At 45.2% G+C, this 72,089-nt stretch overlaps 1 long non-coding RNA gene across 1 annotated transcript; it reads left to right on the forward strand.

Moving 5' to 3' along the window:
• Window positions 1-39,583: 39,583 nt before the first annotated feature.
• LOC143998204 (uncharacterized) lies at window positions 39,584-47,137 on the forward strand. The gene is made up of 2 exons (XR_013277779.1): window positions 39,584-39,720; window positions 46,462-47,137. It is a non-coding gene; the product is annotated as an uncharacterized LOC143998204 (long non-coding RNA).
• The last annotated feature ends 24,952 nt before the right edge of the window (window positions 47,138-72,089 follow it).

Below are 72,089 nucleotides of genomic sequence, written 5' to 3' on the forward strand. Positions count from 1 at the left end.
CCCGAGGACAGGGTTGATGACCACTGCTCTGTTTTCCATGGCCATATAATTACACTCTATATACAAGAACAAGTATCCTACGACATTAACACACATTATATTCAATATTTTTTTTACATAGTGAAACCCCATTTTAAAAGTTACAAATAAAAAACATTGACAATGCCTCCCTATTGGACACCCCAAGACTGAGAACAAGCAAATGCTGTGAAAAACGACCTTCAGGTTATTATTTTTGTTTCACTTGAGGGGCAAGTGAAATTCTACTGAAAAGAATTTAAAAACATGAAAATCCCTCAGGACATGGCACTATGCAAGTACAAATCTTGTTTTTGTCTCTGGCTGAAAATGAATCATCTGACATGAGGAGCTGGACAATGCCGCGGGGGACATGTACAAATTCAGAAAAAAATACAGCTCATTGGGTAAAAGGTCTTTTCACTCTAGGGTTACCACCTCATCCCTTTAAACCCGAACACATATGAATTACACAGGTTCTGAGGCTAATTTAATGCAGATAAGACACCAAGTGAGTTTAATTACCACCTTAATCAGCCACAGAACCTGTGTAATAGGTGTTCAGGTTTAAAGGGATGAGGTGGCAACCCTACTTTTCATGCGGCTTAAAGGGCAACATTAAAAATACACAAATCCAATAATTAACATGCTGGAGGGATGCCTTAAAGCTGAGCGCAGCGTTATAGAATTTTATGATGTAGTCTTGCAAAAGTGAAACACAAAACAAGAAACAAAAAAAAAAAAAACATTGTTGGGTTCTTCGTTTTTTTCCAGACCCTTATTCAGGCATGCAGCCTGGGTTGCAAGGAAAGAGTAGCAAATGTTCTCTTGCCCCTCACAGTAATAAATCAGGCCACATGCCTGTCAACATTTGGGGGGGTGTACCTTGCAATAAGGGGAGTAAAACTTCCCACTGCAGGCAACTTGTCCTAATGTTGAGGGACAAGGATGCAGGTGTTTGTGAAGACTACATATGGGATTCTGAAAACTGCCACTAGAAGAGGGGGCCCTCAGATATCCACAAACCTGAGTTTGTCAGCAGGCTGTGAACCTACTGATGCATGTGGCCCACCACAGCACAGAGATCAGTGTGTTAGTAAACACACAACTCAGATTTGGCTGGTTCTGATTCCTGATCTCACTTACCATTCAGAGCTGAGATCAGAAAGAAAAGCCAGTCTGAGTAAAATCTGCACACTATACACTAATGCCCCGTACACACGAGCGGACTTTTCAACATCCAAAGTCCGACGGACTGAGTCCGTCAGACTATTCGATCGTGTGTGGGCTGCAACGGACTTTAGCTTCGCAAAAGTCTGACGGACTTTAGAAATGAAGCATGCTTCAAATTTTCCCGACGGAACTCCGCCGGACCCGGTCCCCTTCGAAAAATCCGCTCGTGTGTATGCTACTCCGACGGACTAAAACCGACGCTAGGGCAGCTATTGGCTACTGGCTATGAACTTCCTTATTCAAATCCAGTCGTACGTCATCACGTTCGACTCCGTCGGAGTTTGGTGTGATGGTGTGTGTCCAAGTCCGTTCGGTCGAAAAGTCCGCCAGAACTCCGTCGGAACTCCGGCGGAACTCCTTTGGAAGTCTGCCGGACATAAGTCCTCTCGTGTGTACGCGGCATTAGGGTTAGACACACCATTAACCACTTCATTGCCCTCCTGATCACCCCTGTCACCCAGCCAGTGTTATTAGCATAGCTCCCAACTGTCCCTGACTTTGAGGGACTGTTCTCAATTTGAAAAAAATCCCTATATCCCTCTTTCCCCCTCAATTGTTCCTCATTTTGAACAACACAAAATATAGCATAGCCATAAACAAATAAAACAAGTCCAAATATAACAAAATTTCACCGCTGTGCAACTTTCAGTGACAGTTCATAAATGTGACTTCAGGGGCATGATATCCCACATATGCAAAAACAGTTTTTGGGACATGTTTTGGACTTTTGCATGTCTCATAACTATTTTTAGTAGAATGGCTTTTTCTTCTCACAGAAGGTTGGCGTGGCTATGGGGGCAAAATTTGCCCCCCGGCCTAGCCAACCTGTTTATGGCAGAGTGGGAGGATAGGCATGTCTTTGGTAGACGGTTGCCCCAATTGAGGTTCTACCGCAGATTCATAGACGATCTCTTATTTACGTGGGAGGGAATCGGAAGAATCCGTGGTGGAATTTTTGGGGTATCTGAATTATAACCCAAATAATATCAGATTGGATCATCAGATCAGTGACAGAATTGTAAACTTTCTTGATGCGACTATTGAGAACAAGCTGAATGGGTTAAGCAGTAGCACTAGGGTTCATTTTAAACCCACGAAATGGCTACTTATCAGAATTGGACATCACCCTGCCTGGATTAAAAATATCCCTAAAGGAAAGCTGCTTAGAGTACGGTGAAATTGCACCGAACAGGAGGATTATTACGTACAAGCTAATATATTGAAAGAGAAATTTGTACAGAAGGGATATTGTGAAGATAGTCTAAAGGAAATAAACCAGGAAGCAGCTAATACTTTAAGGCCGCGTACACACGGGCGGACTGTTCGCCCAACTTTGTCCGCTAAACAGTGTTTCAGCGGACAGTCCGCTCGTGTGTGGGCTTCAGCGGACAGTTTCAGCGGACAGTCTGACGAACAAAGTTTTTCGGAATTCCCGTTAGACAGTCCGCTGAAACTTGGTTTGAGCGGACAGTCCGCTCGTGTGTAGGCTTGTTCGTCAAACTAAGTTCCGCGCATACTCAGAAAGGATTTACACGCCGAAGGTTGCATTGCAGTGTATAGGACGTCGTTTTTCTAGTCCCGTCGTACGTGCCGTTCACGTCATCGCGCAAGTTTTCAGCGGACTGTTCGTTCATGCTAATTTTGAGCGGACTGTTTGTCAAACTGTTTGACAAACAAAGTTGGGCGAACAGTCCGCTCGTGTGTACGCGGCCTAAGAGACCAATGCTTTAAGAAGAAAGGAGGTTGCAGGAATAACTAATCAACACCAATAGGGATTTGTAACAGGCTCTCATTTTCATGATAGGGAGGTAGAGATTATCTTTAGAAAACAGTGGCACATTTTAAGTAGAGACAGACACTTAGAGGAAGTTTTACCTAAACAACCAAAATGTATATATAGGTGAGCCCCAAATTTTGGTGATCAGGTGGTAAGAAAAATTCTGGTCAAAAACATTGAAATTGATTTAAAATGGTTCTATTTAATACAGAAAATGCATTTGTTGCAGAACGGTGAAGGTGAATAGGGGGATGGTGAGAGTCACCAATGCGGGTCAAGAAATCTTTGAAATAAAAGAGTTTATTACCTGTAACTCCTCGTATGTTGTGTACCTACTTTGGTGTCTCTGCGGATTACTCTGTGTGGGGAGAACAAAATGACTGCTAAACATTCGTATTGCAGAACATCTGGCAAACAAAGAAGGGATGCGGATGGTATAAGAGCAGGGGTTGCTGTGCCGTACAGCCAATCCCATGATTAAGTCAGTGATGAAACATGTCGGGCGTGACTGTATCGCAAACTATCTGAGATAGCGTGTGACATGCTGAGCCGAGTTAGGAAGCGGAGATCCAAGACGGAGTAGTGAGTGGTGGTGAGACTACAACCGCATACCTCGGGTCCGCCGTGACCATATTGCACTAGTTTGGGCACATGTTTAAAACAAGCAATATGTATCACAGCAAGCTTCAAAGAGTTTCATAAGCGTGTAATGGTTGGAGGTTACACAGTGGTTATTAAATTTGCTTTTATGATATCACACTATTAGCGCATTCTTTATTTACATGTGGAGTGATCCTGTATTCACACAGATGGATTTTGAAGTATCTGATTTACCCTTCTGTGAGGTTCTTACACGTCTGTTTGCCGAGCATGAGAGTGCGAGGCACATGTAGTTGGTGAGTTTTTCATCCAATGAGAGAGGAATCACTGACTCGGGTGTGGTGAAAGATTTGAGAAACCCTACACAATCAACTATTGCATCAAATTTATGGACTTTGTGTATTTAGCACATTTTCACTATTGTCACAGGGATGATTTATGTTTGCTGGTAGTGATGGCCGAACGGTTCGCCCGGCGGTCGTTTCGTGGCGAATTTCGGTCGTTCGCGGTCCGTCGTTCGCCCCGGCGGACTTACGTGTTTAATGTGTAAAAGAACTTTGACCTATGATGACACGTCTGTCATGGGGTACAGGCCAGCCAATTGAGACATGACAGCACATGGACACTTGGACATTCCCCCTAACCTATAAATACACCCGATCCGGTGGCCATTTTACATTCTTTCTTCTGTCACTTTAGGGAAAGGTTGCTGTGTGGAGTAGGGACAGATAAAACGCTAGCTATTTGGTACACAAAAGTTCTTTTCAGGACTGGTATAGGTGTTAGGTGTATATAGGTTTGCTGTGCTACTGATTGTTGCAGCAGCCTGAGTGTCTTTTGTCAGTTTAGAGAAAGGGAAAGGACGGTGTGTGCTACAGAGACAGCCAGATTAGTCTTTCATCATCATCATCATCATTAGCTGTTACTATCAGGTCCACAAAAGAGCTGTTCCAGTAACCACTAATCGTTCCAGTCTACTCTTTTTTGCCACTTTGTATAGGGACAGGAAGGAAGCAGTGTTGTCAGGCAGTGAGGGTCAGATTAAAGACTTGCTGTTACTATTAGTTCCACAAAGGTTCTTTTCAGGACTGGTATCAGTGGTACGGTAATAGGCTTGTACACGTATAATATTCTTTCTTCCAAATATAGAAAGGATATTATACTTGACTGCTGCCCTTCTGCTGCAGTCTGCTAAACATTCACAACTCACTTGTTCCACAAAGCTCTTTATCAGGACTGGTAACTTGGTCTGTGTAGGGTGCTACAGTACATAGGGTTGAGTGCGCCAGTGGGGTACAGTCTGCTGTTCTGTAAGGACCGCTATCGGTCCACAATAGATATGGTTGAGGTGCACCACTGCTGACTGCTGCCCTATACTGCAGCAGTCATTCATTGGTATAGGGACTGACGTACAGTCTGCTAATCACTAACACACAACCTGCTTGGTCCACAAAAGTTCTTATAAGGACTGGTAACTTGGTCTAGGGTGCTACAGTACATAGGGTTGAGTGCGGTACAGTCTGCTATTCTATAAGGACTGTTATCGGTCCACAATACATAGGGTTGAGGTGCACCACTGCTGACCGCTGCCCTATACTGCAGCAGTCCTTCAGCGGTATAGGGACTGACGTACAGTCTGCTAATCAGTCACACACAACCTACTTGGTCCACAAAGGTCCTTATAAGGACTGGTAACTTGGTGAAGGGTGCTACAGTACATAGGGTTGAGTGAGGCACAGTCTGCTGTTCTGTAAGGACTGGTATCGGTCCACAATAGATAGGGTTGAGGTGCACCACTGCTGACCGCTGCCCTATACTGCAGCAGTCCTTCATCGGTATAGGGACTAAGAGTTTTGTCACAAGGTCATTTAAAAAATGACAGGCAGAGGAAGAGGCAGGCCCTTCCGCAGGGGTGGTAGGGGTAGGGCAGGAGCAACAGGCTTGAGCCAAAGTGGGAAGTTGCAGAAGGTGCGTTCAATTACTTTAAAAGACGCACCAGACTTGGTTGTGTGGCTCACTCAGCCTTACTCTTCTGCACCCTCCTCATCCTCTCGATCTGCACCCTCTTCTTCACTCTCTGCTATGTGCACCCCCAAAGACACTACCACCAACAACACCACCACCACCACCACATACCTTCCGCTTGAGTCACTGGAATTATTTTCCGATCCATATCAAGAGGACATTTCTGATGCGCAGCCACTCTTGTTATTGGATCAGGAAGAGGAGGTAGCAACAACCGCTACTCAGCAGTCTGACGACAGTACCCAGATCAGCCCAAGGAGGAGGTTGGTCCCCGGTGTTGCTGCCTACTCCGAGATCTCTACTTATAGCGGTGGGGAAGGTGACGTTGATGATGACGTGTCTAGTGATGTCACGTGGGTGCCCACAAGAGAGGAAGAGGAGGGGAGTTCAGAGGGAGATATGGACCAGCAGATAGGGAGGAGAAGCAGGACTAACTTACATTGCACAGGAGGGACAAAGCAGACTGCAAATGTATCAGGAGCGAGTCATCGACCATGTACGGTCATATCTGGCGCTCCCAGGACACCGGCACATGGCTCCGCAGTGTGGGCTTTTTTTAACGTGTCCGCTGCTGACAATAGCGTTGCCATCTGCAATCTTTGCAGTCAACGCATTAGTCGCGGTAAGCCCAACACTCACCTAGGGACGACCGCCTTAAGAAGGCACATGAGCAGCCATCACCGAGCCCAGTGGGAGCAACGGAACTCTCAAAGCCACACTGCAGGCTCTCACCGTCCAGCCTCGTCTTCTCCTTCTCCTCTCTCCTCACAATTGTCCTCCACTCCACCTTCCATCACGCCAAGCTCACGTTTTTCTGCAAAAAGGCAGGCTTCCGTGGGCCTAATGTTCGAGCGTAAAAGAATGATGACGCCGGATAACCCTCTTGCCCAACGGTTGATGGCTGGCTTGTCAGAACTGATAGCCCGCCAACTACTGCCATATAAACTGGTGGACTCGGAGGCCTTTCGCAAATTTGTGGCCATTGGAACACCACAATGGAAGCTCCCAGGAAGGAAGTATTTCTCAGAGAAGGGCATCCCAGAGCTATATGGCCATGTTCAGCGGCAAATGAATGTATCTCTGGCACACAGTGTCGGTGCCAAGATACATCTGACCACAGACATGTGGTCTAGCAAACACGGGCAGGGAAGGTATATCACTTTTACTGCCCACTGGGTGAACCTTCTGACGGCCGTCAAGCATGTAACTCGTGGCACCCGTGTAGATTTGGTTTTACCGCCACGGATTGCATGCAGGCCTGACTCTTCTTCTCCTCCTCCTACTCCATCCTCCTCCCTCTCCTCCTCAGCTGGCTCCTCCTTTTCCGCTGCTAGCGTCTCTTCCGATGCACCGCCCAAGCTCCCCAGAACCTATTCCACATGCCAGGTGAGACGTTGCCATGCCGTGCTGCGTCTGTTGTGCCTGGAAGCCAAGAGCCACACTGGCCCGGCACTCCTTTCAGCTTTGTGTTCACAGGCAAATCAGTGGCTAACACCGCTCAATTTGACAGTTGGTAAAGTGGTGTGTGACAACGGTGCCAATCTGCTTAGCGCATTGAAACAGGGCAAAATCACGCACGTGCCATGCATGGCACACGTCTTAAACTTGGTCGTGCAGCGATTCCTTGTCAAATACCCTGGGGTCCAGGACATCTTGCGGCAGGCAAGGAAAATCTCGGCCCATTTCAGAAGATCTTACACGGCCATGGCTCGCCTTGCTGACATTCAGCGGCGACACCATCTGCCGGTCAGACGTCTTATTTGCGATTGCCCGACGCGATGGAACTCAACCTTCTATATGCTTGATAGGCTGCTCCAGCAGAAACGTTCAGTTAACGTCTACCTGTATGAACTCTGCGAAAGAAACGGTTCTGGGGAGCTGTTTTTTTTTTTCACCGCGCCAGTGGCTGCTCATGCGCGATGCATGCAGACTTCTGCGGCCATTTGAGGAGATCACCAAACTGGTCAGTCACAGCCATGGCGCCATCAGTGACATGGTACCTTATGCCTTCTTTCTGGATTGCGTCGTGTCATTGATCAGGCTGTGGAGGAGCAGGAGCGGGAAGATGAGGAAGTCGCAATGCTGGATGAATTCCCAGGGGGGGCTACTCTATCTGAGACAAGTGAACAACAGGAGTCTGAAGAGGAGTCAGAGGAGGATGGTGCCGGGGCGGATGAGGAGGAGCAAGAAGAGCGTGCTTTAAACCTTTCTGGGATCCCTGTTGTGCGTGGATGGGGAGAGGAGAATGAAGAGGACAACATTATCCTGGATGATGAGCAGGAGCCAGGCCACCACACCGCTTCCACTTTAGTGCAAATGGGGGCCTTCATGCTCCAGTGTTTTAATAGGGACCCCCGTATAAAAAAGCATAAGGGTCAAGGACCAGTACTGGGTGGCAACGTACTTAGACCCCCGGTACAAACACAAAATGGCGGAAATGTTACCGCCGTCGCAGAGGGCTGTCAGAATGCAGCACTTCCAGGCCTTGCTTCGAGAAATGCTGCATTCTGCTTTTGCGTGCGCTGGCAGAGGAGCAATTCCCACTCCCAGAGAAGGAGTTGCGGGTACCAATCCAACAGTGCCTGCAAGAAGAGGCCGGTTTAAAGATGTGTTGGTGACTTCGGATATGAGGTCATTCTTTCAGCCGACCCATCGACAGGTGTCATCCGGATCCAGCATCAGGGAACGCCTAGACCCTCAGGTGTCCGACTACATTGGGTTAACGGCCGATATGGAAGCTCTGAGGAGTGATGAACCCCTGGACTACTGGGTGGGCAGGCTTGATCTCTGGCCAGAGCTTGCCCAATTTGCAATGGAACTGTTGGCTTGCCCCTCATCCAGTGTCCTGTCCGAAAGGACGTTCAGCGCAGCAGGGGGGATCGTGACCGATAAGCGTACTCGCCTAGCTCACGACAGTGTTAACTACCTCACATTTCTAAAAATGAATGAGGCATGGATCTCGGAGGAATTCAACACATGTGACCAGTAGACCATGTATATGTCTATAAACTATTTTTTTTTAATCAAGCACAGAGACCTTCTTTCTTCATTTGGCTCACTTCCTTGTCCCAAAAAAGCACACCGTACTATATGCCCCTACCCTCCTCTTTGAAGAGGTTGAGCAGTGTCATATTTCTACTGGGGCTGCTTATGAGGGGATCAAACCATCCCTGTGCTGTGCTGACTTCCTCCTGGGGGTTCTTATTATGAGGGGATCACACCATCCCTGTGCTGTGCTGACTTCCTCCTGGGGGTTCTTATTATGAGGGGCTCCCACCATCCCTGTGCTGTGCTGACTTCCTCCTGGGGCTGCTTACGGTGCTGCTGTCAGTGCTGCATATCACGGTGCTGGTGTGAGTGCTTAATGTCACGCTTCTGATGTCAGTGCTCTCTGTCACGGTGCTGCTGTCAGTGCTGTATATCACGGTGCTGATGTCAGTGCTGTATGTCACGCTTCTGATGTCAGTGCTGTATGTCACGGTGCTGCTGTCAGTGCTGTATATCACGGTGCTGATGTCAGTGCTGTATGTCACGCTTCTGATGTCAGTGCTCTCTATCACGGTGTTGCTGTCCATGCTGTATGTCACGGTACTGGTGTCAATGCTTTATGTCACGCTGCTGATGTCAGTGCCCTCTATCACGGTGCTGTTGTCAGATGCCTCTATCACGGTGCATGTGTCATTGCTGTATGTCACGCTGCTGGTGATCATCTCCTGCACCCTCTTCTCTGCCTACCCTGGTCCCTGACCTTCCCTCTCCTCCATTGCCTTCATGCGCTCCACAGTCCTGAATTGTCAGAACAATTTCCCATATAAAAAAAGAATGCTTGTAGTTATCGATCCCAAATTCACTCCATACATGTGTTATGTCATTGGCAATGTGGTGGCACTGTGTTTGCCCACCTAATAATTATCCTGTGGCAGCAAATTCGCCCTAAAGGTTTAAAACGTTCGCCTCCCATTGAAGTCAATGGAGCCCGCCGCGAACGTTGGGTTTCGCGAACGTTCAGCCCCGTTCGCGGTCCGCGTTCGCGAAACGTCCCGTCGGAAGTTCGTCCATCACTATTTGCTGGAGGTCTGTGCCAACAGGCTTTCAGAATCACTTTATACGCGTTATGTAAGTGCCGCTTATATTGATTTGCTACACTGTTCTATTTAAGTCTTCAATATATTATTTTCACAATAATACTTAAAGTGACAGCTTCACCCAAATTTTATTTTATTTTTTCTGTAAGCGCAGTGGTTTGAACTCAAGAGGTTTGAAGAGTGAAAAGAGAAATGGACTTTCCAGGCATATTTAAAAAAAAATATCAAAAATCCATAATAGTTAACAATGCATAATGTACAAATACACTCAAGAGGGGTGGATTTTGTTTGGTTACCATTGGTCTTTCATGTACTGTGACATACTGAAGCAGAGCATGATTCCCTCCCTTCAGAAACTGGGCTGCAGGGCAGTATTCCAACACAATAACGACCCCAAACGCACATCCAAGATGACCACTGCCTTGCTAAAGAAGCTGATGGTAAAGCTGATGGGCTGGTCAAGCATGTCTCCAGACCCAAACCCTATTGAGCATCCTCAAATGGAAGGCAAAGGAGTGCAAGGTCTCCAACATCCACCAGCTCTGTAATGTCAACATGGAGGAGAGGAAGAGGACTCCAGTGGCAACCTGTGAAGCTCTGGTGAACTCCATGCCCAAGAGGGTTAAGGCAGTGCTGGAAAATAATGGTGGCCACAAAAAATATTGACACTTTGGGCCCAATTTGGACATTTTTACTTAGGGGGTGTACTCACTTTTGTTGCCATCAGTTTAGACATTAATGGCTGTGTGTTAAGTTATTTTGAGGGGACAGCAAATTTACACATTTATACAAGCTGGACACTCACTACTTTACATTGTAGCAAAGTGTCATTTCTTCAGTGTTGTCACATGAAAAGATATACAATTTACAATAATGTGAGGGGTGCACTCAATTTGGGAGATACTGTGTGTGTATATGTATACATACACACATACACACACACACACACACACACACACACACCTGTGTATCAGAAACCATGAATCAGACTGAGACAGAAGAAAAAGTACAGTTAAATCTCACTTGTTTAACCACTTGCTTACTGGGCACTTAAACCCCCCTCCTGCCCAGACCAATTTTCAGCTTTCAGCGCTGATGCACTTTGAATGACAATTGCGCGGGCATACAACACTGTACCCAAATTAAATTTTTATCATTTTTTTCCCACAAATAGAGCTTTCTTTTGGTGGTATTTAATTACAGCTGGGAGTTTTATTTTTTGCTAAACAAACAAAAAAAGATGCAAAATAAAAAATCATGTTTAATAGTTTGTTATAAAATTTTGCAAACAGGTAATTTTTCTCCTTCATTGAAGTGCGCTGATGAGGCGGCATTGATAGGCTGCATTGGTGGGCACTGATAGGCTGCACTGGTGGGCACTGATAGGCATAGTTAAGGCGGCACTAATAGGCACAGATAAGGCGGCACCGATGGGCACAGATAAGGCGGCACTGATGGGCAAAGATGGGCACAGATAAGATGGCACGGATGGGTGGCACGGATGGGTGGCACGGATGGGTGACACTAAGGGGCACTGATAGGTACCACTGATAGATGGGACTGATAGGTGGCTCTGATAGGTGGCACTGCTGGGCACTGATGGGCGGCACTGATGGGCACTGGTAGATGACACTGATGGGCATGGATATGTGGCACCTTTGTTGAGGCAGATTGTGGGCACTGCTGGGTGGCACTGTGGGCACTGCTGGGTGGCACTGTGGGCACTGCTGGGTGGCACTTATATTTTATTGAGGTGGCACTGGCAGGGGGCCGGTGGGCACTGGCAGGGCTGGCCATGATCGGGACTGATGTCCCAATCACGGCCGCCGGTGATCGGCTCTTTTTTTTTTCTCCTCGCACTGTCAGCGCGAGGAGGAATAATAGCCGATTACCGGCTCCGTTGTATCACATGATCAGCTGTCATTGGCTGAAAGCTGATCAAGTGATAAGGGGTCGGGATCGACCCCTTGCTCGGATCGGTGATCAGGCGAGTCTCATAGACTCACCAAACACAGAGCGCGCCGCTCGTGCATGGGACGACGTCAATAGACGTAGTCCCGGCAAAGGAGGTCCGCGCTGTAGCCGTCATTCGGCTATAACGCGGGTCTCAAGTGGTTAATAATAAAAAAAATGTAAACAGAGTAAATGTAGTCAAAACATAGCCAGAGTTCAGGAACCGGAACGATTAGTCAGACAAGCCAAAACGTCAGGGAGCCAGAGAGGAGCGTAGTAGAACAGCAAGCAGGATCTGGAGTCAGAAGGAACGTAAGCCAAGAAAGTCTTTAACCGGAACACAGGAGAGCGTCTCTAGAGATGTGACCTAGGTGAAGCCAGAAATTATCTGTGCTGGACGGCTTAAGTGGGCAGGACCGACAAGCAGGATATCATTAACAGGTGAGTCACTGTGGTGAGATAGGAGCTGGCAATTAGCCGACAGCTGAGCCGGCAGTATGGGACACTCAGATAGCCAGTCCTAGGCGTTTCCCCTGTAGATGACCGTTTGAGTCTAAATGCCTAGGGCTGGCTATCAGAGTCCCATACTGCCGGCTCAGCTGTCGGCTAATTGCCAGCTCCTATCCCACCATACTGACTCACCCGTTAATGATATCCTGCTTGTCGGTCCTGCCTACTTAAGCCGTCCAGCCCAGATGATTTCTGCCTTCACCTAGGTCACATCTCTAGAGACGCTAGAGATGTGACCTGCTATTTTTATCATATTTTTATGTAATTTTTCATGTCTCCTTCATTGTGAGAAATTTTCCAATAAATCATTATTGGCTGATCCGCACTATATGGAGCACTTTTTTCCCTCCCTTTTTTATGATATTTGCGGTACCGGTGAGCACTGACGAGGTCGAGTCTGAAGCTTTGGACGTGTGTCGAGACCACCTGTGGCCATGAACATATCCCTGGGATCGGGACCGTGTCACTGCATTTAAAGACAACCATTCAGCACTTTGGCACCACACCCAAAAGACCACCTTTTATGCGCATTTGACCCACTGCCAGATGGTATGTGTGTCCACCCCCGTTAGTAAGAGCACCCCACTAAGTATTCACACTATTGATGTTCTCCGTGTCATGTGCACCACTCCCTTGTGCAGTCATCACTTCTGAGACACCACGGTTGATTCGCATCTGGATCCAGTTCCTCACACTGACTGTTATTTTCTAGTACTTACTAGTCATTGGACTTTGCATTCACATTGCACTGTATTGTTCGTTATAAGCCTTAGCGCTACCCATTTTTTGTTTACACGTGTATACATGTCGTTTTTTAATATACATGCAATATTTATATACTATTCACTGGTAATTTTGTCCCGCTAGGTTCGCTTCCTGTTTAGACAGGAAGTGATAACATATCTTGTTCGTTTCCAGTATAATCATTCCAATTTGGGGTCACCAGATATATAAGCAATATAGAAGTAGGGGGTCCATACCCCAGATGATGACTCGTTAGTTGAAACATGTTGGGTGGACTTACCTACAAGTATCACTCATGTACCTGTACCCATTTATGATAAGCCTATCCATAGTCACGTAAATGTGAGTGTTCATTTTTCTATTTATTAAATACTACTTTTAAACCTGCATCACGCTATGCATGTTTTTCTCATTATATGCATGTTACATGGTACCGAGCCTCTGCCTTTCATATGAAGTTACAGTTCACCGCCTCTGCCTTCTAGTGATGTTTTTATTGTTAATTTCAATTAACCATCTTGGATCCAGGACCAGCTGTATCCAACGGGTGTATTGAACAACAAGCTTTTTATGAATTGGGTGCTATAAGTGTCAAGACCTGGGCTTGAACCTGGGACCTCAGCTGTGTCTGGCAAAGAATCTTCTCACTGAGCAATCTGAGATTATAGACAGTGCCTTGTCAGATCCTTTAGATAACCCTGCCTTGTACCTTGATTTCAGCTGAACCTTGAACTCTTTGCTCCTCCCATGAACTTCCTGATATAAGCCATGTTGCTGCATTTCCTCTTTGCTAGAATATTGTGCTATCTCCAGCCCGTACCTCGCTCCTGTCTTCCCTGCTGCCGTTTATACTTGCTACTCCTCCTTATCGACCCTTGGTTTGTTCCATGACTAAGCTTCTGCCTGATCCGAACCTGCAACAACTCGTTACCGACATTTTGGCTTGCTTACTGACCACGCTTCTGTTTGATCCTTACCTGCTCATCCACTACTGAACCCCGGCTTGCTCACCTACTGGTTTGGCGATCCTGAGGACCGCGACCTGGTACTAACATGCAGCTAAATCCATCTCCACCATCAGGGGCTCTGGTGAAAACCGGTTAGTACTTAGACTCCGCACCTCAGGTGAGCCTGTCTCATCTGCCAGGGTGACTGCCTGTGTACCTATCCTGCTGGTTAGTGGTAGTCCTGCAACTGCTATAGCAATTGGTCTTCGAACCTGACCCCCGATTGTGACAATAAGCCTCTTCAAGTCAACATTATCTGGTAAGCCTCCTATCTACGGTGGTGGTGTTTGCGGCTATTTGCCCATCTTAAGGGTCACACCTGTGGTTACCAAATAAGCTTCTTATGACTTGCCAGGTATAAGCATGTTCAAGTCAACACTATTTGGTAAGCCTCCTCTCATCTACGGTGGTGGTGCTCCTGGATATTTCTCCATCTTAAGGGTCACACCTGTGGTTGGATTCTTTTGCCTGTTTTCGGATCACATTCTTGTGTTTTGGACTTTTTATAGCTTATGTTTGTTTTACACACTTTGGGACTGTTCACTTATTATCAGACGTGTAGGCACGTTATTTAATATAGTGGATCTCACTATGTTTATACGTTGGGATTAATACAAGTATATAATTTTTTACTATTCAGATGTGTTTATGTAATACACAATTATATTTTTACCCGTTTATACTAATAGCACTGCACTTTTCCATATCCACATTATCTCCAATGGAAGAAGACAATGGGCAAGTGGCGGTAGTTTCGACAGCACTGCACCCCTCTGTTCTCATGGCTAACTCAAACCCAACAGGGACGAATTTCAGGATAGCTACACATAACGCTCAGGGACTAAACTTCCCCCGGAAACAGAGGAAAGCATTTGAAAACTATCATTCTCTCAAGCTAGACGTAGTTATGTTCCAAGAGACACACTTCCCAGCCTGATACAACCCCAAATTCCTACACGCGTATTACCCAACATTTTACCAAGCAAATGCAGCAAACAAGACTAAGGCCGCGTACACACGGGCGGATTGTCTGCCCAACTAAGTTCGTCAGACAATCCGACAGACAGTCCGTCCAACTTTTGAATGAACGGACTTGACCACACACGATGAACAGACAGTCCGCTGAAAGCTTGCACGATGACGTGTACAGCACGTACGACGGGACTAGAAAAACGACGTCCAATACACTGCAATGCAACCTTCGGCCGTGTAAATCCTTTCTGAGCATGCGCCATACTTAGTCCGTCCAACTTGCCTACACACGAGCGGACTGTCCGCTGAAACCAAGTTTGGACGGACAAAATTACGGAAATTCCAAAAGACTTAGTCCGTCAGACTGTCCGCTGAAAAAGTCCGCTGAAGCCCACACACGAGCGGATTGTCCGCTGAAACACGGTTGAGCGGACTAAGTTGGGCAGACAATCCGCCCGTGTGTACGCGGCCTAAGGGGGTAGCAATCTTATTCTCTAAGCATAGTAAATTCTCCCGGATCACGGACTACAGAGACCCAGAGGGAAGATTTCTTCTAGTAAAGGGAAGTGTGGAGGGACAGTTATACTCCATAATATCCTACTATGCCCCCAATAAAGGGACAGACTAAATTCTTCCAGTCTTTTAGAAAACCCTGAACCCCCTTGAAACGAGACTATACTCACTATTCTTGTCCCCACCAATCCTATGATCAGGATCGACCATATCCTAGTCTCCCCAAGCCTCATCCCATCCGCTCTAAAATCGACCATCACGGATACAGTCTGGTCAGGTCACTCATTGGTAACGCTCTCCGTACATAATTCCCCTTACAAGACTATCGGGAACGCACTGGCGACTAAATGAATCGCTGGTTAGTGACCTAAAAACTAAAGTAATAGATGACTCTTGAAAGGAATTACTTCAACCTGAATTATGTTGGCGATATTTCCCCGGAGATTTTATGGGCAGCCCACAAAGTGACCATTAAGCCGCGTACACACGGGCGGACTGTCTGGCCAACTTAGTCCGCCGAAACACATTTCAGCGGACAGTCCGCTCGTGTGTGGGCTTCAGCGGACTTTTTCAGCGTGCAGTCTGGCGGACTAAGTATTTTCGGAATTTCCGTAATATTGTCCGTCCAACTTTGGTTTCAGCGGACAGTCCGCTCGTGAGTAGGCTAGTTCGACAGACTAAGTATGGCGCATGCTCAGAAAGGATTTACACGGCGAAAGGTTGCATTGCTGTGTATTGGACGTCCTATTTCTAGTCCCGTCGTACGTGCTGTACACGTCATCGCGCAAGCTTTCGACGGACTGTTGTTCATCCGTGTGTGGTCAAGTCCGTTCATTCGAAAGTAGGACGGACTGTCTGTCGGATTGTCTGACGGACTAAGTTGGCCATACAGTCCTCCCGTGTGTACGCGGCTTTAGAGGCAAAATAATCCAACTGGTGTCTCAAATCAAGAGAGAGCGACAGATGAACATCATCAAGTTAGAAAAAAAAATCTTTGCAACCCTTAAGACGAAACAAAGAAATGCCCAACTAAGGCCTCAATAGAACAGTTAGACGTAGCTAGGAATACAGCTCGATCTAGCTCTCACAGCAAAAACTGAAAAACACATTCACTGGAGTGGGGCCAAAAATTCTACTCTCAGAAAGACACAATTGGATCTATGTTAGCATCTAAACTTTCACCTCGATAACGCACCCACACCCTCCCCAAAATTAGGGTAGCTTGACAACCCCCTACAGCCAATCAAAACAAAATACTCAAAGCCTTCCATGACTTCTACAGCACAGCTCCTACAGACAAGGGCCCAATAATCTCCAACTTCCTGAAGGACCTTCCCTTACCGACTATCTACTGAACATAAAAATTTGTTAGAGGCAGCCTTTTCAGTTGAGGAGATATTGGAGGTCATAAAAGATCTCAAGAAAGGTTCAGCCTCTGGACCTGATGGTCTTTCAATACCCTATTACAAGGCCTTCATTGGCACTCAAGCACCCTACTTGGCGAAATAACACAAAAACCCTAGGCTCTCCCTTAGACCCTCAACTCAACACTGCCTACATAACAGTAATACCCAAACCAGACAAAAACCAGGAAGAGGTGGGGAATTATAGATCCATCTCCCTCATAAACAATGACCTAAATATTCTAACAAAAATTCTTGCCAATCAACTAGCTTCCTTCATTGGTCAGTATGTCCACAAGGACCAAGTGGGATGTATCCCTGGCAGACAGGGGCTGGACCAAATCAGAAAGGCAATATATATTTTTTCCCTACTACAATCTAGTTGGGATAAGGGCCCCAAACAAGAATGAATGCTTCTATCACTTGATTTACATAAGTCTTTTGACTCAGTCGACTGGCCTATTTTCACCCTCATGGAGTGCTGGGGATTTGGCTAGTGCTTCATGGGGGTTTCTCCACTCCCTCTACTCTTCCCCAAAAGCTCTGATATGCCTCCAGGGACATTACTCTCCAACCCCAACATCCAAGAAGCAACTTGTGGCTCTCAAACCCATACATGCTGCCTATTTGCATGCTGCTATTAATTACTTCACAGATTGCAGAGATTGGGAAGGGTTGTAAACTTTTGAAAGAATTCGGAAAAAAGATAAGTGTTGACTGCTCTAACCCCTATATTACATATCTTTAGGGTGTACCAAAACAAATATATTACAATACACGAAAAAAAATAAAAAAAGTGTTTATATATATATATATATTTTCATACACGCTAATATTATTGAAATCAATTTTTTTCTCCAATCCTCCTAATTCTTGTGTCCATGCTCCTGTGTATTTTCTTATCCACCACTTTAGTGACAACACCACCACCACCATAAAGATTGGCCACTCACCAGATATTAATATACTGAATGGTTATGTCACTCACATTTCCAAGTGCCTATCAGTTGGCACTAAACTTATCCAGCCGGTTGAATGGGTACAGATGGGCGAGGGCATCGCCATGTCTCTCCTATCTCAGCGTGCAACACTAGGTAACTACCACTAGCATTATGACATTATTTCATATGTGGTTTTAATCCCAGGATCTTATTAAATTCTCTGGGGACTTATGCTGTTTTGATATCAGTTCACACTCATTTTAGTTGGGCTCCTTTCTTTGATTAGCTTACATTTTTACATCTTTAGCACCATTTGGTGTATGTATGTTTTTATTGTTCCACAGAATGGAGCCCCTTTGTCACATTGTTCCAGATACTCTGAGTTACATCCACACTCATGTTCCCTGTGTTTCTATTGGACCCTACTACCACAGCTTCCGGACCAGACATTCCCTTCGTCCCTAGCACCCCGGGGGTGTTTGTTTCACACTAAGCGGATATGTGAGTTTTACAGGAATGACTATCTTATCCTCCCTGTAGGTATATTCATTTCTTGTCCATGAATGGTTGATGTTGATATATTTACCTCTTCTTTTTATAGATGCATCATGCATCTGCCCCTGATGATTGGATACATCCCATGAAACACATTGGGCCTAACCTAGTTGCAATGCATACATATTTACATGGTCTTTGGATTCAGGCAATGTCATGGATTATAACTGTTATACTACAATGATTTTTATTGAGGACAATATTATGGTATATTCTATTAATGTTTTTAACATGTAAATGTTTTGGATACATGATTTGTTATATTATGTGCCATTATTGCATGTGCTGTCTGCCATGTACCTACTCAATCATGGCAAACAAATACTTGTTTATGTTTTATTTTGACTCCTTTGATTAGCTACAATATAGATACCTCATTTAAAGTCCCAACCCTCTTTCTCTATGTACTTGAATAGGGATGGAGATGCATGTTACCGTGCATCTCATTTAAAGTCCCAAAAGCCCCCTCTATTGCCACAGATGCTCAATAGGGTTTAGGTCTGGAGACATGCTTGGTCAGTCCATCACCTTTACCCTCAGCTTCTTTAGCAAGGTAGTGGTCATCTTAGAAGTGTGTTTTGGTTCATTATCATGTTGGAATACTGCCCAGTGGCCCATTCTCTGAAGGGAGGGGATCATGCGCTGCTTCAGTATGTCACAGTACATGTTGGCAATCATGGTTCCCTCAATGAACTGCCTAGTGGGAGCAACACTCATGCAGCCCCAGACCGTGACATTCCCACCACCTTGACTGTAGGCAAGACACACTTGTCTTTGTACTCCTCACCTGGTTACCGCCACACATGCTTGACACCATCTGAACCAAATAAGTTTATCTTGGTCTCATCAGACCACAGGCCATGGTTCCAGTAATCCAAGTCCTTAGTCTGCTTGTCTTCAAACTATTTGTAGGCTTTCTTGTGCATCATCTTTAGAAGAAGCTTCCTTCGGGGATGACAGCCATGCTGACACCTGCTTCCCATTCATACCTGAGACCTTGTAACACTAACAAGTCACAAGACATCGGGGAGAGAGAATGGCTAAATGGACCCAATTTGGACATTTTCACTTAGGGGTGTACTCACTTTTGTTGCCAGCAGTTTAGACCTTAATGGCTGTGTGTTGAGTTATTTTGAGGAGACAACAAATTTGCACTGTTATACAAGCTGTACACTCACTACTTTACATTGTAGCAAAGTGTAATTTCTTCAGTGATGTCACATGAAAAGATAATACAATATTTACAAAAATATGAGGGGTGTACTCACTTTTATGAAATACTGTATGTTTGTATTAAATAAAATTAAATATCTTCGAAAGTAAGAGGGACCCTGGGTTATTGGCTGGTCGCTCTGCTGTAAGTTAAGGTTGGGGGGCACAAATGACTTGCCTTGCCCCTGGAAGTTGACAACCCATGCTATGCCACTGGTCAGCAGCACCAGCAGACTCAGAGCTGTCACCCAAGTGACCCTCAATAATATTAATCTTTGCTCTTCCACTGCGGGCTACATTAAATGGTATATAAGGAGGTGATGGGAGGGTGGAGGAGCTGGGCCAGCACAGAGTGCTTAGAAACCCACGTGCCGGGGCGTGGCTTGGAGCCTGAAGACGATGGGCGCTTGATCCTTCTCTCCCGTCCTGAGAGGTCCAGCTATAATCGGCTAAGACTTACCCACAGCTGTCTACCATGGGGAGCACACAACAAAATGTTCCCCCGGCAAGTACCCGTACACCCAGGAGCCAAGACCCTCCGTCAAGCCCGCATATACCGGAGATATTCCGGTCGCGGGCCAGAGGCGCCTCACAGGAGGCCCAAATCCAGACCGCGGCGCACAAGGCTCCCTCAGCCGGCAGACGCCTCAGATCTAGGAGCCGCAGCCCACCAGCACAGGCATACGACCCTCCGATGTCTCCCGCCCTCAGCATCGCAGACCTACGAGCGGTAGCTGCGGACATTAAAAACACGTTATCCGCAGCTATCTCAGAACTCCGCGCGGACTTCCAGGCTATGACAACGCGGTTGGATGAGGTAGAAGACACACAGGCCCGACACGACGCCTCACTGTGCCAGATTCAGCAGATTTCAGAATCGTATGCAATCCATCTCAGGGAGATAAACCGCCACCTGGAGGACCTCGACAATCGTGGCAGACAGCGGAATTTGAGAGTGAGAGGCCTCCCCGAATCTGTTGATCCACCGCAAATTGCCCAAACGGTAGCGACCATTTTCAATGATCTACTGGAAAGACCCCTGGATACCGCAATACCCTTTGAGCGGATACACAGAGCGCTTCGCCCCAGAGGAAGAGAAGCGGACCCGCCGAGAGACATAATATGCTGCCTCACAGATTTCATTCTAAAAGAGGAAATAATGAGAAAGGCGAGAGCCAGAGGAAGGATCGTACATCATGGATCTGAGATAAAAATCTTTCAAGACCTATCATCCATTACCCTGCAGAGGAGAAGAGAACTAAGGCCCCTCCTGGATGTCCTTTGTGAAAGAGCAGTAACTTACAGATGGAAATACCCGTTTTGCCTATTAGCCACTGCTAATGGCCACACAGCGAATCAATACCAACAATCGAGGTACCCGATTGGTACAGCGAATTTCGCTTACCCACCATGCACAGAACGGAGCTTATGGACGGAATAGCGGAAGCAGGGAACTTCAGCATCAGCCGCCGTCGGAGAGCATACCCTCCACCTGCACCTGCCTCTCCACGCGCAGCAGACAACGTGAGGAATAATAGTCCCACAGCATCCCCGGACTACCGGAGACAAAGAAGAGCCTAAATGGAATCACAACTTTCCCAAGGAATGACCTATAACCATCATCTTGTCGAACCCCGGATCTCATGTCGCTACCCCTTTTCTGCTGAAACTTTTTGTTCCGTTTTCCCTGCATACCCCCCCAAGGCACAATGGTAACTACAAGTTGCACATGTCGGCACACTCCTCTACCATCTCGCTCGACATGATCCCTCATTCCCAGCCATGACGCGCTCCTGCGAGATCAACAGGTCTGGTGAGTAACTCTCTCTACCCTTTGTAGCAAACCGAACTCAATGCTAAAAAGGGCCGCACAGCCCCCACAGAGCTCCGGCGGAGCTGTTGACTCTACCCGGATACCCAGTTGACCACTTCACCAGACCTCACAGAGCAAATGTGACTGTGCCTTAAGGCTCTTACGATGCCGTCTACACTGTCTGCAGCCTGGACACCCATAGACCCATCTTCACTGCTTCTGCAGTGTCAGTGAGAATACCTACTGTTTGACCATGCTGAATACTCGTCTCTCTTATACCCATCGTTTTTTGATCTTTTTTCTTTTTTCTTTTTCTTTTTCTTTTCTCTCTGATTTTTTCTTATTATATGTGTGACTCCCATGGCGATCGATACCTCAGTTACGCAATATTTGACTTCTAGAGATACCTCACATTCCCTGACTAATAAGCAGAACCCTGCTATGGTACTTTAGCTTATTGTCTCCCGCCAAACTCCAGGGCCCTTTAGTGACACGTCTATTGATATCTACCTAATACCATACCCTCTCGTGGTAGAGGGTTAAGCTTCTTAGATCCCCCCCTTTCAAAAAATTGATCGATCGCCATGTGGGCATGCTACACAAGTCTGTTATATATGCCGTAAACTCCCTAACTTATATGCCCTATTCTGAATTTCACCTTTGGGAACCGGTAATACGACCATGCTAAGTAGAGGGGGGTAGGAGACTGACTCCCAGCATGTCATTTTAACCTTGAGACGGGGTTCTAAAACAGGTTGAAATAGGGAATCCTCTATTAGTTATACCTACTTGATTGTTCTTTATTTTGTTACAGCTCTGTTAAACTGTTTGATTTTGGACTGTTAAATTACATAACTCACCTGGTAGACTCCTGCTATACAGGATGAACAACACAAATGGGCGGACAAATTGCTGGCATCCACATAGTCAGTAACATGAATCTACCTAGGTTTATTGAAACCGTCCCACTCGTTCTCTCTTGTTGTTTACTTGCTAAGTCCTTATCCGCTTACACTTATCTGCAGGATTGATTTTTACCTTCTCACTCCGTTCTGATTGAGATATGCTTGTATTTGATGACCACACAATTCTTCTGCTAATCTCATCATACCTTGATAGGCCCTTTCACCCTTTGTTATCTATAAACTGCGGAAATCTTACACGCTAACCAGTTTCCCCCATCTGCAACTGATTATATTGATGTAAGTCTTAATCATGGGCTCCGAGACCTTCTGGGACTGTGAGACCATATTACAGCTCACTTCGACACCTTCCACCCTCACCCACAGAGATCTCCTCCGAGAGTGATCTGACTTTTACTGGAATTACTTCAGTCGGGGGTGTAACTGGGTATTACACCCGACCCCAGTACCCACGTATTCAGCTTAGCTGTGTGTCCCCCCATACACACAGCTACACAAGCCCTAATTTCTATAGTATCACCAACCTAACCCCCCTCTACCACCTCCCCTTTTTCCTAACCTTACCCTTACCCACTCCCCACCCTTCCACAGACCTACAGACGACTGGGTTCTTCTCCGCTGCCCTCTTCACCCCAGAGATACAACGCCTCACTCTGATACCCTACTCATATCAAAGAAGCTACCCATAATGAATACTGTAAGCTCCAAAACCACCCTCCCCTCGCTCAAAATAGCTTCTCTGAACGTAAAGGGTTTAAATATCCCAGAAAAACGCAAATCAATACTACTGAGCATGCAACAATTGAAAGCTGACGTAGTCTTCCAACAGGAGACACATTTTAATTCCCTGAAAATCCCCAAACTATCATCGGATTATTACCCTACCCACTACCATGCTACGTCCCTGACCACTAAAACCAAGGGTGTATCTATCCTGTTCTCTAAACATACCCCTATACAGGTTTCTGAAACAATACAGGATGAGCAGGGTAGATACATCTTTCTCAAAGGCACTTGGTACAACAAACCTATAACATTGGCTAATCTATATAGCCCCAGCAAAACACAAGTATCCTTCTTCCGTGCCGTCTCCACCCAATTACAAGAATTCCAATCAGGTATTTTGATCTTGGGTGGTGACTTCGATGTCCCTCTGGACCCACTGGTAGATACGTCCACGGGCTCTTGCTCTCTACCTTATAGAGCACTGCGTCAGATTAAGCTATCCCTCCAAAAACTCTCTCTCCATGACACCTGGCGCACAACACAGCCTACAATGAAAGACTTTACCTTCTACTCATCCCCCCACAACAGATACTCAAGAATTGACTATTTATTCCTGACTCAACCTGATCTTGCCTATCTGACAAATGCGACGATAGAACCAATGACTCAATCAGACCACCATCCTATCACGGCCACGCTGACACTCCCCGATAGACTGACGCGTACCCAAATTTGGAGACTGGACCCCACTATACTCTCAGACGTAGGGAACATTGCAGAACTCAGAAATTGCTTGAATGACTATTTTAAAGAGAATGACACCCCAGACACTCCCTTAATGACCCAATGGGCCGCCCATAAATGCGTAATAAGAGGAAAAATGATCTCTATTTCTGCCAAAGCTAAAAAAGACAAACAGAGATACCTTCGACAATTATTTGACAAACTCAAAACACTAGAGTCGGCACACAAATGCACCCTAGCCTTCCAAACATTCCAGGACCTCCAAGATATCAGGACAAAAAAATACAGGAGGAATTAGGCAAAAACATTAGGAAAAGGTACATGCTATCCCAAAGATACTTTTACGAATTCGGGAACAAAAGCAGTAGAATGTTAGCGAGGGCACTCCATTCTAAAAAGACTAGATATACCGTTCACTGCCTAAACTCCCCAATGGGAGTTAAATACACCAAAAACAATGAGATTGCACGGGAATTCGAACAATTCTACGCCAAACTATACAATTTAAAAGGATCTGATAACCCCCCGCTCCCTGCTCATTCTAGACTACAACAAATGACAGAATTTTTAAACAAATACTGCCCAAAACTCTCAACACCGGACCTCCTAGCTGACATGGAAGGTCCCATTACCCAAGTTGAATGGGAAAAAGCCCTCAAACAAACAAAATCCGGTAAAAGCCCAGGCCCGGACGGACTGCCCGCAGTCTACTACAAAACTTTCTCGGATATTTTACAAAAGCCATTCTTATCAGCCTTCAACTCTCTTTCTGACACGACCCATATGCATAAAGAGATGCTTGAAGCTCACATAGTGGTCATCCCCAAAGAAGACAAGGACCCCACACAAACAGCTAACTACAGACCAATATCCCTACTTAATGCGGACATCAAAATTTTCGCCAAAATCTTGGCCAATAGGTTACTCCCCATCTTGCCCTCCCTCATTGCTAATGACCAAGTAGGATTTGTCCCCAATCGTGAAGCTAGAGATAATACTGTCAAAGCTATAAACCTACATCACATCATTACAACTTCCAAAAGTAAAGGATTCTTCTTGTCTCTTGATGCGGATAAGGCATTCGACAGGGTAGCATGGGATTACATGCAAGCTGTATTACAGTCCATAGGCTTTGGACCACAATTTACCACCCTTATTAATTCTCTATACCACAACCCAACGGCCAAAGTACGTGTTAACAATGCCCTGTCGTATGCCTTCTCCATATACAATGGAACTAGACAGGGATGCCCCCTGTCTCCTATCCTTTTTATTCTTACCCTTGAACCCCTTCTCAACAGCCTTAGGCAAAACCCCGATATATCAGGAATCAAGACCAACACCAAAGAATACAAACTTGCTGCCTTTGCAGACGATATCCTGCTATTTCTTACACGTCCGCACACAACAATTCCGATTTTATTGAGTGAATATAAAAATTTCAACACACTATCCAACCTTAAAATCAATTTCTCCAAATCATATGCCCTCAATGTCTCCCTCCCCCCCGAAGACGTAATCCACTGTAAAACAAACTTCCCATTTCACTGGAATGACCACTCCATCACCTACCTGGGTATACAACTTACATCCCACCTAAAAGACCTATACACAAGGAATTTCCAAACTATGTTACAAAAAATTGCCTCTGACCTGAAACAATGGGATAAGCCAATCTTTTCGTGGTTCGGCAGGGCCGCCATATTAAAAATGAATATACTACCGAGATTCTTATACATACTTCAGACGATCCCCATACATCTTCCACAATCATTCTTCAAATCCTACAGAAGCATATGTTCCAGATTTCTCTGGAGCTCCCGTAGAAGGATCAAATACACCTCCCTGACTCGACCCAAACATCTAGGGGGCATAGGCCTCCCAGATCTTTCGAATTATTACAATGCAGTCCAGCTCACTAGAATTGTAGACTGGAACAACAAAGACTAACAAAGACTGGGTATCCCTAGAATCCTCATGCACTATAATGCCACTCAGATCCCTCCCGTGGATTCAGACCTCGCTTTCCCAAAAGGAAATCAAGATACACCCACTCATAGCACCGACTCTGCGGTGTTTCCGAAAACTCTTCACACAATCCTCCATCTCTTCGATCACGAGCCCTCTAACTCCGCTTAAACTAAACCCTGACTTCCCGCCTGGGATGCACTCCAACTTCCTCCAAGGCCACTGGTCACGACCACAAGTCCTACTACAACATTTCTATAACAATGGATGCCCAAAATCATCCTCCCAAATAGCTAGAGAGATGCAAACGGCCCCTATTCCCTTCTGGACCTTCCAACAATTATCCCATTTCCTCAAAAAATTGGGGAATAAGACAGACCACTCGAGACAACTAACACCCTTTGAACAACTTTGCGCCTCAGATACACCCCACGCGCATCTTATCTCCCAAACACATTCTCTCTTATTCGGGGACTGCAAATCTAACGACCTTCGAATCTGTACAGCATGGGAATAATACCTAAACCTTACACTTGCAGAAGATGACTGGAACAACATATTCCTTAACATCCATAAGGGCTCCACAAATGTATCCGTTCAAGAAACGGGATACAAAATCCTCTCCCGTTGGTATAAAACACCAGAGAGGCTACACAAATGGGACTCCTCCATCTCAGATATGTGCTGGAGATGCCAACAAGACCAAGGCACCCTGCTCCACGTCTGGTGGACATGCCCCTCTCTCCAACCCTTTTGGACAACGATACATCAATTGATAAAAACCATAACGATCTACGAAGTACCTTACAGCCCGGCTCAATTCCTTCTACACCACACCACTCTGACGCAATCTACATATCGCAAATCCATTATAATACATATGATCAATGCTGCCAAGCAATGCATCCCGATTCACTGGAAATCCCGAACCGTCCCTACCGTCCAAACTTGGCTTCTGAAAATGCAAAGGATAGCGGACATGGAAGAACTAATTCACATAGCTAAAGACACCCCAAGTACATATGGGTCAAAATGGGCATGTTGGAAACACTTCTTAACTACACCAGACTTCGATCGCATTAAAGCGCGTAGCAACTAGACCAAAAGACAGAAATAGACCCACACTCAACATTCCAACCTGTGACTTATTCTCTCTGACCTTTTTACACACCAAACTGACCAACCTCCCCTTACTGGATCCCCCCCCAGGGAACATCAGACATCCCATATTCCCGACCCCTCTGCTTCTATAGACCAACATATGAATGCACCACCACACAACCCACCCGCCTATCGTCTTATTTTCCTCACCCCCCACTTATGACTGAGGGCAGCGGAGTCGCACCCATCATCTCCCCCCCCCCCCCCCCCTCATCCACTGCCCCCCTTCCCTTACTCTTTCCTCCGTCCTACCCCTCCCCCCACCTTTTTCTCCTTTGTTTATTGTAAGATAATTATCATTTAATGCTTACTGAAACAAAAAAGTTACATAGCCAACGGACTCCCATAAAGAGGACTGTTTGAGCAACTTACACTGTCCGGTTGGATCAATAATAGTATTTGGATCTTTAAAGTTCATATTTGATTTTCACTGTCATACGAGCTACTATATGTGCAACAGGTTCTATGTGCCTTACCATTTGCAACATATGTTAATCATATGTTTCTTCTTGCTGTATTGTCTTTTTACTTAATAAAATTCTTTTGAAAAAGAAAAGAAGACCCACGTGCCAGCCAATTGACTAGTCAATTTTTATAGCAAGTTCAAAGACACTTTGCAAGTGAATACAAAATAATTTACAGAAAGCAAAAACACTGCAAGTAAGCAAAATACTTTTTCTCTGTGAACATGCCTACAAAAGTTGGTGAAAGGGATTTTCAAAACCAGTTGTTCTGTTGGTTCTGTCCTGAGAAATTAGCTTGAGGGTGATCTCTGGGAGCAAGTAATGAGACCAAAAATGTGCTTGAGAGCAAGATATTTGAAGGGTCAATGTACAGATATTTGTTATCTGACATGCAGAATCTTACATAGAAATGCAACACATTTTTACAAACAATAAATACTTCAAATGAAAAACAAAACTGAGCAGTTCCCATTAATCTGCCAAAGAATCTGAGCCCCCAAATGACTGAAATCTGGAGGGAATCTTCTAACTGAAAGCTAATGGAAGGCTTCCAGAATTGATGGCCAGCATTAATGCAACCCTCTGCTGTTCCCATGCAGGGTTTTGAATGACAATTGCGGTCATGAAACACTGTACCCAAACTAAATTTTATCATTTTGTTCACACAAATAGAGCTCTCATTTTGTGGTATTTAATGACAATTGTCTTTTTAACTTTTTGCTAAACAAAAGAGTGAAAATGTTGAAACAAAAATGTGTTTCTTATAATATTTTGCAAATAAATAATTGTTTGTTATAAAATGTAGGTCAAAGTGTATTCTGTTACATTTCTTTGGTGAAAATAACCCAAATCAGTGTATATTACTTAGTCGGTGTGAAAGTTATAGTGCCTACAAACTATGGTATATATCTGAATATCAATTAATACTGATAATCTAATTTCTTGAGGCCTGAAAATGCCAGGACAGTACAAATACCCCCCAAAATTACCCTTTTTGTACCCTACACAGTCCAAGGTATTTAGTAAGAGGCATGGCAAGTTTTTTGAAGTTTTGAAAATTGTCAGAATTTTGGAAAATTAATAAAAAAAAATTAACATACCTTCACCAGTGCAGTACAGTATTATCATACAATGGGTGTGATGGCGTGGGTGTGCCGATAATCAGGGACACTGACTGGTGACAAAAGTTTTTTAATTTTGTTTTATTACTTTTTTTTAACACACAGTGACCAGAGCCATATGTTACCATAGTAACATTGTTCTACTCTGAGGAAGTGATCAGGATTTATTGATTTTTTACACATTATGCTTGCTTATATGCATTGCTATAAGCAAGCATTTTACTGAACGAAAGTGATTCAGTTAGTCTGTTTTGATTAGCTGTGATTGGCCAGGGCTAATCACATGGTACAGATGGACTGTTAATGGCCCTGTCTGTACCATGTGACCACAGTGACCAATCACAGCTAGCAACACAGTTGTATCCAATGGATGGCATGAAAGAAAGCCATCCATTGAATACAACTGTCATGTGACCTGTCGCGATTGGTCATGGCCAGTGACAGATTGCACCTCTGGGTTATACGACATCCAGTCAGGATAACAAAATCACTGCCCGGCTGTCAAACTGCTGTTGGCAGGATAGGAAATGATTAATGCCATCTCCCTTAGTAGCACAAACCTTCACTTGCTGTGTCATTACTGTTGTTCGCTACCCGGGTACGGCATAAACATATGCAAGAAATCCAACCCAGCCAGGTGTGTCAGAGTGCATGTTGTGGTTTGCAGAGTCATGGGCACATGAACAGGGGACCGGAGAAACTGTGTCTCCTTCAGGGGTAAGTGCTTGATAAGCTTGTTTAAGCACTATATACAACATTCTAACCAAATGATGTGTATAAAGGTGACCCGAGATGATGGATGTTGCTTTTGACATCAAAGGTTGTGTACCTACAGATTCTAGTGAAGAAAATTTAGTTATGTTATCTCCTTCCCTTCCTTCTCCGCCATGACTGTCATGTATTATATGTTATGAAATAAAGCTATTTGTTTTATATACAAATCATTCCTTGTTTACATTGATATATAGCAGTTATACTATTATAAACTACCTGTCAGACACATACTTGGTATCCATGTTTATTGCATGCTTCATTAAAAGTCCCATATAGTGGTGATATTTCATGTTTTTTTAGAAAACAAAATACAGAAAAATTTAATAATATCTAGTATTTAGATAAAATAAAAGTGTTTATATTCATTCATTCTTTATTTTTGTGTGCATATAAATAACCAGTAATTGAAAGTAGGAAGGATAATAGAATAGTAATAATAATAATAATAATAATAATAATAATGATAATAGTGTCAGTGATCAGTCTTTATCGCGGTGTTGGTTTCAAACAATGAGGGAGATAGCAGCGGAGAAACCAATCAGCAGACAGTGGCAGCACCATGGCTGAGGATCAGCACTGGACTGGCACCTCCGGACCACCGCAGTGGAGCCCTGCATAGGTGGGGGTAAGGGCCAGGCAGAGAGAGGGGCTCAAGCACAGGTTGGCACACTGGGACACTGGCACAGGACTGTGCTGCCCTGACTGTGGCACTGATCATCTCCTACACCCCCTTCATAGCCTGCCCTGACCTTGCCTCTCCTCCATGGCTTTCATGCGCTCCTGAATTGTCAAAATTTCACAGAAAAAAAACAATGCTTGTTGTTGTCGATCCCTGATTCACTTAAAACTTTTGTTATGTCAGTGTCCATGTTGTGGGACTAGGTGTGCACAGCTACTAAGTATTTTGTGGCTGAAAATATGACCTGGAGGTTTTTAAGGTTCGCCTGCCATTAAAGTCAATGGGGCCCGCCGCAAACTTTGTGGTTCGCAAACTTTTTGCCACGTTCGCTGTTCGCGCAACGTCCCTACTGGTAACCTACCTCAAAACGTATCTAATGCAGGGAAAAGTAGCAGGTTTGCTTACATTCCCCCCACCCAGCATACATACTCACTATTTTTTTGTTACCCCACTGCTGCATTTACATACTTGGAGTAGAGAAAATGGCAAGTACCTCCGAGTATGAAGGAGCATAAGTATGATAGCGCTGGGCCAATCACCAAGCACCATTGCCATACCACTGGGAGAGATCATACCTGGTGTAAGATATTACTTAACCACTTACAGACCGGACCATTTTGCTGGTCAAAGACCAGACCACTTATTGCGATTCGGCACTGCGTTGCTTTAACTGACAATTGCGTGGTCGTGCGACGTGGCTCCCAAACAAAATTGACGTCCTTTTTTCCCCACAAATAGAGCTTTCTTTTGGTGGTATTTGATCACCTCTGCGGTTTTTATTTTTGCGCTATAAACAAAAATAGAGCGACAATTTTGAAAAAAACGCATTATTTTTTACTTTTTGTTATAATAAATATCCCCCAAAAATATGTAAAAAAAACATTTTTTTCCCTCAGTTTAGGCCGATACGTATTCTTCTACATATTTTTGGTAAAAAGAAAAAAATCGCAATAAGCGATTATTGATTGGTTTGCGCAAAAGTTATAGCGTTTACAAAATAGGGATAGTTTTATGGCATTTTTATTAATAATTTTTTATTTATTTTTTTTACTAGTAATGGTGGCGATCAGCGATTTTTATTGTGACTACGACATTGTGGCAGACGCATCGGACATTTTTGACACATTTTTGGGACCATTGTCATTTATACAGTAATCACTGCTATATAAATGCAGTGATTCCTGTGTAAATGACACTGGCAGTGAAGGGGTTAACCAGTGGGTGGCAGTGTAGGGGTTAAGTGTTCCTAGGGGTCTGTTACTAACTGTGGGGGGGGTTGGGCTTTCATTTAGTGAACACTGATCTCTGCTCCAATCACATGGAGCAGAGATCAGCGTCACTAGTTGCTAGGTAGAATGGAGAAATGCTGTTTACACGGCATTTCCTCCATTCAGCCGTCCCGTGAGACAATCGCGGGTATGCCCGCGGCGATCGAGTCCGCGGGACCAGCGACCGGACTCACGGGGGTCCCGACCGGCACGCGAGGCAGGGCGGCATTGAAGATTGGATGTACCTGTACGCCAATATGCCTGCCCTTGCCATTCTGCCAACGTACATCGGTGTGCGCTGGTCGGGAACCGGTTAAAGGGCTCATAGCTTTAATGGTGTGATCCTTAGAAATACAGAGATAAGTGACCTGCATGAATAAACTATAAATTAAGGCTGTCATGAGGCCTCCTCAAAGGTTGGGCCATGATGCTCATTTAGTCAAAGTATATCCTCAGTGTTCATTTAAACCACTGTAAACACAATAAACAGTCCTTGCGCTTATGTCTAGGATGACCCAAGAACTGGAATTAAAAAATGTTCAGAGGCATTTTAAACCACAAAGGCATCTTGGAATAGAATAAATACAGGAGACAACACCTAGTTATAGGCGAGTATTGTAGCTGTTTTTTTTTGATAATTTGTACCCTGTGACCCATAGGTGCTCAGGGAAGTGCTAGCAAAACAGTGGAGTACAACACAACTATGTCGTTTATTGGGACCTTATTTAAGTGAAAAAGCTTGGAAAACAGCAACATGTAAATGATCTCTTTACTATACTATACTTTGCTATGCTTTTGGAAAGTTCAGCAAAAATTATTCAGCAGTATGTGATGGTTTTAGATACAAGCCTTACCTATTTCAACAAATGAGTACAACCTGAAAAAAGCTTTCCACAAGCTCCAAAATCCTGTAGTCTTTGACCCTCTTAGGTATTTGGTTATGCTCCTCTAACCCCCTAAAAAAATAAAATTAAAATTTCTGAAAGAATAAAAGGAAACCCATAGAAAAATTACAAATTCTCTTTCAAGGCTGAGAGCAAGCCAATGTTTTTGAAAAGGTAGCAGGTTTTCCCAACAAAGGCTGCTCTTTCTCTCACCTGTGAACAGTCCCAAGTCTGAGATGGAGCCTCCTTCAATACGCATGAAGCCGAAATCTAGGCTTACCTGTAGGTCAAAGTGGTTTGTAAGGGTTTACAACCAGTTTAAGAGACGGGATTATATACGGGATTATATACTCTAAAACTGAAATTGGGGTCATAACCTCAAGGTAATCTTGTTTTGTAGCCTGTATTTGATGGGCTAATTCCCAAGCATGTACAGAGGCCTTAAGGGCTGGTAGATTTGGCATGTACGTTTGGAGGCTGTCCTATTAGCTAGTAACAGGGAAGGGAGATCCCTCGAGGACGTGAGAGCCTCCTCCAGACCCACCCACAGTTCAGCAGATGGCCTATCAAACCATGAGTGGAGCTGTTCCATGAGTACTGCAGTATGGTTAAGTTGTAGAACCGGGAGACCTATCCCCCGTCTTTTTTTGTTTTTTGTAACATTGAGAATGGGATTTTAGGGATCTTTCCTTGCCAGATACATTTTTTTTTTAATTGGTCAATTTGCTTGAAAAAGGTAGGTGGAAGCACAATTGTCACTGTCCTAAACAGGTAAAGTATTTTGGGAAGTATTAGCATTTTAAATGCCGCTATGCTCCCTAACCAGTTGAGTTCATATTTAGCAATACGTTGGGTGTCTAGGGAGATACTGTGTATAAGTGGTTGGAAGTTGACCTTATATGTGTTGGTAGTAGGAGTTGTCAAGGTTATACCCAGATAGGGAAATTGTTTTTGTAGGTTAGCTAACTTAAGGGCAGAAATATTAATTGGTAATATAGTAGACGTAGTCACGCAGCTTAACTGATTGTACAATCGTTGGACAGTCTACCCTTCCCGGGAACACCGCGGACGGCGATGTAAGGTTAGACCATACCGATCGGATTTTGAGTTTGAATTTTATGCACTATTCAAGATGTTTACTTTGTGAGTGCGCAATTTTACGAGTGTTTTTAACATAAATAAATCTTTTGATACGTACGGAATTACGCTACGTAGTTTCTCCATTCCTTTATATGTGCAAAATACCTTCTGGGAAAGTGACTATTATACAGCCGATGAGATATATCTGATGCCTTGCTATACCTGAGAGCTAATGATACGATCGGTCTTCCGGTGATATGAGATGTGCTTTTAAACCAGGGTTTTCTGGTAAGTGCATAACCTATAGAGATTTGCACAGGAGGTGTGGTGGTGGACTACTGTAAATCTGAACGATCTGCTAGTAACTTTTGCCACTTTTTGACTTACAGCACTTTATACTGGCAGGATTTGTGCTGAATATGAACTGTTATTCAATATACTAATGGACTATATTTTGTGTTTGTGGCATATGTGATACCATTTATGTTTTCAATTTGAAATTGATTATATATATTATAAGGTTTCTTACTGGGTGCAGTTTGATATTTTGTATCACATTTCAAATTTAAACTTACAGTTGGATGTTTATGTTTTAAAAACAGTAAAGCGCTGCTAGGGCCTTAGTGCGGTTCACCATTTGGTGACTGTCTTGGGCTCCATTTTTGAATATAGTTGACTTAGTTGTATTGAGTTTGTAGTAAGAAATCTCACTGAATTTAGTGAGAATGGACTGAACCGCAGGAAGGGATATCTCCGGATTGGTGAGGCCGCGTACACACGGGCGGACTGTTCGCCCAACTTTGTCCGCTGAACAGTGTTTCAGCGGACAGTCCGCTCGTGTGTGGGCTTCAGCGGACTGTTTCAGCGGACAGTCTGACGAACAAAGTTTTTCGGAATTTCCGTAAGACAGTCCGCTGAAACTTGGTTTCAGCGGACAGTCCGCTCGTGTGTAGGCTTGTTCGACAAACTAAGTTTCGCGCATGCTCAGAAAGGATTTACACGGCGAAGGTTGCATTGCAGTGTATTGGACGTCGTATTTCTCGTCCCGTCGTACGTGCCGTTCACGTCATCGCGCACGCTTTCAGCGGACTGTTCGTTCATCGTGTGTGGTCAAGTCCGTTCATGCAAATTTTGAGCGGACTGTTTGTCGGATTGTTTGACGAACTAAGTTGGGCGAACAGTCCGCCCGTGTGTACGCGGCCTGAGGGTCAGCACCATGTCATCTGCAAAAGGGCAGATTTTGTGATGCTGATCCGCCACCACTACTCCGGTGACCTCCCGGCTGTTCCTAATTGATTCAGCCAAGGGTTCCATTATGAGTGTAAAAATCATAGGGGACAGGGGGCTCCTCGGCCTAGTACTGTTGGTTATTTGAAAAGGTGTAGATAAAGCATTAGAGGTGTATATATTTGCCGAGGGGTTAGAATAGAGTGCTAGAATAGCAGATTGCGCAAGACCTTGTATACCGAACTTGTCCAGGGTATCCCCAGTGCACCCTATCAAACGCCTTCTCGGCATCAAGGGCCAAGAAGGTCGTAGGTGTTTTCCATAATTCCACAATGCGGATTAGATCAAGCATGCGGCGGGTGCCATCTGGGGCCTGTCTACCCTGGACAAATCCCACCTGGTCTGTTTTGATCAATTTAGGAGTAAGTATAGCTAATCTATTTGCCAAGACTTTTGCAGAAATTTTGAGATCAGAATTCAGTAATGAAATGGGGCGAAAGTTTTGCGGGCAGTCTGGGGGTTTACCTGGCTTGGGAAGCATTACTATTACTGCTCTAAGCATTTCAGAAGGAAATTCTGCCATGGACGCTGCCTGGTTAAATAGTTTGTCTAAGTAAGGAATCAGACTGTTATGGAATGTTTTGTAATATTCTGCAGAAAATCCGTCTGCTCCCGGTAACTTATTGTTAGGTAGATTTTTTATAACAGCCAGAATCGCATTTTGTCCCAAAGGGGAATTTAGTGTTTCAAGCTCCTCTGTAGACAGTGTTGGCAGAGATACAGAGTTTAAAAATTCAACTATCAACTAATCCGAGGGTTGAGAGGTCTTAGGGCAGTCATGGCGAACCTTGGCACCGCAGATGTTTTGGAACTACATTTCCCATGATGCTCAACTACACTGCAGAGTGCATGAGTATCATGGGAAATGTAGTTCCAAAACATCTGGGGTGCCGAGGTTCGCCATCACTGTCTTAGGGTCTTTAGATAGACTGTTTGAGGTAGTTAGCTAAAAATGTGCCCGCCTTGTTACCTTGTGAGTAATGCAAGGCTTTAAACCTCCTCAGGGCATTAGCATGGGAGGTCCCTATTAATTATTTAAATCGATTTCTAAGGGTTGTCAACTCTTGTAGTTTATCCATTGCCAAGTTGGATTTATGGTGAGACTCTAGCTGTTTAATATTTGCCAATAATTCAGACATTTCCATGGATTTGCGCCTTTTTTCCCTGGCAGCCATTTGAATCTAAAATCCCCTAACATAAGCTTTGTGAGCACACCAGATAGTGGAAATAGGCACATCTGGTGTGTCATTAGTTGCAAAAAATTCCTGGATCTTTAGTTCAAGATCTTTTTTGAAAGGCTGCCGGGAAAAAAGGTTTACATTGTTACGCCAGACATATATTGGTTTGGAGGCCTGAGCCTCTTGGACAGTTATAGAAATAGGAGCATGGTCCGACCATAAAATAGAGTGTATCTTCGCCTCCGTTATTTTGGATAAAGATTGGATATCAGTAATAAAAAGGTCAATCCGGGTATAAGCCTTGTTGGGAGCTGAGAAAAAGGTGAAGTCCCAATCAGAAGGATTGAGACATCGCCAAATATCATATAGATCTTCTTTATGTAACAGTTGCTGCAGGGTGGTGCGCTTGTGTGGAGTAGCTGTGGTGTTCATGCGAGCATCAACTATTGCATTGAAGTCCCCACAGACAAGTTCCTTTGCACATTTGTCGGACACTCTTTAGTAATTTATTCACAAATGCAATTTGATGCGTATTGGGTGCATATGCATTCACTATTGTGTAAGTAACATTGTTGATATCGCACACCAAAATAAGATACCTCCCATTCTGGTCTGGGATACAAAGGTGTAGAGTAAAAGCCACTGAGTTCTTCACCGCTATTAAAGTTCCCCTTTTCTTGACAGAAGCATTAGAAGTAAATATGTGCAGGAACAGCTTATGTGTGCACTTGAGAGGTTTAGAGGAAGCAAAGTGGTTTTCCTGTATACAGAGGACATCGCCATTCAATGCTTTGGCTTCCTGCCACATCACTTTTCACTTGAATGGACTGTTGAGGCCATGGGCATTCAGTGAGATAAATTTAAGAGACATTTGGTATGAGGTGAGAAACTGAGTACCTGGTAGCTATAAATTCTTCAGTGTTCTTCCAGTAGCAGAGGCACAGGCTGCGCCCCATAGGCATTGGGTACTTCCCACGATCACGGATGAGGCCAATGGCGTCAGCATAAAAACTTAGAAATAAAAAGAGAAAACAACAGAAATAAGAACAGAACATGACAAGGGGTGTAAAAAGAACAAGAACAATAGTAGCAGTGTTAACTGCTAATCCAACTAGGGGGTAACTGCTCATTTGAGCCACTGGGTTCCCGGATGCAATGCTTGTGCACTCTCCTCTTATAGCGGGCGATATGATCACTCAGGAGTGTTATTCCAAAGCGAGGCAATTTTTGGTGGTGAGGTACTTTTTGGTGTTACTGGTTGGTCTGCTGGTAGTAGTCCCCAAGTTTCGGCCAATTGAAAACCTGAATCGACTTTAAATATAGTGTGGGTCTTGCCTTTCCAAGTAACCAGTAGTTTGGCGGGGAAGCCCCAACGGTAGACCACCCCATGGTTTCTGAACAGCTTGGTGAGTGGGATCAGCTTGCTACGTGCCTGCATGGTGTATTTTGATAGGTCAGCAAACAGTTTGATGCCCGTATAGAGTTCCGGCAGAGTAGGATCTTTCCTGGCCTTTAACATAAGTTCCTCCTTCAGGTGAAAAAAGTGTATACGGGCAATTACATCCCTGGGTACTTTCTCTGGGAGGAAGGATGGCCTGGTAGTCTATGCACTCTGTCCACCACTATTCCTGCTGCAGGCACTTCAGGAAGAATCCTTTGTTGAATAAAGCTGCGTAACTCAGCAGGGGGGATCTTCTCATCCACCCCTCTGTACTTAACGTTGTTCCTCCTGGAACGGTCTTCCAGGTCCACGAGCTTGGATTTAATATTAAAGAGGAAGTAAACCCCTTCAAACCACTTTGACCTACAGGTAAGCCTAGATTAAGGCTTACCTGTAGGTCCAAGCAATATCTCCTAAACCTATATGGTTTAGGAGATATTTGCCCGAAAATGGGCACCACTGTCTACGGCGCATGCGCCGTAGACAGCGGCGCGCAGGCGCACTAAATGCGGCAAATCCAAGAATGGATTTGCCTAATTTGTCGACTCCCGTGCGCATGCGCGGGAGTGACGTCATCGCGGCTTCGCCGTATGGCAGCGGCGGAGCTGCGAGACGCGACTCCCGTGCGCATGCGCGGGAGTGACGTCATCGCGGCTTCGCCGCTGTCATTGGTCGGAGCTGCGAGACGCCACCAGCAAGATGGATGCGGCGGACTACAGGGATCAGCGGCGACTTCGCTGGCTCCTGTGTCAGGTAAGTGACACATAATGAGCTACTATGCGATGCATAGTAGTCCATTATGCTTTACCTTTGCAGGGAAAAAAAGAGGAAGTAAACCCATCAGGGTTTACTTCCTCTTTAAACATTTCATCCTCAGCCTCGTTATGTGCGTCCACTAGTTCATTATGTGCCACTGCAACGTCCCCCATTTTATTTTCCACGTGTTGCACTCTGTCCCCCAAGCCATCTATATCTCTCTTGATATATGAGTGATCACTGACATCATGTCTTTATGTAAGGACCCCCTCAGGGACACCAACATGTCCTTCAGCATTTTGTCAGACAGGGGCTGCCCCACCGCAGGGTAGTCATCTATACATTCAATTAATTCTCTGGTGGAATCTTCTGACAAGTCCCCATGTCCCTTCTCACCTGCATACTGATGTGATGGTGACGTCTTGGGGTTCATCTTGAGGGGACTCCCGGTCGGGGATTCTCTGGGTGAGGCCCGGCTATCTCCTCCACTGCAGAAGCTGAGCGGCGGGCTGTGTCTGGACGGCCAGCGCGTCTGCTCCCGCCCGGCGCCATCTTTGTTCGAGCAGGCCTACGCCCTGCGAAAATAATTAGTACGTTTCCGTGGACCGGAGGAGGGTATGCGCTTCCTCTTGTTGCTCGGTGGGGTGTCCTTGTGGTTCTGGCTGTCGGAGAGTGCAATTATGCCAGTGTAGTCGCTACATATGACCGGGAACCGCCGTGAGTCTCAGGAGCTCTCCTCTCACGCCGCCATCTCCTTCAGCTGCCGGCTCCGCCCACACCTATCTTCACTTCTTTTCAACGACCACCTTATGATGCAGATCGTGCTATTTATAGCACATATGCCTCAAAAAATGGCCTCCAAAAACTCACAAGAACCATACATCTAAAATAGACACAGGAATCCCAAGCCAGCACCTGGAGCCCATAGGAGAGGACACATAAGTTCTATGCTGAGTTATCCCTATTGCCAGCTTCAAAGTGGCAGTCACAACCCTGCTCTACTGATGCTGTAAAACATCTTACTTACCCTGTTTCCCCAAAAATAAGACCTAACGTGATTGGTTTGCTAGCTGCATGGAAAGAGATAAAGTAGTTGGGTACACGCTACCCTGTTTCCCCCGAAAATAAGACCTAGCGTGATTGTCAGTGATGGCTGCAATACAAGCCCTCCCCCCCAAATAAGCCCTACCCTGAAAATAAGACCTACAAGGGCTTTAACTAGGGCTTATTTGGGGGGGTAGGGCTTATATTACAGCCATCACCGACAATCACGCTAGGTCTTATTTTTGGGGAAACAGGGTAGCGTGTACCCAACTACTTCATCTCTTTCCATGCAGCTAGCAAACCCAACAAAGGGAGCAATCAGCAGCCCAGCCTGAATTCACCATTAGGTAATGGGCAGAAGCCATCTGCCCACAAACACAGAGGTAAGGGTAATGGGGGAGGTCTGGTACCCAACTCACTGCCTACAAACTTATGGGGGGCCCAGCTTGGGAAAAAAAAAATCCAAATTGTGTTTTTATCATATAATACAGGTTTCAGACCACACATTCACACATCTCAAAAACCTTTTATGACAGCAAAACAATTAGAAAATCATAATTGTTTTGAATTGTCCTGAAGGGCATACTTTAGCAGAACCCCTAAAGCATGTTCTGAAATTATCTCACTGAACAAGAAAGTTGACATTAAGCAATAAAGTGGACAGGACCAGTCCTTCTGGGGGTGTGGTTTCTAACCATTTTCTAATATAAATATTCACCAGGAGTGTACATTCTATACAGCGATACCAACTCTCCATCTGTTGAGTGACCAAGACACAAGACTGCACCATGAAGGCCACCTACTACCTGGCTCTGATTGCCATCACCATCATGTTGTTCCAGTTCACCTCTGCAGCGCCAAGTAAGTCTTCCTCACTGTTCCAGGTGCTGGAATTTTTTACAATATTGAAATATAAGATTGATATATTTTAGAGCTGTCATTAGGTAAGGTTCACAAAGATGGGTGAGTTATTTTCACTTTCAAAATGAGCATTTACCTGTTAAAATCCTTATTTTCTCATAAAGGGTTCCATGCCAGATTTTTTTTTTATCATCATCTCAAACGTCTCTTTTCAGCTCTCCTCAATGCAACCGAGTTATTGCTAGCCTGTAACTAGGGGCATTTTTAGGAGCAATAACTCATGTTGCCCCTCATGATCCATTCATTATATCACTAGGTCTAAAATAAGGTATGCGATTAAATAGGAAAGTTTTTATTTAAGATTTTCATTAATATGGTAATGGAATGGGAAAGGAGGTACCAGAGTGGCAAAATACAAACAAATATAAACTTCAGCTTTAAACGCAGAGCTGACAGAGCCGTTTTTATATTTTTTGAACACGTGTTTAACCACTTTGCTTGGTCATTTTGCTGGTCAAAGACCAGACCACTTTTTGCGATTGCGCGGTCTTGCGACGTGGCTCCCAAACAAAATTGACGTCCTTTTTTTCCCAAAAATAGAGCTTTCTTTTGGTGGTATTTGATCACCCCTGCGGTTATTTTTTGCGCTATAAAAAAAAAAATAGAGTGACAATTTTGAAAAAAAACACAATTTTTTTTACTTTTTGTTATAATAAATATCCCCCAATATATATATATATATATATATATATATATATATATATATATATATATATATATATATATATATATATATATATATATATATATAAATAAAAAAAAATTTCCCTCAGTTTAGGCCGATACGTATTCTTCTACATATTTTTGTTAAAAAAATTGCAATAACCGATTATTGATTGGTTTGCGCAAAAGTTATTGCGTTTACAAAATAGGGTTAGTTTTATGGCATTTTTAATTATAATTTTATTTTATTTTATTTTTTTTATTAGTAATGGCGGCGATCGGCGATTTTTATTGTGACTGCCACATTATGGCAGACACATCGGACATTTTTGACACATTTTTGGGACCATTGTCAGTTATACAGCAATCAGTGCTATATAAATGCAGTGATTCCTGTGTAAATGACACTGGCAGTGAAGGGGTTAACCAGTGGGTGGCAGTGTAGGGGTTAAGTGTTCCTAGGGGTGTGTTACTAACTGTGGGGGGTTGGGCTTTCATTTAGTGAACACTGATCTCTGCTCCAATCACATGGAGCAGAGATCAGCATCACTAGTTGCTAGGCAGAATGGAGAAATGCTGTTTATAACGGCATTTCTCCATTCAGCCGTCCCGTGAGACGATCGCGGGGTATGCCCGCGGCGATCGAGTCCGCGGGACCCGCGACCGGACTGACCGGCACGCGAGCGCGCCGCCGGCGGTGTGCTCGCGATGGCAGGGAGGCATTGAAGATTGGACGTACCTGTACGCCAATATGCCTGCCCGTGCCATTCTGCCGACGTACATCGGCGTGCGCTGGTCGGGAACCGGTTAAAAAATCATTTGAGGCTGAAAATTACACAAAACTCCCAAACATAATATATTTTCTGAAAGCAGACATCCTAGAGAATAACATAGTGGTAGTTCCAATATTTTATGTCACACAATATTACTGCAATGATCTAGAAAACGCAAAATTTCCAGTAAAAAACAAACACACTAAAGTGAATTTTAGGGCAAACAAACACAATAAATTATAAAAGAAAATATTCCTGCGCCTAATCAGAGAGTAATCTAATTGTTGCACCGCTGCACACACTGAGATGGGGTACTCGAACCCCAATTAGAGAAGACAAAAGGGTAAAAGAGTAGTGGTGCGCGGTACTATGATGAAGAATCTAGTTAAAACAGGTTTAATATATTCAATAGGTACTCAAAAGATTAGATGATAAATGTAATGTCGTCTCCACTACAGGTAATAAATGGAACGTAGAAAAAGAAAAGACAATATATGTATATAAAAAAAAATATATATATATATATAGTGAGGGACCCTCACTCCTATGCGTAGTAGTATTTTGAGTGGTAAACAAGTGGATAAGAAAAACAATAAAAAAAAAAAAATAAGACTGGTGATCCCAATGCGATTTTTTTTTTTTTTTTTTTAAAAGGTAGCAAAGTTGCATAAAGTGGCAGTGTTGAATATAAAGAAGGTCCGTGAAGATAACTACTCCTGCATTTTAAAGTGACTAAAATACTATACATAAAGTAGTGGACGAAATAAAATATATATAAAGTGAATCACTATGCGATTTGTTAAAAATGACGAAAAACGCATACAAAGTGCTAGTGCTGAACAATGAATAGATCTGAAAAAAATATCTGCTAAACCAAAGTATATGTGCAACAATGTACAAAAACAATCATTCGCTGGATAAGGCAAAAGATGTAAATAATGCTTGCCTTGTGACTAAAGAAATCGCATATGGTGTTAAAGCCAAGGGGGGGTTAAGCAGAGTGACTCTGTGCGGGTGTCTTATACCATAGACTTAAATATCGATGCAGTGCACTAAATTAAATCATAGAACCAAAAAAAAAAAAATTTAATCAAATTGTTGAATCAAAGCAAAAAACGCATAAACAATCCAAGTGTTGGTGGGAGGGAAACAACCCTCTAGGAATAGTCCAAAACAAAAGAAAAAAGGTGCACAGTATTTGAAACTATAAAAGAACAACAATTGAACAATAGTCCTAGTTAAAATTGTCCATTCAGCTTGTGCAACAACAGGTGGCGATAGCCCAAAATCGCATGTAACAAGACAATCGCCTGCAGTGCTGGTGCTTAAAATATATGTGCACTATAAGGTAGAGATTTAAACGGTGATAATGGTGATGGTGGATATCTCCCACGTGGTCCTGTGTGATCAGAATATGGGTGTCCCCTTACCTTACAGCTGTAAGGTAACAGCATGTGATATATGTGTCCTCGGGGTTCCTGGTGGTCCTTATCCCTCAAGGTCCTATTCACATATCCCCGGGTCCTGGCGTCTCCTGCCTACTGTGCCGTATTGGGCTCTTTAAGTGGTCCCTCAGCGGTACTTCAGCGTGGGGGGGGGGGGGAGTGGTGGTATACCTCGGCGGTTTTATGCAAGGGGTTAAACAGATAAGGAGGAAGGAAGCCCCATAGTATAGTATTTTTTAACAGTATTGAAGTTTATTTATAAAAACAGCTTTAGTACTCACAAACAGACAGAGTTTTTGTATGGTGTATAAACGAGCCTCGAGCCTATGGTATAAGACACCCGCACAGAGTCACTCTGCTTAACCCTCCCTTGGCTTTAACACCTTATGCGATTTCTTTAGGTCACAAGGCAAGCATTATTTACATCTTTTGCCTTATCCAGCGAATGATTGTTTTTGTACACTGTTACACATATACTTTGGTTTAGCAGATATTTTTTTCAGATCTATTCATTGTTCAGCACTAGCACTTTGTATGCGTTTTTCGTCATTTTTAACAAATCGCATAGTGATTCACTTTATATATTTTTTATTTCGTCCACTACTTTATGTATAGTATTTTAGTCACTTTAAAATGCAGGAGTAGTTATCTTCACGGACCTTCTTTATATTCAACATGGCCACTTTATGCAACTTTGCTACCTTTTTAAAAAAAAAAAAAAAAAAAAAAAAAAAAAAAAAAAATCGCATTGGGATCACCAGTCTTATTTTTTTTTTAATTGTTTTTCTTATCCACTTGTTTACCACTCAAAATACTACTACGCATAGGAGTGAGGGTCCCTCACTATATATATATATATATATATATATATATATTTTTTTTTTTATATACATATATTGTCTTTTCTTTTTCTACGTTCCATTTATTACCTGTAGTGGAGACGACATTACATTTATCATCTAATCTTTTGAGTACCTATTGAATATATTAAACCTGTTTTAACTAGATTCTTCATCATAGTACCGCGCACCACTACTCTTAAACACAATAAATTACCCACATTTCTGGTAAAATATAATACATGATGTTGCACTTAGTAAATAGATACCAAACTTGCCAAACCCTAAATTTGTTTGGGCCCGTGAAATGGTGAAAAAACTTCAGTTCCCTATATTTTCTATAGGCAATGCTTTAAAAGCCCCCAATAGCAGTGGTCATCAACCCTGTCCTCAGGGCCCACTAACAGACCAGGTTTGCAAGATAACTGAAATACATAACAGGTGATATAATTTGCTGCTCAGTGATTGCAGTATTCTAGTCTGTGTCTCCCCAAGGTAATACATAAAACCTGGCCTGTTAATGGGCCCTGAGGACAAGGTTGATGACCACTGCCCTATAAGACATCAGTGTTACGGAGGAGGTCTTGTGCTAGAATTATTGCTCTCACATCGGCGTGCACAGCGATATATATAACATGTGTTGCACGCAACATTTTCATGCGACGGCACCCCTGACGTGTGCGTTTATGTTTACATGTGGATGTATGAGGGGTGGGTATCCTTAAAATGTACTGAGGGAATTGTATTTGCTTGGGTGTAACTATTTTTTTGCAATTGAAAAAGTTTTTTTTGCATTACTTAGGGGGACAAAGAGTCCCCTATGTGCTGATTTTTTGGTGACAGATACTCTTTACTGAGACATACAGAGCCTAAAAGACCATGCATGTCTCCTCTGGGCTCCACTGAATGTATTGCAATGCAGATCGCATTGTTTCATAGTTTCATAGTTAGTAAGGTTGAATAAAGACACCAGTCCATCCAGTTCAACCCGAGTGTCTACAATTGTCCCCATCCCTGTACTTTACACACTCACATTGGTCCCTACCCACAATCCAAGGTCCCCATTCATATACTAGGGCCAATTTTGGACAGAAACCAATTAACCTACCTGCATGTCTTTGGTTTGTGGGAGGAAACCGGAGTACCCGGAGGAAACCCACGCAGGCACAGGGAGAACATGCAAACTCCAGGCAGGGAGTGTCATGGTTGGGATTCATTGTAATCCATTCCTTCCTGGCTATGCTAGCCGGGGAAAGTGACAGGGTGACCTGGAAGTGACATCATACACATCGCTTTCAGGGTCACCAACAAGAAAGGGAGGACAGTGTATGCGTGTCCGTTCTTCTCCCTCCCAACCACCCACCGGAACCCACAGATGGGCCTTGAATACATATGGGGGGAGTGCGCCATTATCGGGGGGGGGGGTGTGGAAGCAATCGGGTGGCAGTGCAGTCACCCAAATGCTTCCACCTGACAGGCAGGTGTCTGCTTATCAGTTTTATACACAATCCCAGTGTCTGCAGCCATCGGATTGTGTGTGAACCCCCCCTCCCCCGCTGTCATGTCCTGACAGTGAAAGGGTTAAAACACAGAGCAGAGTCAGAGCAGTGGCTTACCCCTCCAAAGCAGTGTCTCCCCCTAATTCAGAGAACTGACCCCTCCCCTTTTCTGAGGACTTCATACAAAACGTAACCACTTGCCAACCACGCTATAGCCGAAAGACATCATATGATGGCCACCCATGGTCTTGCCTGCTGCGACTTGTGGGCAGCGTGCTCTGTGATCAGTGTCTGGAGGACACCCCTGATTACAGATTGAGGTAAAGAGCCAATCAGCTGCTCTTTACCACTTGATCAGCTGTGTCCAATCACAGCTAATCGAAGGATGTAAATAGAAGCCGATTATCGGCACTCCTTTCCTCATGCTGACAGCATGAGGAGAGAAGAGAGCCAATGTACACTGATAATCAGGGCACTAATTATCAGTGCAGTCCCAACAGTGCCCACCAGTGCTGGCAGTAAGTGCCCATTAGTGGCACCTCATTAGCGCACATCAGTGAAGGAGAAAAATTACTTGTTTGCAAAATTTTATAACAAACTATGAAAACGTTTTTTGTTTTATTTTCAAACATTTTCAGTCTTTATTCATCTATTTATCACAAAATAAAAAACCCACTGGTGATTAAATGCCACCAAAAGAACACTCTATGCCCTTGTACACATGGTCGGAGATTCCGACAACCAAATCCGTCGGATTTTGTCAGACGGATTTTGTCCGAAACTGTTGTATACACACGGTCGGACGAAGTTGTCAGAAAATTCGATCGTGCAGAACGTGATGACGTTATTTCATTACGATTGGACTACGTTCTGGCTAGTAGCCAATAGCTTTGGTGTAGGAATTTAATCTGAGCATGCGTGGCACTTTGTCCGATCATAATTCTCTACACATGATTGGAGTATGTCCGATTGGAGCATTTTTTCAGAAAATTTTACCAACAAGTTAGAGAATTTGGTCCGTCGGATACGATGGAGACCACACACAGTCGGAATATCCGACAAAACGGTCCGATCAGACACATTCCGTCGGAATCTACGACCGTGTGTACAAGGGCTAATTGTGTGAAAAATATAATAAAAATGTTATTTGGGTACAGTGTTGCATGACCACGCACTTGTCATTCAAGGTGCGATAGCGCTGAAAGCTGGGAATTGGCCTGGCCAGGAAGGGGGTAAAAGTGCCCAGTAGGCAAATGGTTAAATCAGAGAGAGGGATTGAAAGGAAGCTTTCTCAAAATGATCAGTGAATTGTGTGTTTGGGTATTAGCTGTAGTAAACATTTGTGTGAAAACATAAATGTTATTAATTAGTAATTAACAATGTATACACCATCAATTTAAAAACATAAACTAACAAAAATGAACTAAAATGCATCAAAATCCATTTTATTTTTTCTTTAAAGGAAACCTTGGTGACAATGAAGACCTCGGTAACAATGGAGACCTCGGTGACAATGAAAACCTTGGTGATAATGGAGAAGCAAAACTCAGGAACTCCAGAGAAACATGCTATATTTGGGGGATGCCTGTATATTGCAGTTTAAAGCAGTGAAGCCATCAGATCAGCAGACCAGTATATCCAGATGAGTGGTCAGCAATAGCAGCCTCCATAATTGCTCATTACTTTTTTTTTTTTTTTTTAAACGTGTATGTAAAGGCTCTTATTTTAGTTTTGTATAGGGAAGAAGGGTTAGAATCCCTGTCAGGTTTTTATTGCTGTCTGTGTTCTGCTGAAGAGATTCCCTCTCTGTATAGTATGCATAGTACACTTCTTTTCTTTTGATAAACTTGTTGTTTGCTTTTGTTTTCTGACAACATAAGAGTTTTTGGAGAATTTTTAAACTATGGATGAACATTTGGATATTGAGCTGGAAAGAACTAAAATAATTCATTTCATCAGTCAGCACTGTTTTTGGTCTGTCAATAAATATGTGATCATAATTTGTATAATGTGGTGGAGATGATATTGTTCTGTTATGCCTCTATGATTTATGGTTCTGCTGTTAAGTGAACAATGCTTGTTGCTGACCTACTGAAATAAAAAATAAATACATACAATATGTCAAAGAATACTACAAATATCTCCACTTTACTGTCTCCTACATTCTGTACATCTACACCCAGAGAAGATATGTGATTCATTAAAGATTTTCTATGCTAGAACTACAGCTTCATTGATGGCAGAAATTATTGGGTAAGATTTTGCTCCAAAATAGAAAAGATATACAGTGCCTTGAAAAAGTATTCATACCCCTTGAAATTTTCCACATTTTGTCATGTTACAACAAAAACGTAAATGTATTTTGTTGGGATTTTATGCGATAGACCAACACAAAGTGGCACATAATTGTGAAGTGGAAGGACAATGATAAATGGTTTTCCAAATTTTTTGCAAATATATCTCTGAAAAGTGTGGTGTACGACAAAAAGGTGATATGTTCCATATATTCTGGAACTGTCCCAAAATTACAAAATTTTGGGAGCAAATCTTTCAAATAATCTCTATGATCACTAATAAAAAACATCCCCCTAAGTCCTTCACTAGCTCTACTTTCCCTTAATCTTGATCATTAGTAGAGATGACCTTGTGGTTCGCCCGGCGGACGGTTTGCGGCGAACTTTGCTCTTTCATGATTCGCCAAACCAGCAGACTTATGGCGCTGTTCGTGGCGGCCATGATCTTTTACATTGTGAAGAACTTTGACCCATGACACATCCATCATGGGGTACAGGACAGCCAATTGAGACATTTCAGCACATGCTCATACCCCCTACCTTATAAATAGACCTGATCTGGCGGCCATTTAACATTCTGTCTTTTGTCAGTGTAGGGAAAGAACGCTGTGTGGAGCAGGGACAGTCAGTCTGTAATCACTAGCTATTACTATTATGTCCATAAAAGTCCTTTTAAGGATTGGTATAGGTGTACAGTATATAGGGTTGTAATACACTTATAATATACTTTCTTTCAAATATAGAAAGCATATTATACAGGGTTCAAGTCCTGGGGAAAAAAGAGTGGGAACTCCCACCCAAGATCCACTTCCCCACCAAAAAAAAAAAAAAAAATAGGACATCAGGGCACATCAAGGCACAGGGCATGTCAGGGCATGGGGCACATCAGGCCACATGGCACATCAGGGCATGGGGCACATGGCACATTGGGGCACATTATGGCACATCAGGGCACAGTATGGGGCACATCTGGGCACATTATGGGGCACATAGCACATCAGGGCACATCAGGGCACATTATGGCACATTATGGGGCACATCAGGGCACATTATGGGGCACATAGCACATCAGGGCACATTATGGGGCACATAGCACATCAGGGCACATAGCACATAAGGGCACGGGGCACATCAGGGCATGGGACACATCAGGCCACATGGCACATCAGGTCATGGGAGAAACGTCGCCACATTATGGCACATCAGGGCACATTATGGCACATCAGGGCACATAGCACAACAGGGCACATAGCACATAAGGGTGCGGGGCACATCAGGCCACATGGCACATCAGGGTACAGGGCACATAGCACATCAGGGCACATGGCACATCAGGGCATGGGGCACATCAGGGTACATCGCACATCAGGGCACGGAGCATATCAGGGCATGGGGCACATCAGGCCACATGGCACATCAGGGCACATAGCACTTTAGGGCATGGGGCACATCAGGGCACATCGGGGCACATTATGTGGCACATTGGGGCACAGAGCACATCAGGGCACATTATGGGTCACATAGCACATCAGGGCACATAGCACATAAGGGCACTGGTACATCAGGGCATGGGGCACATCAGGCCACATGGCACATCAGGGCATGGAGGAAACGTTGGCACATTATGGCACATCAGGCCACATTATGGCACATCAGGGCACATTATAGGGCACATAGCACATCAGGGCACATAGCACATAAGGGTGCGGGGCACATCAGGGCACATAGCACATCAGGACACATGGCACATAAGGGTGCGGGGCACATCAGGGCACATAGCACATCAGGGCATGGGGCACATCAGGGCTTGGGGCACATCAGGGCACATTATGGCACATTATGGGGCACATAGCACATCAGGGCACATTATGGGGCACTTAGCACATAAGGGCACATAGCACATAAGGGCACGGGGCACATCAGGGCATGGAGCACATCAGGCCACATGGCACATCAAGGCATGGGGAAACATTGGCACATGGGGGCACATTATGGCACGTCAGGGCACATTATGGGTCACGTAGCACATCAGGGCACATAGCACATAAGGGCACGGGCACATCAGGGCATGGGACACATCAGGTCACATGGCACATCAGGGCATGGGGGAAACGTTGGCACATCAGGGCACATTATAGGGCACATAGCACATCAGGGCACATAGCACATAAGGATGCGGGGCACATCAGAGCACATAGCACATCAGGGCACATGGCACATCAGGGCATGGAGCACATCAGGGCTTGGGGCACATCAGGGCACATTATGGCACATTATGGGGCACATAGCACATCAGGGCTCATTATGGGGCACATAGCACATCAGGGCACATAGCACATAAGGGCACGGGGCACATTAGGGCATGGGGCACATCAGGCCACATGGCACATCAAGGCATGGGGAAACATTGGCACATGGGGGCACATTATGGCACATAAGGGCACATTATGGGTCACATAGCACATCAGGGCACATAGCACATAAGTGCACGGGCACATCAGGGCATGGGGGAAACGTTGGCACATTATGGCACATCAGGGCACATTATGACACATCAGGGCACATTATAGGGCACATAGCACATCAGGGCACATAGCACATAAGGGTGCGGGGCACATCAGGGCACAGGGCACATCAGGGCACATGGCACATCAGGGCATGGGGCATATCAGAGCTTGGGGCACATCAGGACACATTATGGAACATTATGGGGCACATAGCACATCAGGGCACATTATGGCACATCAGGGCATGGGGTACATCAGGGCTTGGGGCACATCAGGGCACATTATGGGGCACATAGCACATCAGAGCACATTATGGGGCACATAGCACATCAAGGCACATAGCACATAAGGGCACGGGGCACATCAGGCCACATGGCACATCAGGGCACATAGCACATCAGCTCACATGGCACATCAGGGCATGGGGCACATCAGGGCACATTATGGGGCACAGTGGGGCACATAGGACATCAGGGCATGGGGCACATAGCACATCAGGGGGCACATTATAGGGCACATCTTACTAGCCAGTATGCAGAGTAGCACAGGAAGCGTTTGGCTGTAGTAAGTTCTCCCTCACTTCACGCAGTGCTGTTTGCTCCCGGTGGCCCCTCCTCTCTTCTCGTCTATCCCCATTGGCTTGTGACATCATCTGGGATAGACAAGAAGAGAGGAGGGGCCGCCGGGGAGCGAACAGCACTGTGTGAAGTGAGGGAGAACTTACTACATCCAAATGCTTCCTGCGCTACTCTGCATACATCTCATTCGGGCGGCTCTAGTCCTGCAAAGGAAATGGCATTCCTGCTGTGAAAATAGTGCAGGGACGCAGTTCCAACGTGTTCCCGCAGGACTCGAGCCCTGATATTATAGTGCACTGCAGTGCTGACCGATTCTGCAGCTGTATTTTCTCAGTGTAGAGTTTATAAAAAGTGTAGCGCTGAAAAAATCAATACAAACTTAGTGAAAGAATATATATAACATCTCTGTGTGCAACCATGTTTAGATTTTGTGCTATGTATAGTGGATACTTTATACTAATAAACACCAAAAGCATATCAATGAAGCACTTATCATATAGAATTGTGCTTATGTATAAACAAGAAATAATCAATAATGAACAAAATAAACATAACGTCTCTTTGTTTAGAAGAAAGTGTTCAAATCCCACGTGTGTAGTTAAGTTTCAAATAGACCATCCGATCTTAAAGGATTAACATGCGAACACCCAAGTGCCAGTCTCACCACCTCTGTGGATGCGGGCTTACCAGATGTATCTGACCCAAAATAATGTGTATTGCAAGGGTCATACACGCTTATACAATATCTGCAGGGATTCAAACTCACAGGTGCTGGAATGCCAATAATCAGAGCAGTCTTTTCGCCAACACAACTGATAACATTAGGTTTTCTCCAATCACATAGAGGTCCAACTCAGAATGATGGACACATAAAATGGAAAGATAGGGCCATATAGCGTAATTCCATTAAAAAACGAAATTTATTAAAAGATAGTAACAAACTCACATTTATGAAGTTTATCTAGCGCTTTCAAATAAAAATTGGCGGCAGTGGAGTCCTCCCTATTGAAAACTTTCTTCTAAACAAAGAGACTTTATGTTTATTTTGTTCATTATTGATTATTTCTGGTTTATACATAAGCACAATTATATATGGTAAATGCTTCATTGATATGCTTTTGGCGTTTATTAATATAAAGTATCCACTATAGAAAGAGATGGACGAACTTCCGACGGGACGTTTCGAGAATGCGGCCAAAAGTTTGCGAACCGCAAAGTTTGCGGCGGGCCCCATTGACTTCAATGGCAGGCAAACCTTAAAAACCTACAGGTCATATTTTCAGCCACAAAATACTTACTAGCTGTGCACACATAGTCCCACCACATGGCCACTGACATAACAAAAGTATGAAGTGAATCTGGGATTGACAACGACAAGCATTCTATTTTTATCTGTGAAATTTTGACAATTCAGGATGCAGGAGCGCATGAAGGCAATGGAGGAGAGGAAAGGTCAGGGTAGGCTATGAAGAGGGTGCAGGAGATGATCACCAGCACCGTGATAGAGAGCACTGACACCAGCACTGAGATAGAGAGCACTGACACCAGCACTGAGATAGAGAGCACTGACACCAGCACCGTGATAGAGAGCACTGAAACCAGCACCGAGATCGAGAGCACTGACACCAGCACCGAGATAGAGAGCACTGACACCACACCAGCACCGGGATAGAGAGAGAGCACTGACACCAGCACCGAGATAGAGAGAGAACACTGACACCAGCACCATGATAAAGAGCACTGACACCAGCACCGAGATAGAGAGCACTGACACCAGCACCAGCACCGAGATAGAGAGAGAGCACTGACATCAGCAACGAGATAGAGAGCACTGACACCAGCACCAAGATAGAGAGCACTGACACCAGCACCGAGATAGAGAGCACTGACACCAGCACCGTGATAGAGTGCACGGACACCAGCACCGTGATAAAGTGCACTGACACCAGCACCGTGATAAAGTGCACTGACACCAGCACCGTGATAAAGTGCACTGACACCAGCACCGAGATAGAGAGCACTGACACCAGCACTGTGATAGAGAGCACTGACACCAGCACCGAGATAGAGAGCACTGACACCACACCAGCACCGAGATAGAGAGAGAGAGCACTGACACCAACACCGAGATAGAGAGCACTGACAGCAGCACTGATACCAGCAACTTGCTGCTGGGCCCCAAAAATATGACACCGCTCAACCTCTTCAAACAGGAGGGTATGGGCATACAGTACGGTGTGCTTTTTTTGTACAAGGAAGTGAGCCAAAAGGTAGAAAAAAGGTCTGTGTGCTCAATTAAATAAATCGTTTATAGAGATATACATGGTCTACTGGTCACATGTGTTGAATTCCTCTGAGATCCATGCCTCATTCATTTTTAGAAATGTGAGGTAGTCAACACTGTCGTGAGCTGGGCGAGTGCGCTTATCGGTCAAGATCCCCCCTGCTGTGCTGAACGTCCTTTCGGACAGGACACTGGACGAGGGGCAAGCCAACAGTTCCATTGCAAATTGGGCAAGCTCTGGCCAGAGGTCAAGCCTGCCCACCCTGTAGTCCAGGGGTTCATCACTCCTCAGAGTGTCCACATCGGCCGTTAACCCGATGAAATCGGACACCTGGCGGTCTAGGCGTTCCCTGATGCTGGATCCGGATGAGACCTGTCGAAGGGTCCGCTGAAAGAATGACCTCATATCAGAAGTCACCAACACATCTTCAAACGGGCCTCTTCTTGCAGGCCCTGTTGGATTGGTACCCGCAAATCTTTCTCTGGGAGTGGGAATTCCTCTTCTGCCAGCGCACGCAAAAGCAGAATGCAGCATTTCTCGAAGCAAGGCCTGGAAGTGCTTCATTCTGACAGCCCTCTGTGACGGTGGTAACTTTCCACCATTTTGTGTTTGTCTCGGGGTCTAAGTACGTTGCCACCCAATACTGGTCCTTGACCCTTATGCTTTTTATACGGGGGTCCCTGTTAAAACACTGGAGCATGAAGGCCCCCATTTGCACTAAACTGGAAGTGGTGTGGTGGCCTGGCTCCTGTTCATCATCCAGGATAATGTCGTCCTCCTCGTTCTCCTTTCCCCATCCACGCACAACAACAGGGATCCCAGAAAGGTTTAAAGCATGCTCTTCTTGCTGCTCCTCATCCGCCCCGGCACCATCCTCCTCTGACTCCTCTTCAGAATCCTGTTGTTGACTTGTCTCAGAGTAGCCCCCCTGGGAATTCATCCAGCATTGCGACTTCCTCATCTTCCTGCTTCTGTTCCTCCATGGCTTGATCAATGGCACGACGCAATGCATGCTCCATAAAGAAGGCATCAGGTACCATGTCACTGGGCGCCATGGCTGCGACTGACCAGTTTGGTTATCTCATAAAATGGCCGCAGAAGTCTGCATGCGTCGCGCATGAGCAGCCACTGGTGCGGTGATAAAAAAACAAGCTCCCCAGAACCTGTTCTGCCACAGAGTTCGTACAGGTAGACGTTAACTGCACGTTTCTGCTGGAGCAGCCTATCAAGCATATAGAAGGTTGAGTTCCATCACATCGGGCAATCGCAAATAAGACGTCTGACCGGCAGATTGTGTCGCCACTGAATGTCAGCAAGGCGAGCCATGGCCGTGTAAGATCTTCTGAAATGGGCCGAGATTTTCCTTGCCTGCCGCAAGATGTCCTGGATCCCAGGGTATTTGACAAGGAATCGCTGCACGACCAAGTTAAAGACTTGTGCCATGCATGGCACGTGCGTAATTTTGCCCTGTTTCAATGCGCTAAGCAGATTGGCACCGTTGTCACACACCACTTTACCAACTGTCAAATTGAGCGGTGTTAGCCACTGATCTGCCTGTGAACGCAAAGCTGAAAGGAGTGCAGGGCCAGTGTGGCTCTTGGCTTCCAGGCACAACAGACGCAGCACAGCATGGCAGTGTCTCACCTGGCATGTCGAATAGGTTCTGGGGAGCTTGGGTGACGCAGCAGAAGAGACGCTAGCAAAAAAAGGAGGAGTCAGCTGAGGAGGAGAGGGAGGAGGATGGAGTAGGAGGAGGAGAAGAAGAGCCAGGCCTGCATGCAATCCGTGGTGTTAAAACCAAATCTACACGGGTGCCACTGGTTACATGCTTGACGGCCGTCAGAAGTATCACCCAGTGGGCAGTAAAAGTGATATACCTTCCCTGCCCGTGTTTGCTAGACCACGTGTCTGTGGTCAGATGTATCTTGGCACCGACACTGTGTGCCAGGGATACATTCACTTGCCGCTGAACATGGCCATATAGCTCTGGGATGCCCTTCTGTGAGAAATACTTCCTTCCTGGGACCTTCCATTGTGGTGTTTCAATGGCCACAAATTTTCGAAAGGCCTCCGAGTCCACCAGTTTATATGGCAGTAGTTGGCGGGCTATCAGTTCTGACAAGCCAGCCGACAACCATTGGGCAAGATTGTTATCCGGCGTTATCATTTTTTTACGCTCAAACATTTGGCCCACGGAAGCCTGCCTTTTTCCAGAAAAACGTGAGGATGGCATGATGGAAGGTGGCGTGGAGACAATTGTGAGGAGAGAGGAGAAGGAGAAGTAGAAGACAAGGCTGGACGGTGAGAGCCTGGAGTGTGGCTTTGTGTGTTCCGTTGCTCCCACTGGGCTCGGTGATAGCAGTTCATGTGCCTTCTTAAGGCGGTCGTCATTAGGTGAGTGTTGGGCTTACCGAGACTTATGCGTTGACTGCAAAGATTGCAGATGGCAACACTATTGTTAGCAGCGGACACATTAAAAAAAGCCCACACTGCAGAGCCATGTGCCAGCGTCCTGGGAGCGCCAGATGTGACCATACATGGTTGATGCCTTGCTCCTGATACATTAGCAGTCTGCTTTGTCCCTCCTGTGCAATGTAAGTTCTTCCTGCTTCTCCTCCCTATCTGCTGGTCCATATCTCCCTCTAAACTCCCCTCCTCTTCCTCTCTTGTGGGCACCCACGTGACATCACTAGACACCTCATCATCGACGTCGCCTTCCCCACCGCTATAATTAGAGATCTCAGAGTAGGCAGCAACACCAGGGACCAACCTCCTTGGGCTTACCTGGGTACTGTCGTCAGACTGCTGAGTGGCGGTTGTTGCTACCTCCTTTTCCTGATCCAATGCCAAGAGTGGCTGCGCATCGGAAATGTCTTGATATGGATCGGAAAATAATTCCTGTGACTCAAGCGGAAGGTATATGGTGGTGGTGGTGTTGGTGGTAGTGTCTTTGGGGGTGAACATAGCAGAGAGTGAAGGAGAGAATACAGATCGAGAGGATGAGGAGGTTGCAGAAGAGTAAGGCTTTGATGTAATCGCACGCACCTTCTGCAATTTGCCACTTTGGCTCAAGCCTGTTGCTCCTGCCCTACCCCTACCACCCCTGCGGAAGGGCCTGCCTCTTCCTCTGCCTGTCATTTTTTAAATGACCCTGTGACAAAAGTCTCTAGAGAAGTGCAGTATGTATGTGGAAGAAGGTATATAACGCCCCGCTTCAATCTGTCGTTTTTGGGGGCCACTGGTCTATCACACCAGTTATAATACTTTTTTTTTTATTGCATTTGTCACTCTTTGTAGTATCACTGCAGAACCACTCAGCAGTCACAATGCTGCACAGTGGAAATGCATTATACTATGCTTTCTATATGTGCAAGTATTTTATACGTGTATTACACACCTATATACTGCACACCAAATAGTAGACCTATACCAGTCCTTAAAAGGACCTTTGTGGACCTAGTAGCTAGTGATTTGCATTCTGTGCCTCAGTCCCTACACTGATAAAAGACTGCTGCAGAAACGAGCAGTAATCTGCAGCACAGCAGTGCACCACAACCCTATATAGTGTACACCTATACCAGTCCTTAAAAGGACCTTTGTGGACCTAGTAGCTAGTGATTTGCAGACTGTCCCTCAGTCCCTACACTGATAAAAGACAGCTGCAGAATAGGGTTGCCACCTTTTCTTCAAGCTAAACCCGAACACTTTAACAGCGCACAGCAAATTTTTACCTCTCCTTAGAGACCGCCCATTAGAACAGAGTGCCCTTATATCAGTGCCCTAATAGATTAAAGACCCTCATTATATGAGAGTCCCTTTATATCAGTGCCCCCTAAAGACTTCCATCAGTTCAGGAATCCCCCTTTCACATTAAAGTCCCCTTTAGATCGGGAGTCCCCCTTCATCAGTTTTCGGGAGTCTGGAGTCCCCCTTTACACCAGGAGTCACCCTTTACATTAGGAGCACTGTACTGAGCATCAATGGTCCCCCTATGAGATCAGAGTCCCCCCCCCTTCACATCAGAGTCTTACCTCACAACAGCAGGGGCCCGTTATATCAGTAACTCCACATATCAAGGGCCCCTTTACATTAGGAGCCCTCCTTAAATCAAGAGACCCTCTTTCAAATCTCAATTTACATTAGTAGTCTTCTTTACATCAGTACCCCGGTGTGAAAGTAGGGGGCAGAGTGATAGGAGGGTAGCAGAGTGTGACAGGGGGGCACATAGTGACAGGAGGGGGGCACAGTGTGACAGGAGGGGGGCACAGTGTGACAGAAGGGGGGCACAGTGTGACAGGAGGGGGGGAGCAGTGTGACAGGAGGGGATGCAGCGTGTGACAGGGGGGTTGCAGAGTGTGACAGGAGGGGGATGCAGAGTGTGACAGGAGGGGGATGCAGAGTGTGACAGGAGGGGATGCAGTGTGACAGGAGGGGGTGCAGAGTGTGACAGGAGGGGGTGCAGAGTGTGACAGGAGGGGGTGCAGAGTATGACAGGAGGGAGTGCAGTGTGACAGGAGGGGGTGCAGGGTGTGACAGGAGGGGGTGCAGGGTGTGACAGGAGGGGGTGCAGAGTGACAGGAGGGGGAACAGTGTGACAGGAGGGGGGGCAGCAGTGTGACAGGAGGGGGGGCAGTGTGACAGGAGGGGATGCAGCGTGTGACAGGGGGGTTGCAGAGTGTGACAGGAGGGGGATGCAGAGTGTGACAGGAGGGGGATGCAGAGTGTGACAGGAGGGGGTGCAGAGTGTGACAGGAGGGGGTGCAGAGTGTGACAGGAGGGGGTGCAGAGTATGACAGGAGGGGGTGCAGAGTATGACAGGAGGGAGTGCAGTGTGACAGGAGGGGATGCGGTGTGACAGGAGGGGGTGCAGGGTGTGACAGGAGGGGGTGCAGGGTGTGACAGGAGGGGGTGCAGAGTGACAGGAGGGGGTGCAGAGTGACAGGAGGGAATGTGGTGTGACAAGAGGGGGTGCAGAGTGTGACAGGGGGGGGTGCGGTGTGACAGGAGGTGGTGCGGTGTGACAGGAGGTGGTGCGGTGTGACAGGAGGGGATGCGGTGTGTGACAGGAGGTGGTGCAGTGTGTGACAGGAGGGGGTGCAGTGTGTGACAGGAGGGGGTGCAGAGTGTGACATGAGGGTGCAGAGTGTGACAGGAGGGGGTGCAGTGTGTGACAGGAGGGGGTGCAGTGTGTGACAGGAGGGGGTGCAGAGTGACAGGAGGGGGTGCAGAGTGACAGGAGGGAATGTGGTGTGACAAGAGGGGGTGCAGAGTGTGACAGGAGGGGGTGCGGTGTGACAGGAGGTGGTGCGGTGTGACAGGAGGGGATGCGGTGTGTGACAGGAGGTGGTGCAGTGTGTGACAGGAGGGGGTGCAGTGTGTGACAGGGGGGGTGCAGAGTGTGACAGGAGGGTGCAGAGTGTGACAGGAGGGGGTGCAGTGTGTGACAGGAGGGGGTGCAGTGTGTGACAGGAGGGGGTGCAGAGTGTGACTGGAGGGGGTGCAGAGTGTGACAGGAGGTGGTGCGGTGTGACAGGAGGTGGTGCGGTGTGACAGGAGGGGGTGTGGTGTGACAGGAGGTGGTGCGGTGTGACAGGAGGGGGTGCGGTGTGACAGGAGGGGGTGCAGAGTGTGACAGGAGGGGGTGCGGTGTGACAGCAGGGGGTGCGGTGTGACAGCAGGGGGTGCGACGTGACAGGAGGGGGTGCGGTGTGACAGGAGGGGCCCGTGCAAATACAGAGGAGGGGTGCAAATACAGAGGAGGGGGGCAACTACAGAGAAGGGAGGGACAATTACAGAGGAAGGGGGTGCAAATACAGAGGAGAGGGGAAATTACAGAGAGGGGGCAATTACAGAGAAGGGGGGGCAATTACAGAGGAGGGGGGTGCAAATACACAGGAGGGGGTGGCAAACACAGAAGAGTCAAAACACAGAAGGGTCAAAACACAGAAGGGTCAAAACACAGAAGGGTCAAAACATAAGGGAGAGAGAGGCGACAGGCAGCTGCTGGTGCAGAAGTTTTTAATAAAATAAATGCTTAAAAGCAATCCACTAACTCTCCATGTCAGAGCTGTATATGTCAGTCTGTGAAGTTGGATGTCCCATTCTCCCCTTCGATCCACGCTGCTCTTATCACTGAATCTGGAAACTCATGTGAACTGTCAGCCTCTGATGATGGAGGCGTGGTTAAGCCTCTGGAATGCTCTGATTGGTCACAGCATCCCAGGCTGACAGCTCACTGCAGTCTCCCCGCAGCTCTGTATCCTTGGCTTCCTCCAGCGATTCAGTGATAAGAGCAGCATGGATCGGAGGGGAGAATGGGACATCCAACTTTACAGACTGACATATACAGCTCTGACATGGAGAGTGAGTGGATTGCTTTTAAGCATTTATTTTATTAAAACCTTCTGCACCAGCAGCTGCCTGTCGCCTCTCTCTCCCATATGTTTTGATTGCTCTGTAATTGCTCCCCCCGCCCGCCGCTCCGATACCCCTGCTGTCCAGGTCCCCCTGTGTGCTGGGGCTTGTAAAAGGAGGCCCCATGGTACCCCTGTCAGCTGGAAATGGTGTCCGGGTGTGAGGCAGAGGGAAACCCGGGCACAGCCTCCTAAACCCGTACTGTCCAGGTCAAAACCGGACAGGCGGCAACCCTACTGCAGAATCGGGCAGCAGTCAGCAGCAGTGCACCACAACCCTATATATTGTATACCTATACCAGTCCTTAAAAGGACCTTTGTGGACCTAATAGTAATAGCTAGTGATTAAACTGACTGTCCCTGCTCCACACAGCGTCCTGTCCCTTCACTGACAAAAGACAGCTGCAATCACCAGCACAGCAGTGCACTGAACCCTATTTACTGTACTACACCTATACCAGTCCTTAAAAGGACTTTTGTGGACCTAATAGCTAGTGATTTGTGTCACTACAGTCTCTCCCTGCTCCACACAGCGTCCTGTCCCTACACTGACATAAGACGGAATGTAAAATGGCCGCCAGATCAGGTCTATTTAAAAGGTAGGGGGAATATCCAATTGTCTATGTGCTGAAATGTCTCAATTGGCTGTCCTGTACCCCATGATGGATGTGTCATCATGGGTCAAAGTTCTTTCACACTGTAAACGCATATGCCCGCCACGCGAACAGCGCCAATAGTCCGCCAGTTTGGCGAATCGCGAACACGCAAAATTTGCCTCGAACCGACTGCCGGGCGAACCGTGAGGCCATCCCTAACTATAGATAGCACAAAATCTACGTGGTTGCACACGGGGATGTTATATATATTCTTTCACTAAGTTTGTATTGATTTTTTCAGCGCTACACTTTTTATAAACTGTACACTTTATATCTAAAATATAAATTTTTAGTGTGTTAGCAGCTTTTCAACATTGGGATATCGCAGTGTTTTTTCTTTAAATAGTTTTCTCAGTGTATGGATAGAGTTTGCTGTTTGGAGCAGGGACAGTCTGTAATTCACTAGCTAGCTACTATTAGGTCCACAAATGTCCTTTTAAGGACTGGTATAGGTGTACTATTTGGTGTGCAGTATATAGGGGTGTAATACACGTATAAAATACTTTCAAATATAGAAAGCATAGTATAGTGCATTTTTACTGTGCAGCATTGTGACTGCTGAGCGGTTCTGCAGCGATACTACAAAGAGTGACAAACGCAATTAAAAAAAAATATTATAACTTGTGTGATAGACCAGTGGCCCCCCAAAATGACAGATTGAAGCGGGGTGTTATATAATTTTTTCCACATATACTGCACTTCTCTAGAGACTTTTGTCACAGGGTCATTTAAAAAATGACAGGCAGAGGAAGAGGCAGGCCCTTCCGCAGGGGTGGTAGGGGTAGGGCAGGAGCAACAGGCTTGAGCCAAAGTGGCAAATTGCAGAAGGTGCGTTCGATTACGTCAAAGGATGCACCAGACTTGATTGAGTGGCTCACTCAGCCTTACTCTTCTGCACCCTCCTCATCCTCTCGATCTGCACCCTCTTCACTCTCTGTTGTGTGCACCCCCAAAGACACTACCACCAACACCACCACCACCATATACTCTCCGCTTGAGTCACATGAATTATTTTCCGATCCATTACAAGACACTTCTGACGGGCAGCCATTCTTGGCGTTGGATCAGGAAGAGGATGTAGCAACAACCGCCACTCAGCAGTCTAATGACAGTACCCAGATCAGCCCTAGGAGGAGGCTGGTCCCCTGTGTTGCTGCCTACTCCGAGATCTCTAATTATAGCGGTGGGGAAGGTGACAACGATGATAACGTGTCTAGGGACGTCACGTTGGTGCCCACAAGAGAGGAAGGGGAGGGGAGTTCAGAGGGAGATATGGACCAGCAGATAGGGAGGAGAAGCAGGCAGAACTTACATTGCACAGGAGGGACAAAGCAGACTGCTAATGTATCAGGAGCGAGGCATCCACCATTAGAGATGGCCTTACGGTTTGCCCGGCGGTCGGTTCGTGGCAAACTTTGCTCGTTTACAATTCACCAAACCGGGGGACTTCTGGCGCTGTTCGCGGCGGACATATTCGTTTACATTGTGAAGAACTTTGACCCATGACACATCCATCATGGGGTACAGTACAGCCAATTGAGACATTTCAGCACATGGACAATTGGATATTCCCCCTACCTTTTAAATAGACCTGATCTGGTGGCCATTTTACATTCTGTCTTTTGTCAGTGTAGGGAAAGGACGCTGTGTGGAGCAGGGACAGTCAGTCTGTTACTATTAGGTCCACAAAAGTCCTTTAAAGGACTGGTATAGGTCTACAGTATATAGGGTTGTAATACACTTATAATATACTTTCTTTCAAATATAGAAAGCATATTATAGTGCACTGCAGTGCTGACCGATTCTGCAGCTGTCTTTTCTCAGTGTAGGGACAGTTTGGTGTTTGGAGCAGGGACATTCTGCAATTCACTAGCTACTAGCTAGCTGCTAGTAGGTCCACAAAATTCCTTTTAACCACTTCAGCCCCGGACCAATAAACACCTTAAGGACCAGAGGTCTTTTTCCAATTTCGCACTGCGCTGCTTTAACTGGTAATTGCGCGGTCATGCAATATTGCACCCAAACGAAATTTGCGTCCTTTTCTTCCCACAAATAGAGCTTTCTTTTGATGGTATTTGATTGCCTCTGCGATTTTTATTTTTTGCGATATAAATGGAAAAAGAGCGAAAATTTTGAAAAAAAAAGATATTTTCTTCTTTTTGTTATAAGAAAAATCGAATAAACTTTTTATAAATTTTAGTCATACATTGAGGGCAAAATTTATTCAGTCACATGTCTTTAGTAAAAAAAAATGTTAATAAGCGTATATTTTTTGGTTTGTGCAAAAGTTATAGTGTCTACAAACTAGAGTACATTTTCTGGAATTTACACAGCTTTTAATTTATGACTGCCTATCTCATTTCTTGAGGTGCTAAAATGGCAGGGCAGTACAAACCCCCCCCAAATGACCCCATTTTGGAAAGTAGACACCCCAAGGAAATTGCTGATGGGTATGTTGAGCCCATTGAATATTTATTTATTTTTGTCCTAAGGGATTGAATAATGACAAAAAAAAAAAAAATTTACAAAAAGTTGTCACTAAATGATATATTGCTCACACATGCCATGGGCATATGTGAAATGACACCCCAAAATACATTCTGCTGCTTCTCCTGAGTACAGGAATACCACATGTGTGGGACTTTTTGGGAGCCTAGCCGCGTACGGGACCCCGAAATCCAAGCACCGCCTTCAGGACTTCTAAGGGCATAAATTTTTTTATTTTACTCCTCACTACCTATCACAGTTTTGAAGGCCATAAAATGCCAAGATGGCACAAAACCCCCCAAATGACCCCATTTTGGAAAGTAGACACCCCAAGCTATTTGCTGAGGGCCATGTTGAGACCATTGAATATTTTTTTTTTTGTCCCAAGGGATTGAATAATGACAAAAAATAAAAATAATTTTTTTTTTACAAAAAGTTGTCACTAAATGATATATTGCTCACACATGCCATGAGCATATGTGAAATGACACCCCAAAATACATTCTGCTGCTTCTCCTGAGTACAGGGATACCACATGTGTGGGACTTTTTGGGAGCCTAGCCGCGTACGGGACCCCGAAATCCAAGCACCGCCTTCAGGATTTCTAAGGGCATAAATTTTTTTATTTTACTCCTCACTACCTATCACTACCTATCACAGTTTTGAAGGCCATAAAATGCCAAGATGGCACAACCCCCCCCCCCCCCCCCAAATGACCCCATTTTGGAAAGTAGACACCCCAAGCTATTTGCTGAGGGCCATGTTGGGACCATTGAATATTTTTTTTTTTTGTCCCAAGGGATTGAATAATGACAAAAAATAAAAAAAATTTTTTTTTTTACAAAAAGTTGTCACTAAATGATATATTGCTCACACATGCCATGGTTATATGTGGAATTGCACCCCAAAATATATTCCGCTACTTCTCCCGAGTATGGGGATACCACATGTGTGGGACTTTTTGGGAGTCTAGTCGCGCACGGCACCCCGAAAACCAATCACCACCTTCAGGATTTCTAAGGGTGTAAATTTTTGATTTTACTCCTCACTACCTATCACAGTTTCGAAGGCCATAAAATGCCAAAATAGCACAAAACCCCCCAAAATGACCCCATTTTGGAAAGTAGACACCCCAAGCTATTTACTGAGAGGCATGTTGAGTCCATGGAATATTTTATATTTTGCCACAAGTTGCGGGAATATTACAAACTTTTTTTTTTTGCACAAAGTTGTCACTAAATGATATATTGCTCACACATGCTATGGGCATAAGTCAAATTACACCCCAAAATAAATTCTGCTGCTTCTACCGAGTACGGGGATACCACATGTGGGGGACTTTTTGGGAGCCTAGCCACGTACGGGCCCCCGAAAACCAAGCACTGCCTTCCGGATTTAAATATAAAATGCTACCAAAAAACCTGTTAGCGATGGCAGGGATCAGGCCTGACTCTGCGAGCGCTGCAGTTATGTGTTTAGTGTTTTGTAAGTGACAGTGATCGATCGATACTGCACTTGGGTGGGCTGGGCAGAGGGGCAAAACGCAGGTGCTAGCAGGTATCTGGGCTGATCCCGCTAACAATGCGTTTTTTTGGAACCCTAAACTGCTGGGGACGCTAGTATAGATCTGATCAGATCAGATATTGATCTGTTCAGATTCTATACCACTACGGGAGGTTTATGCTTTGCGTGTGGGTGTTAGCGGTACTGGCACTAACCTAGCGCTGCCTGGGGCGACGCAGACCCTGACCCTAAAACCTAATTGATATCACCCGCCGGGTGATCAGGGGGTTAAACCTTTATTGGGTAATAAATGGTGGGTGCCCTGATGCTATAAAAAACAAACTAACCAGAGTCACCCGTAACACTTATACGGTGATCAGTGGTGAAAGGGTTAACTAGGGGCAATCAGGGGGTTCAAATTTTTATTAGGTAATATATGGGGGTCCCTGGCGCTATATAAAAACCTGACGGGGAACCTAAATAACTAACTGGCTAACCAGCGTCACCAGTGACACTTATACTGTGATCGCTGGTGAAAGGGTTAACTAGGGGCAATTGGGTAGTATATGGGGGTACCTAGCGCTATAAAAACCTGGCGGTGAACCTAAAAAAATAACTAGCTACCTAGCGACAGTAGCGACACTAATGCAGCGATCAGAAAAATGATCGCTTAGTGACACTGGCAAAAGGGGGTGAAAGGGTTAACTAGCGGCAATCAGGGGGTTAAAACCATAATTGGGTAGTATATCGGGGTACCTAGCGCTATAAAAACCTGGCGGTGAACCTAAAAAAATAACTAGCTACCTAGCGACACTAGCGACACTAATGCAGCGATCAGAAAAATGATCGCTTAGTGACACTGGCAAAAGGGGGTGAAAGGGTTAACTAGCAGCAATCAGGGGGTTAAAACCATTATTGGGTAGTATATCTGGGTACCTAGCGCTATAAAAACCTGGCGGTGAACCTAAAAAAATAACTAGCTACCTAGCGACACTAGCGACACTGATGCAGCGATCAGAAAAATTATCGCTTAGTGACACTGGCAAAAGGGGGTGAAAGGGTTAACTAGCGGCAATCAGGGGGTTAAAACCATTATTGGGTAGTATATCGGGGTACCTAGCGCTATAAAAACCTGGCGGTGAACCTAAAAAAATAACTAGCTACCTAGCGACTGTAGCGACACTAATGCAGCGATCAGAAAAACGATCACTTAGTGACACTGGCAAAAGGGGGTGAAAGGGTTAACTAGCGGCAATCAGGGGGTTAAAACCATTATTGGGTAGTATATCGGGGTACCTAGCGATATAAAAACCTGGCGGTGAACCTAAAAAAATAACTAGCTACCTAGCGACACTAGCGACACTGATGCAGCGATCAGAAAAATGATCGCTTAGTGACACTGGCAAAAGGGGGTGAAAGGGTTAACTAGCGGCAATCAGGGGGTTAAAACCATTATTGGGTAGTATATCGGGGTACCTAGCGATATAAAAACCTGGCGGTGAACCTAAAAAAATAACTAGCTACCTAGCGACACTAGCGACACTGATGCAGCGATCAGAAAAATGATCGCTTAGTGACACTGGCAAAAGGGGGTGAAAGGGTTAACTACCGGCAATCAGGGGGTTAAAACCATTATTGGGTAGTATATCGGGGTACCTAGCGATATAAAAACCTGGCGGTGAACCTAAAAAAATAACTAGCTACCTAGCGACACTAGCGACACTGATGCAGCGATCAGAAAAATGATCGCTTAGTGACACTGGCAAAAGGGGTGAAAGGGTTAACTCTAGGGGCAATCAGGGGGTTAAATCTTTATTGGGGGGTGATAGGGGGCTACCCTGGACCTAACACTAACTGTCCTGACAGTTTTTACTGTCACAACTGACACTGAATGCAGTGATCAGTAAAGAAATGATCAATGCAATCAGTGACACTGTGACTGGGGGGGGGAGGGGGGCGGGGAGGGGATCAGGGGGCGATGGGGGGGGGATCGGGGGGGGGGGGGTTTGTGTGCCTGTGTGTACCTACATGTCAGTGTAGTGTTGGTGCACACTTACTTTGTGTCTTCTCCTCGTAGTCCGGTCAAAAAGACCGCCCCGAGGAGAATGACATCACTTCCTCCTTCCTGTGTAAACAATACACAGTGGGAGGAAGCTTCTCATTGGCCAGGAGCGATCCAGAGGGGGTGGCCGAAAACCAACGGCCATCCCCTCATCACGGAACGCTCCTGGAGCGAACCGGACCGTCGTATCCAGCGGGAGGGGGTCCGATCGGAACCCCCACCCGCTGGAAGGCAGGCACGTACATTTACGTGATTGTGCCTGCCTGTGCCATTGTGATGACATACAATGGCAATACGGCGGTCCTTAAGTGGTTAAGGACTGGTATAGGTGTACTGTATATAGGGTTGTAATACACGTATAATATACTTTTTTTCAAATATAGAAAGCATAGTATAGTGCACAGCAGTTCTGAGTCTAGACATGTGCATTCGTTTTCGTCCGAATGCATTTTCGTCCGAATTTCAGCTATTTTCGTTTTCGTTTTGACAAACGATAACGAAAGCACAGAATCCGAAAAACGAAAGATCCTACATAAATAAATGCTTTATTTTCGTTTTCGTTGTTACAACAGTTCGATATAGAATAGGAGATTCGACATGACTCTGACAATAACAATCTGTGTCTATTGAACCTGTGGTCGAATGTGCCTAACCTTACCTCTATTAGTCCAAGATTATATAGAGAAAATATTCGACAGAGAAAAAAGATTTGACAGAGAGAAAAGATTCTGCAAGTTACTGTCCTAAAAAGTGTTTGGGGACCCGGGTCCTGCCCCAGGGGACATGTATCAATGCAAAAAAAAAAGTTTTAAAAACGGCCGTTTTTTCCGAGCAGTGATTTTAATAATGATTAAAGTGAAACAATAAAAGTGTAATATTCCTTTAAATTTTGTAGGGGGGGGGGGTGGGGTGTCTATAGTATGCCTGTGAAGGGGCGCATGTTTCTGGTGCTTAGAACTGTCCCTGCACAAAGTGTCATTTATGCAGGAAAAAAACTTCCTTTAAAATCACTCGCAGCTATTATGAATTGTCAGCTCCGTAATACAGAGAACACTCATTGAAAGTCATTGATAAAAAAAAAAAAAAAAAAAACGTGGGGGTCCCCCAAATTCTATTACCAGGCCCTTCAGGTCTGGTATGGATATTAAGGGGAACCCTGCCTCAAATTTAAGAAAACATTTGACGTGGGGTTCCCCCTAAATATGCATAACCAGACCCTTTAGGTCTGGTATGGATATTAAGGGGAACCCCGCGTCAAATTTAAAAATTTATCCGAGCACGCAACCTGGCAGGCCGCAGGAAAAGAGGGGGGGACGAGAGAGCGGCCCCCCTCCCTCCTGAACTGTACCAGGCCACATGCCCTCAACATTGGGAGGATGCTTTGGGGGTCTGTGACCCCTCAAAGCACCTTGTCCCCATGTTGATGAGGACAAGGGCCTCATCCCCACAACTGTGGCCGGTGGTTGTGGGGGTCTGCGGGCGGGGGGCTTATCAGAATCTGGAAGCCCCCATTAACAAGGGGACCCCCAGATCCCGCCCCCCCCCATTTGAAATGGTAAGGGGGTACAAAAGTATCCCTACCATTTCACAAAGAAAGTGTAAAAAATAGTTAAATAAGGCAAACACACTTTTGAAAAATTCCTTTATTAAAAATAAAAAAAATAAAAAAAAGATTCCAGCGGTGGTAATCCACTCTTGCTATCCAGTGATGGACGGTCATCTCTCCAGCGATGGCTCATCTCATCCAGCGGAGCGAATCCATCCTTCTTCTGTCTCCATGGAGGAGACACTTCAGGGATTCCGGCGGCCTGACGTTTCTTATATACGGAGGGCGGGGCCACCCGTCACCTGACCCCGCCCCCTCTGACGCAAGGGGAAACCCGGGGTTCCCTGTGACGTATGGGTGACCCTGCCCCCCTCTGATGTAACACAGGCAGGTTTCCGTTACATCAGAGCGGCGAGGTCAGCCATACGTCACAGGCAACCCCGGGTTTCCCCTTACGTCAGAGGGGGCCGGGGTCAGGTGACGGGTGGCCCCGCCCTCCGTATATAAGAAACGTCAGGCCGACGGAATCCCTGAAGTGTCTCCTCCGTGGAGACAGAAGAAGGATGGATTTATTGCGCTGGATGAGATGAGCCATCGCTGGAGAGATGACCGTCCGTCGCTGGATAGCAAGAGTGGATTACCACCGCTGGAATCTTTTTTTTATTTTTTTTATTTTTAATAAAGGAATTTTTCAAAAGGGTGTTTGTCTTATTTAACTATTTTTTACACTTTCTTTGTGAAATGGTAGGGGTACTTTTGTACCCCCTTACCATTTCAAACAGGGGGGGCGGGATCTGGGGGTCCCCTTGTTAAAGGGGGCTTCCAGATTCTGATAAGCCCCCCGCCCGCAGACCCCCACAACCACCGGCCACGGTTGTGGGGATGAGGCCCTTGTCCTCATCAACATGGGGACAAGGTGCTTTGAGGGCTCACAGACCCCCAAAGCATCCTCCCAATGTTGAGGGCATGTGGCCTGGTACAGTTCAGGAGGGAGGGGGGGCCGCTCTCTCGTCCCCCCCTCTTTTCCTGCGGCCTGCCAGGTTGCGTGCTCGGATAAAGGGTCTGGTATGGATTTTCAGGGGGACCCCCTCGTCAATTTTTTTTTTAATTTGACGCGGGGTTCCCCTTAATATCCATACCAGACCTGAAAGGTCTGGTTATGCATATTTAGGGGGAACCCCACGTCAAATTTTTTCTTAAATTTGAGGCAGGGTTCCCCTTAATATCCATACCAGACCTGAAGGGCCTGGTAATAGAATTTGGGGGACCCCCACGCTTTTTTTATTTATTTATTTTTTATCAATGACTTTCAATGAGTGTTCTCTGTATTACGGAGCCGACAATTCATAATAGCTGCGAGTGATTTTAAAGGACTTTTTTTCCTGCATAAATTACACTTTGTGCAGGGACAGTTCTAAGCACCAGAAACATGCGCCCCTTCACAGGCATACTATAGACACCCCCCCCCTACGAAATTTAAAGGAATATTACACTTTTATTGTTTCACTTTAATCATTATTAAAATCACTGCTCCCGAAAAAACGGCCGTTTTTAAAACTTTTTTTTTGCATTGATACATGTCCCCTGGGGCAGGACCCGGGTCCCCAAACACTTTTTAGGACAGTAACTTGCAAATTAGTCTTTAAAATTAGCACTTTAGATTTTGAACGTTGGAGTCCCATAGACTTTAACAGGGGTTCTAAAGTATGCTATATACTAGCTCCGTCGTATCTTCTTTATACATTCGACAGACACCATAAGCCTTCAAAGACAGATTCGACCGTAATTCATGTGGATTTTCGGACTAATGCAATTTTTGAACAAAAAACGAAATAAATAAAAACGAATTTCGGGAGTAACTAAATAAATTAAGTTTTTGGACGAAAACAAAATTCCGAAACGAAATATTTTACTCTGCACATGTCTAGTGCTGACCGTGACCGATTCTGCAGCTGTCGTTTCTCAGTGTAGGGACAGTTTGTTGTTTGGAGCAGGGACAGTCTGCAATTATCTAGCTACTAGCTAGCTACTATTAGGTCCACACAGGTCCTTTTAAGGACTGGTATGCGAAGAAAGGAAGACACATAGAAGAAAAGTAAAAAGCGCTACACACCCCTAAAATACAGAATGTACAAAAAGAAAAAGGATTTCCCCGATGGGGCCTTTTTGGCAGCGGGATAGCAAAGTCAAGTACCTTTATCATAGTTGTGTATAAAGAAATGTATTTATTCAAAAAATTTCCAATGTCATAGTATGGTTCAATACAATGTATACAGTATATCATCTGGTTCAAAGAATACACATTACATATTCCACAACCCAATAAAACAAACATGTATGGTTACACATTGTTGTATTACATAGTATTGTATAATAATTGAGCCCCGACGCATTTCGACCAGCATATGGTCTCTTCAGGGGGACAGTTGGATCTGGAAGAATTTACATGAATTCAGAGTTAGAAAACATGTCAATGTAGACAACATTTAGGTGAACCAATGGTGGTATATTTACCGCTCAAGAGTGGAATGGGTATTCCTATCACCCAAGATTCTAAAAGCCGCTTAGGGAATCCGAGAGGTCTCTGATGTTCGCCCCCGTCTCCCCGAGGAGGGAGGAAGCCCACCCCGAAGGACTTACAAGGAGCCACACAGTTCACGCCCCTGGAGGGACGGAGGAGACCGCGCCTGCAATCAATACCCAATAGCAGCCATTTAGTAATTGCGTAAAGTAAGGTAAGTAAACTCATAGCGGTTTCACCAGAGTATCATTATATTATAAATATATATAGATGTATAAATAAAAAGACTGACGATAAAAAGGGTTATCAAGTAATAATTTGGCACGGTATCATATATGTCCCGTAGACATAGTAACTTAGTCAGTATTGAAGGATAGTGTGCTTAAAAGAAAAAAGCATATTGATGTAATAATAATATATTAATGATATACGTAGCAGTGATGGTGCATAGTGAAGTGTATGTTGCGAGAGTTAATGTATGTGAGTGGATTGGCACAATCAACAAGTGCTGTATATGTGAAATGATGATGCGACTGAAACAAAAAATGCATGCTGTGAATGAAAATAAAAATGAATAAAAAAAAATAATAAGTTCGCCCGGCAGTCGGTTTTGCGGCAAATTTTGCGTGTTCGCGATTCGCCAAACTGGCGGACTATTGGCGCTGTTCGCGTGGCGGACATATGCGTTTACAGTGTGAAAGAACTTTGACCCATGATGACACATCCATCATGGGGTACAGGACAGCCAATTGAGACATTTCAGCACATAGACAATTGGATATTCCCCTTACCTTATAAATAGACCTGATCTGGCGGCCATTTTACATTCTGTCTTATGTCAGTGTAGGGACAGGACGCTGTGTGGAGCAGGGAGAGACTGTAGTGACACAAATCACTAGCTATTAGGTCCACAAAAGTCCTTTTAAGGACTGGTATAGTTGTAGTACAGTAAATAGGGTTCAGTGCACTGCTGTGCTGGTGATTGCAGCTGTCTTTTGTCAGTGTAGGGACAGGACGCTGTGTGGAGCAGGGACAGTCAGTTTAATCACTAGCTATTACTATTAGGTCCACAAAGGTCCTTTTAAGGACTGGTATAGGTGTACAATATATAGGCTTGTGGTGCACTGCTGTGCTGCAGATTACTGCTCGTTTCTGCAGCAGTCTTTTATCAGTGTAGGGACTGAGGGACGGTCTGCAAATCACTAGCTACTAGGTCCACAAAGGTCTTTTTAAGGACTGGTATAGGTGTACTATTTGGTGTGCAGTATATAGGGGTGTAATACACGCATAAAATACTTTCAAATATAGAAAGCATAGTATAGTGCATTTCCACTGTGCAGCATTGTGACTGCTGAGCGGTTCTGCAGTGATACAAAGAGTGATAAACGCAATTAGAAAAAAGTATTGGTGTGATAGACCAGTGGCCCCCAAAAACGACAGATTGAAGCGGGGTGTTATATACCTTCTTCCACTTACATACTGCACTTCTCTAGAGACTTTTGTCACAGGGTCATTTAAAAAATGGCAGGCAGAGGAAGAGGCAGGCCCTTCCGCAGGGGTGGTAGGGGTAGGGCAGGAGCAACAGGCTTGAGCCAAAGTGGCAAATTGCAGAAGGTGCATGCGATTAGGTCGAAGGATGCACCAGACTTGGTTGAGTGGCTCACTCAGCCTTACTCTTCTGCACCCTTCTCATCCTCTCGATCTGCACCCTCTTCACTCTCTGCTGTGTGCACCCCCAAAGACACTACCACCAACACCACCACTATATACCCTCTGCTTGAGTCACAGGAATTATTTTCTGATCCATCACAAGACATTGCCGATGTGCAGCCATTCTTGGCATTGGATCAGGAAGAGGAATTAGCAACAACAGCCACTCAGCAGCCTGACGACAGTACCCAGATCAGCCCAAGGAGGTTGGTCCCCGGTGTTACTGCCTACTCCGAGATCTCTAATTATAGCGGTGGGGAAAGTGACATTGATGATGACGTGTCTAGTGATGTCACGTGGGCGCCCACAAGAGAGGAAGAGGAGGGGAGTTCAAAGGGAGATATGGACCAGCAGATAGGGAGGAGAAGCAGGCAGAACTTACATTGCACAGGAGTGACAAACCAGCCTGCTAATGTATCAGGAGCGAGGTATCAACCATTTACGGTCACATCTGGCACTCCCAGGACGCCGGCACATGGCTCTGTAGTGTGGGATTTTTTTAACATGTCCGCTGCTGACAATAGTGTT

Source organism: Lithobates pipiens, unplaced genomic scaffold, assembly GCF_037356315.1.
Source record: "Lithobates pipiens isolate NorthernLeopardFrog02 unplaced genomic scaffold, aLitPip1_a1.2 Scaffold_19, whole genome shotgun sequence".
NCBI lineage: Eukaryota > Metazoa > Chordata > Amphibia > Anura > Ranidae > Lithobates > Lithobates pipiens.